The sequence below is a fragment of the Narcine bancroftii genome, chromosome 3 (assembly GCF_036971445.1).
Source record: "Narcine bancroftii isolate sNarBan1 chromosome 3, sNarBan1.hap1, whole genome shotgun sequence".
NCBI lineage: Eukaryota > Metazoa > Chordata > Chondrichthyes > Torpediniformes > Narcinidae > Narcine > Narcine bancroftii.
The window spans coordinates 35,574,703-35,646,791 of NC_091471.1; the positions used below are offsets into that span (position 1 = coordinate 35,574,703).

Genomic DNA, 72,089 nt, shown 5'->3' on the forward strand with positions numbered 1-72,089 from the left:
ATCGGTTGGGCCAGTAGGGGAGGTTAAGGAACTGAGGGTTGCCATCCGTGAGTGGCACTGGAAGTCTAGCCCCAACAGTACTGGTGCATAGATCTGCAGCATATTGAGGAGCTTAAAGTCTTTATATGTTCTGGCCCGCACAGTCAGCACTACTGAAGGGTAGCTGTGGATTTCTGCAGAGTCCGACTTTGAAGCTAGGACAACTTTGTAGGTGCCCACTATCAAAAAGGCATTTGTCCATCATGGAATGGGTGAGTTGGGAGGGCTGTTCTGATCCAGCTCCACTGAGGCCAGGGTCGGTCCGTGGTCTGACCCGCGCTGACTCGCTGTCTGGGGGCATGATGTGGCACATACAGTGGCATGGATCTCCCTGGAAGTTGGCAGTCCAAGATGGTGGCTCCCATGTCACGGCGTGGTCATCCTTGGAAGAGCCAGCATCTAAGATGGCAGCTGCCATGCCACGCACGTAGCAGTGCTGGGGCTGGAGGGCTACGATCAGCATAGTGGCCCTTCTTCCTGCACTTGGAACATGTAGCCTCTCTTGCCGGGCAGTGTTTTTGGGGGTGTTTTGCCTGGCCACAGAAGTAGCACTTTGGGTGCTCCTGAGAGACAGTGGATGTGGTGGGCTCGTTAACCAGGCGTGATAGTGGCTTGTAGACCCGTGTCCCAGGTTGGTGACCCTGTGTGGGCCCATTCACAGAGTACAGTTCCGCATTGTGGAGGGTGATTTACAGCGACTTCAATAGATCGATCGCCCCTTTGAAGTCTAACTTACTCTGCTCGAGTAACCTCTGGTGCACGTAGTCAAACCTGATGCCTGGAACATAGGTGTCCCGGATCATGTCCTCCATATTTTGGGCGTTCCTGGAGGACTCGTTGCCCGATTCGTCCTGTCGCTATCTGTGAGTGGCCAGCATGTGCCTTGTGTATACTTTGTTAACCTTCTCCCTGTATTGTCCCTTGAGTATATCCATTGCTCCCACGTATGTGATGGCATCCCTGATCATTGGGAACATTTGGGATCCGACCCTGGAGAAGAGAAGATGCAATCTGTTTGCGTCGGTGGCCATGTGTTTTGTAGGAAGACCTTAAAACAATGCAGCCAGAGTTTGAAGCTGTCTGAGGCATCAGCGACTGTGGGTCGATCTCCAAGTTGTCAGGTTTCAGGAGTTGGACCATTATTGAGGAGGAAAATAAAAAATATTGTGAATAAAATTAACGCGCAGTGAATAACTTGAGAGGCTGAGACTGAATCACTGCTTTACAGCTTTTATCCACAATGGACAGGGACTTCATCCTGTGCCATGACCTGAGCTTTCTGGGGAAGGATCGAGGTGTTAGAGGCTTTATACAAAGTTGGGGGGGGGGGGGCACAGGACAGGGCAGAACCAGGTAATCAGGAATACAGCAATTCAGCTGTTCACCACATGAATCAGGATTCAATATACTGGAGTTTCTGTCTTTTTGTCCTGCAGAGGAACTGCTTACAAGTCAGATTGAGATTATTTGGCGATTGAAATTTCATCTTAAAACAAGGTAAGGGTGCTAAACAAGATTGGTCTTAATTTCTTTTTGATGTTCATGAATTTAAGAGTTGACTGCAATTGCAACCCTTCCCATGATATTTTTGTACCTGCTTAGTCCTTTTCCACAATTTGATTGATCTCAGTGTCTTTGATATCGGTTTCTTTAATTCTGTCTTTTTCATTTCTGATTGCTAGTTGTTACAAGACACAGGTTACAACATTTTTACATTGCAAAAGAATCGCAAAGATGTTTATAGGAGTATAATTAGGACTACCTGTGCCTGTCATCGGCTGATTTGGTCATTTGAGTGCCGAGGAACATAAAAGGCGACAGAAAGTAGCAAGCATAGCCAAGTCTATCATGAGCTTCAACTTCCAACACTACTGTAAGCCACTGTCTCAAGAAAACAGCCAACATCATAAAGGTCACCCCTGTGATAGTCGCGCTCCTGTCAAGGTACAAAATGTACAACCAAGCCACACAGTACAATTTAAACAGACTTTATTGGAATAACACTAGTGGGAATGAGCAGTCTGTAATGTTGGGTAGACAAGGCCACCTCACTAAGACTGTTTGGTCTCATTCAAAGAACACAGTCACGGTACAATATTTAAGGCATTTTCCTGCATACAAATTGGATATAATTTCTTTGAATATATTGTTACAACTTATGTTTTACATTTTGCATATCCTCTTCCTAAAGATAGGGAAATGATTTGTTGTCAGTCATTTATTCTCACATACAAGTCTGGTATACAAAAACCAACAGAAGTCTGAAAGGGTTGCTGTCAGTACACATCAATATCCATTCTCTGCCTGCCTGATTTCTGGCTTCCAATTAAACACATGCAAATGGCTTGTTTCACTCTAATCTTAAATTATTGAAGTTAACAGTGGTGGCCAAAACTTCTGAGCAAAAACAATGCCATCCAGGGATTGTGTGGCGCCATCAGCATCACTGGACATTTACTGCAGCCTTTGACAATCTACATCGTGTCTGACCAGTAGTAACTCATTCAGCTGCTTTTGGGCCAGGAAACCAATTTACAAATGGGCTACCTTTTGACAGCTCATTGACTCTTTCAGTAGTCAGTTAACACTTTTGTGTTAAAGATATCAGGCAGGCATCAGGATATCTGGAGCCTAGGGGTTCTGTTAGAAGAGGAGAGAATTGATTTCTGTCTGGGAGGTTCTTTGGAAGCTTCTGACTGACTAAAACTTATGCTGGTTTTCTTATAAATGCAACTTTCTACGTTTATCTTTTGAACACAACTTTCTACATTTCTACACCCCCATCACCCTGGTCAGAACCTCTTCTCACTGCTACGTTCAAGAAGAAGTAACAAAGACTAGAAGGTTCAAAAATGGTTTATATCCAATGGCCATCAAGCTCTTGAACCTCTCCATGCTACCCTAACCTTTAACTATGTTAGACTCAAGTATCCTGTCTGTATTCTGTATACCCAGCGAGTTGTTAACCTCTAACAGTCACAGATTGATACACATGGAATGTGAGGAGCTCAAACAAGATTTTTTTATAATTAGTTGAAGGGCTTTTCACAGATTGCTTCACGTATGGTCTGTACACATTGCAGTCAAAGGTCATTGGCCTTAAAACAATAATTATTGACCACAGAATAAAAATCCTAACATTGATCTTTCCTGTGTCCAGATATGCTCTGATTTCAACCATATAGTTTTGGATATACATGAATGTGTCAGGGTGGTAGTTTCCATCTTCACATCTGAAAGTAAGTTGTGGTAGTTAATATTCCCTTGTATGAGCTTCACTTGAATTATGATGAATTGCTTGACCTGTATACGTAATGCCAGATATGACAGAATTTGAAGAAATTTGAAGCTTGTCATGGAGGCTCCTGTTATCTTTAAACATGACAACAAATGTTAACAAAAACTTACACTGTATGTATGGGATGTGCAGGGAACATTTATCTACAATTTTCAATAACTTTGGTTTTGGGAAAGATGACAAGGCCTGGAAATTTACTCTAAAGAAAAGACATTGACACTCATAATTCTCTATTTTTCTTGCAACCACGTACCTTTCTGAGTCCTTTAAATGTCCCTGTTATACCAACCTCCACCACCACTCCTGACAATGCATGTAAACTCTGCCCGCGCTGTGAATAAAGAATGCAGCAGAGTATTACTTCAACTGCAGTAACGCTATCAGGAGAGAGGGGGCACTAGGAAAAGTCAGTGGCTCTTAGTTCTTTCTCAGATCAGTCTTCAAGGGCTGATTTATATAGTCAGTTGGACCAATGCTTACGTGCAGTTTCACATGTTATTGCTAACTGGAAGCAGCTTTACACATTTGTTCATTGAATTGGAACACATAAGTTACCTTGATCATTCAACCAGTAACTTACAAAGACTTTCAGTTACTTCTTATCTCTAATCACTCATTCTCAGCCTGTTGGGTTTACAATTCCTTACACATATGTGTAAAGTTACAGCTTGTTCTCCCTCTCCTGACACAGATAAGACAGGTTTAACTACTGTGATTTATTTGACAGCACTTTTACAAAAATGTTTTCTCATAGCTACTTCTACTTTCTACAGTTACAGTCCCATAATACTTTGCATTCTGTTGGCCAACTTTTACAGCAAAAAAATCCTGAATCCTTTCTTTTTTTCTTTGGCTTGACTTCGCGGACGAAGATTTATGGAGGGGTAAAGTCCACGTCAACTGCAGGCTCGTTTGTGGCTGACAAGTTTGATGCGGGACAGGCAGGCAAGTGAAAATTGGTTGGTTGGGGTTGGGTGTTGGGTTTTTCCTCCTTTGTCTTTTGACAGTGAGGTGGGCTCTGCGGTCTTCTTCAAAGGAGGTTGCTGCCCGCTGAACTGTGAGGCGCCAAGATGCACGGTTTGAGGCGATATCAGCCCACTGGCGGTGGTCAATGTGGCAGGCACCAAGAGCTTTCTTTAGGCAGTCCTTGTACCTCTTTGGTGCACCTCTGTCTCGGTGGCCAGTGGCGAGCTCGCCATATAACACAATCTTGGGAAGGCGATGGTCCTCCATTCTGGAGACGTGACCTACCCAGCGCAGTTTGATCTTCAGCAGCGTGGATTCGATGCTGTCGGCCTCTGCCATCTCGAGTACTTCGATGTTGGAGATGAAGTCGCTCCAATGAATGTTGAGGATGGAGCGGAGACAACGCTGGTGGAAGCGTTCTAGGAGCCGTAGGTGATGCCGGTAGAGGACCCATGATTCGGAGCCAAACAGGAGTGTGGGTATGACAACGGCTCTGTATACGCTAATCTTTGTGAGGTTTTTCAATTGGTTGTTTTTCCAGACTCTTTTGTGTAGTCTTCCAAAGGCACTATTTGCCTTGGCGAGTCTGTTGTCTATCTCGTTGTCGATCCTTGCATCCAATGAAATGGTGCAGCCGAGATAGAATCCTTTACAGTGCCACAAAATATGTAAATTTCCCACAAACATTAACATTCACTCCCTTTATCATTACATGATAACCAACTTAGATGATACCATCTTTACAGATACAATGTAGTAAACAGTATAAATATTTCAGCAAAATTACATCCATGATGATCAATAGAAAAATGCTTCCATAAAGTAAGAAGGATCCCCATAGCCCTCCTAGTAAATTACAAGGCCACCACCCATAGCCCTTACTGTTAACAAACCCGTTCATTTTTATTCCAATATCTCCAATTTTCTTAACTTCCTCTTTAATATGGGTGGATAAATCTGTGATGCTTGATGATTTGTCTGGGTACAGCACTCTCTCCCATTAAGAGCACAAGTGCCTCCTTTTTCAGCTAAAATGAGGTCCAGGGCCATCCTGTTTTGAATTATAGCCATAACCTGACTTTGAGTTTTAGTAAAAGATAAATTTGCCAGCTGATCCAGAGACGCTACTAGGTTAAATGATTTCATGTGAATTCCGGGCAGTTCCATGAGAAGGAAAAGTAATCATCCACAACCTTTCACTTTCAGAAATTCCACGCTTATACCTTCCCGCATGGGGATGCTCTCAAGGTTTGTAAATGGGGGACTATGTAGGCCAGATAGCAACACCCTGTCCACCAAACTGTCCCAAAGTGGGACACTTTGTTGGGTGTCCCACCAATTGGTGGTCTCTCCTGGGAGCCAGGCTCTAGTTCCACCTATCCAGTATGTACCATTTGCCGGTCTTATAGATGAGGCATTTCCAGTGCAACTGCTGTTTCCGACCAAGATGGTATCTTTTCTCATCTGAAAGTTTCAGTTACACAGAGCATCATTTTCTCTGAAATCAAAGCTGGAGGGTATGGATAAGTCTAGGAAAGGCTTTTTGCTTTAACCTTGTTATAGTCCACATAGGGTTGTAAATAGCAGCCCTCAAAGCCTGGCAAAGACAATCATCTGGGGTCCTTTCACAGTTTTTATCTCTGCTACCTAGTGTCTCTCTTGACATTGACCCTGCTGAGAGTCTTTCACTGGACAACAACAGAATCTGGGATCCTACTGCTGCCCTGTGGCGGGACTTCAGCACACACCCAACACTGGTCACTACTCACTCTCCTCATGTCATAGAGACATAATGATAAAAATATGCTTCTATCTTTTTCTATACTATGATCCTGACCTACCTTGTACAGGAAAAGGTGGAGAGGGGTAGAATCTGGTGGGACATCGGCACGTTGATGGTTAGCTTTAAATAGGGTGTCAGTAATAGTACAGTAAAACATAAGAAATAAACAAAATTAAGTGGCATGGTCTTCATAATGCTTTCTTAGTTCGAGTCTTTATCAGCTTTTCTGATTCGTTTACAGTCCCAGTAGTAGTATATCCACCATGGATGTCCTTCAACCTTCATTGCTGTAGGAGTTGCCAGCAGCACTTGAGCAGGGCCTTTCTAGCAGGGTCCTAATTTCTTCTGATCCCAATTTTGAATAAGCATGTAGTTGCCAGGCTGGAGGAGGGGGCACCAGTTTGCTGTCAACGGGTTCCTCGGGATACCTCCGAGTCTTTTTCACCTGTATAGTTGCTATACAGAGGTGACCATTTTCTCATGTAAATCTAAAATAACATCAGTCTTAAGATTTGCTCCCAAAGGTGTTCGGAGTGGCTCCCATGCTTAACCTCAGCCAGAGTTACCTCCATACTGCTGTGCGAGGTTATAGGCATTTTAAATTAAGCCAATGGCAATATTTTTATCCAATTCAACCCAGTGTCTTCTGACAACTTAGACAACTTATTCTTTAAGGCCCCATGTCCTTCCTGGGGGGCACTTAATTGCTTTACCAGGATTATTTGGCTGACAGATAATACATTCCTGTGCCTTTCTTTGTGCCTCTTTTCTCAAATTAGCGTGCCACTCCTTAGCCAAATACGTTATTGCATGTACAGATTATAATGAAGCAGTACAGGTAAGAAATACATCAGGTATAGAAATTGTCCACAGGGGTGGTTCATAATTCAGTTTCTGCATTTCAGGCACACCCCTGATGTTTACAGAGCTTAATCAAATTAGCAGGGGTGTCCCCTGAAGTTATACTACATCCCCCATGTCAGACAAGACTATTCTATTTACAAGCAGTTGATCGCTTTCTGGATAAAGGGTAAAGGGACCATTTCTAGCAGTAGCTTTATCAGGGGCATCTAGGAAAGCATTCCCAAGGGATACAGTGAGCTGGTAAGGGCATAAATATTCCCTTCCCTATGATGCAGTCTCTAATAAGGGTAAACAGTTCAGATTGCTGGGAAAGATTGGATGGTGGAAGGCAGCCATCTTTATTATTTCATCTGTATTTTGGACAATGGCACAACCTGCACAGTGTAGACCTCTATCATCATCAAAGGTGAACCAGTCAATAAAACAAGTCGTAGTTTCATCAATGAGACTGTCTATTAGATCTTGTTGTGCCAGAAGTCAAAAGATAATTATGCTGCAAACAATCATAATTTGGTTCTTCAAGTTCATCTGGAGGAAGTATTAAAAAAGGCTGTCAAGTTAGGAGTAAAACTGTCATGGAAGGTCAGGTATGAAATCACTTAAGAGGAACAGTTCATAGTGGCTCATAGTTCTTGAGTCATGTGGCCTGCTTGATTAGACATCAGGAGAGCTGCCACTGAAGGCTGGATGTAAGCTTGTACTGACTGATAGAAGGTTGTTGCGTAGGTTTATCCAACCTCTTAAAGCGATGCTGACCATACCTCCTCTGATACTTCTCCAGTATTTTGTGGACGATGGTGTTGCAAGGTGCCAAGGACTGCTTGAGGCATTGATCAATACATCAATGCTCTCTGCGAGAAATCTTGTAGAGTTGTTCCAATCATAACTGGAAGAGAGACACCCTGAACCCTCATTGTAGCGATAGGTTCCTCATTCCTTCTTTGTGTTACTAGAGGGAAGGTGGTGAGAACCTCTGGCCCTTTATCAGGTGGGAGGGATTATTGATAATTAAAAATGCCTGACAGCAATCGTTCTCCCCAAAGGAAGGGCTCCTCTGGGCACCAATGTCCTTCCCCACCACACTTCGGCACAGTGGTGGTCCTCGAGATAATTATTAGGTATACTCTGGGTGCCTGGACAGGGTATCTAGATTCGGTCTCGCCCCTAAGGCGGGGTAGGGTGCTGAACAAGAATCTGTGTTGGTTCACTGGAATACAGCCTGTTGTCTCTTTTATCATTATCTCTCATCAATGTTCTTAAGAAAAATCTGGATTTCACTCTGGATTTCAGTGGTGCCTCGGGTCTATCTTTATTACTCGGCCAGAAGGCCATCTTTGGTATGATCTAAGCAGTTTAAATTAGCCTTAAACAATGATGTTGATTTTTTTTTTCTCTCTGGTAAGCATTGCACAAAGATTGCATTAAATTAAGACAAGGGCTGGCCCACGTTAAATGTCTCATCTGCAGCATATGTCTGATGTGCCACAATAAAGTGCTCTCAAAATTCCTGTGCAGTGTCTTTGGGGAAGGGTTTGCATTCCAGGCAACCAGTCATTTTAAACCAGTGGGTGGAAAGAAAAAGTTAGAAAATCACTGTTTTAATGACTCGCTTTCTCCATTTCTTTGCTGCATCTTTTTCCCTACACTTATTTGTCCCTATGATCATATGATTCTGTCTCCTAAGTTCCTCCCCTCGTTTTTGTTCCCTTTCTTTTCTCTTGTTTATTGTGGCTGACACGCTCTGACTGAAATACATGTCAGGTTTTCTGGTTTCCATTCAGAATACCCCCTGCACTGCTTTTTATCCCTCCATTTCTTACTCTGTGTTTCATCCCACTTCATGTGGGCCTCCTCATCCCATTCCTTAAAACTCCTTTTTCCACTTTTTAGCTGCTGCTTTTTTCCCCATATTAATTGCTCTGTCTCTGCTATAGCAATCATGTTCCACATTCTTCCACCTGCTGGCCATGCTTCATTTGTTAGGGTCACCCTTAACATTCTTAAATTATTTCCCGGGTGTAAATCACACATTTCCTTCATCAGAGAACCATTTTAATTCTGTCCCATACTCACAATCTACTATTGTGGTGATACACCACTAGCCTGCTGCAGACAGAGACCTCTGTACCTGCAGAAGAGCACGGGAGGACAAGGCAACACCTGGCCAGCTGTCAATCAGCTAACCTGAATGGACAAAGCCCCACCCGGTCGGCTGTCAATCACCCTCCGGGATATAAGCTTGATCCAGCCCTTCATAGCCAGTCTCAGAGCTTGCAAAAGCATTCTCGCAGCCAGCTCTGTGGAAGTTTATTTGAATAAAGCCTATAGAACAGACTTTATGTTTTGTGTTTGCTTCTGTTTGATAGCGCTCCACAACGATAAAAATTTACCCGGCCAACCCTTTTCTGGCTTCCTGCTCAATTCCTACCTTCTTTACTGGGTTGTGCAACTTGCTGTCCAATTTAAAACACTGTAACCAGCTCAATTAAATTCCTACTCTTAATTTACCAGGTTCTCATTTCCTCATCTCTTAGTCAAAACAGCAAACAATTGACGAAATTCTTTACCGTACTTCAGATACAAATAGACGGAGGTAGGTTTTTTCCAGTGCTAGGAAAAACCAGAACTAGGGATCACTGTTTAAGGATAAGGGGAAAGTTTTTTAGGGCTGAGATGAGGAAAAATGTCTTCTCTCAGAGGGTGGTAGATCTGTGGAACTCTTTGCCACAGAAAGTAGTGAGGTCGGTTTCTTGTCAATATTTAAGAGTAAATTTGATTTGTCCCTTGTGGCTAAGGGGAAGAAGGGGTATGGGGATAAGGTAGGAACCAGGTACTGATCAGCCATGATCATAATGAATGGAGATGTAGGCTTGAAGGGCCAAATGGCCTACTCCTGCACATATTTTTATATGTTTCTGTTGTACTGGGGTGTTTTCATCACCTGTTTTCCAAATGAGTTAACAGAGTTTACCCAGGCTAACAGATCTATGTGACAAGTCAAAAATTCTATTCTTTCATCAGTCAACGACCATCATGAGAGAATGTGAAGTTCAATTCAAGAATCCCTATCTTTGTGTTGGATTGTCTAAAAGCCCAGTTGCTTGAATTACTGTAATTCCCTTTAGAGAAAGTAAATTGCCTGTTCAGGTGTAAATATAACTACATTCCTGAATCATGTAGTTTAAAAGCACTCAGGACAGTCAACAAATACTGCTGTGATGGTGATGCCCACATTCCAAAGATGTCGAGCAAATAGGAGGTATATGGCGTTAACGATCAAAGAGATTCTTAAGGAAATAAAGATACATGGACATGGATGACCCTGAAAAATTTGAAAATAAATTCACTGTATTTATAGGGTCATTTTCATGAGTTCAGGACATCCCAAAGTCAAAAAAATTGTTTTGGAGGGGAATGTGGTTTTTAAGGCTCTAAACATAGTTCAGTACAAGTCAGGACCTTGATGGGTCATGCCTGGATGAGAGCATCTTAAACAACACCATTCAGGACAAAGCAGCTCACTAACTTAGGATTCCATCTACCACCTGAAATATTCATTCCCTTCATAGCTGTAGTGCATGTAATCTCTAAAATACATTGTAGATGCATGCCTAGACCATTTTGACAGCAAGCTCAAGTTTGTTTATTATTAGATGTATCAAGATGTTGTGATAGAGGTTGTTTTGCAAGCAGACCAGTCGGACATCTCATAACGAAGTCAAATAGGACACAGTACAAAAGTGCCAAGTTAGAGGGAGATCAGATGGCACGGAGTAAGGGCAGCACATTTTTACGACATTGGTTCATTCAGATTTCTGATAATGCTGAGAAATAAACTATTGTTGAATCTGGTGTTGTGTGTTCTCATATTCATGTATTTTCCTCCTGACAGGTGCAGGGTGAAGGAAGTGTGGCCAGGGTGGGATGAGTTTTTTTAATATGTTGGCTGCTTTCCAAGGCAGCAGGAGTAATATATGGAGTGGGGTGGAGGGAAGGGCATTGTATGTGGTGGATCAAAAAACATTTGCAACCATCTGTAGTTTCTTGTAGACTTTGGCCAAGCAGTTCCTGTCCCACTGTAGAGATAGAAATGTTACTGAGTTGATCCCATTCCTGTCATGCACTCTCTTTATTTGTAAATATCCTTCATTACCGTGGGAACTCCCCAGGAAACAGAACACAGCATTGCAGGCAGACTACACCATGAAGGCAGCTCACAGTCACATTTTCAAGGACAATTAAATATGGGCGATAAATGCTGACCTTGGAAAATCAATAAATAAAATATCTGAGAGAACACATAGGTTACTTATCTTGATTTCTTATCCAAAAGTCCATGGTAAATGAAGACTAAACAAATTAGTTGATTAGTATTGAGAACCTCCTCATTACATTTGTGTTCAAATCCCTGAAGTTTGGTTGGATTTTAATTCAAGATTCCTTTATTGTCATCTAATAATACAGAAAATGTAATATTACACAAAATGTTTTTTGCCATAAGGTGTTACCTGGCACCCTTTACACTAAGACAGGGGTGTCAAACTCAAATTCACGGAGGGCCAAAATTAAAAACGTGGACTAAGTCGAGGGCCAAACTAAATATTTATTGAAAATTTTCAACAACATCTGCATGTTTTCTCTTCTTTCAACATATGTAATGTTAAACTTTAGGATATAACTTTAGGAGAATAATGTTACAGGTAAGGAGTAGGTAGCTCAAGTTCACCCTTTGCTTGATCTGAGGGAAACCTATTTGGTCCCTGTGGAGATGTAGTCTGCATTCTCAGGCTGTGTCCATTTTGGCCTGCATCAGGACTCAGCATTTCCTGCTCACTCCTCAGGCTCTAGGCCTCTATTCACCCTCGACCCACCATCCCTCTACCTGACCAGTCCTTTACCCAACCTCTACTCACCCCTCACTCCACTCGCTCTGCCTCTACCCACCCCATCCTATATACGCCCCTCTACTGCCTCTCCCCTCAACCTGTTCTTCCCTCTACCTGTCTCTCACCCTCTAATCACCCCTCCCCACTCGCCCTGCCCCTCCCCTTTTACCTCTTCCCTATCCACCCCTCCTTCTACTCATCCCTCCCTCTAACTGCCCCTCGCACCATCATAACTTCCCCTGCCCATTATTCCTCACCTACACCTTCTGCCCACCCCTGCTTACCCACCCACTCAGGCCCAGCGCGCTGCCGATCAGCCTTTGCGGACAGCCACCATCTCTCTCTTCACATGCAGGGCCGAACCAGTCGTCCCTGGGGTCCGCGCGAGTGCAAGTGCTGAAGGCCGTGGCGACCGGGAGAAGTGTGCTCGCGCTGTGGAAGGGCTGTCCGGTGCCAGTCGCGCGGGGCTCGCGCTGCCCGGGGGCCGTGTGCAGCCTGCCATGCCCGTCGCGCCGACAGGAAATCACAGGCGCTCGCCAATCCGCCGCACCGCTCGACAGGTGGGAGAAGTGACTGGTTGTGTGGGGAGCCTTCCAACCGGCTTGCCAGCTGATGACATCGACAGACTTCTCATGTTACAATTTCTTGTGTTACAATGGGGAAGGATGTGCAATGAAGGGGGAGGATGTTGGGGGTGACATTACCAAAAAACAGCATCGGCGGGCCACCTCTAATACATTTTTGAAATGATCTTGCGGGCCAAATATAATTATATCTTTTGACATGTGTGCACTAAGAGATTCCCAATCCTTTGACTCGAAGGGTCTAATCTAGAGAGGTTAGGCTTTCATAAAATCATGGGTGAAGTTGCCTTTGTTTTCATCTAGTGCCTACTAATGGCAAATAGAAGTACCCACATTTAAAAAAACAGTTTTAAACAGATTGGTTTTTCTGCAAAGTTGTTTTTCTCTTGCTTATTATTACAGGTATGGACAAATAAATTCATGGAGAAAAGCTGCAGTTGCTGGAATCTTGAGGAAACAAAGAATTGCTGGAGGAGCTCAACAGGAGTGACGCCATCCATGGGTAGAAATGGTCAGTCAACTGGTACCAGAGTGGGAGAACATACTGCCACTGAGAAGGAGAAGCCTGGGAGACTACTCTACAGGGAGGTCATCAAGGCAGGAGACCAGCAAGGGGCTATGCAGCTGAAGGATTATTCGCACAGCTGAGGGCTGCTGGATGCTGGCCCATGGGAACCAGGTATCGGGATCTTGATTTGTGAGGGTTCCAATGACAAGAAGGTCTCCTGAAAGGCCTTGGGCATTGAAAGATTCGTGATCATATCGGAGGTTTGTAACTTGGAACTTGGGTTTGCCGATGGATCAGACAGAAAGCTGTGTATCTGCAGAAGTTGCTGAGCACTGAAAGCCATTGCACACACACTTGGTATCTTTGAAGGGACTCTCTTTTGCTTCTCTTTCTCTTACTGTTGGCAGCCCTAGTCTGGTGGCACCTCTTTGTGTACCTTTATGGTAAGCAAAAGTCTGTGAATTTTGTATACCTATTACATGACAATAAAGGAATCTTGAGGTAATATGAAAATAAGATGCTGGGGTCTCGTGCAGTAATACAAATGCTGGAGAAACTCAGCACGTCATGCAGCATCTAAGGAAAGTTAATGGCAGTCAACATTTTGGTCCTGAGCCCATCTTCAGGAGTGCCGAAAATCCAGCAGGTGGCTGGTTAAAGGTGTGGGTGGGGGCGGAAAAGGAGCACAGGCTAGCAGGGAAGATGTAATAAGAAGAGGTCCTGGCCAGCTGCATCACTGTGTGAAACAGTTGCTGCAGAGAAATGGATCGGAGGTCAATCCACAGGACCATAAGAGTGGCAGAGAGGATCACTGGAATTTCCCTCTCCCCATATTGACATGATATGGAATCATTGTCTGAAGAGGGGGGCACAAAATCTTTGAGGACCCCCTCCACCCCGCAGCATCTTTCAGCTGCTCCTGTTGGGAGATACAAGAGTATCAGAGCCAGCACCACCAGGCTGAGGAACAGCATCTTCCCACGGGCAGTGAGAATGGTGAACGACCAAAGGAACTGCTCACACATTGAAGAGCGCGTCGAAAGAACCAAAGACTTGTTGATCCAAACCAAGGCTTTTATTAACTTTTATTAAAAGACTGGAGCATATCACATGTAGGTCGACCAGTCCAGAATGATCTGCCAGTAGGTGTGGCTATACTCAGCCAATCACAGTCATCCTACACTACAATCTGTACATATAGAATCTGTATTATCACATTCAACTTTGAGAACTGACCCCGGGGTGGAAGGGATGGAGCGTATGCTACAGCTGGAACGCCTCGACATCGACCCACAGTCAGCTACAGGCTCGAATGACTTTAAGCACTGGGTGAGGTGCTTCAAAACATACTTACAGCTCTCTGACCCTGCCATGATAGCGGACACTATGGTGTCCCTGAGAGTCTACCAGAGCATCCAGGATGCGACCACTTACGCCACAGCCATGAAGGTGCTGAAAGGGCTCTACGAGGGACCGGTGAACAGGGTCTATGCTCGGTACAAACTTGCAACAAGGAGGCAACAGCCCGGTGAGTCCTGTAGAGCATATATTCAGGCACTAAGGGCAATGGGCAGGGACTGTGCCTGCACAGTCAGAACTGCTGCGGAGACCACAGACGATCTCATTCAGGATGCCTGTGTGGCCGGGGTTTGATCAAATGAGGTGAGGCAGCGCCTGCTAGAGCACGGGGGAGAAAACCTAGAGGACGTGATCCAGATCGCAGAGACAATGGAGGCTGTGGTCTTAAGTATGGACGTGTACTCTCGGGGCTGGACGCCACACTCTGATGTGAGTAGGATGCCCTCCCTCTACCCTACTACTCCCCGGCACACCGACGGCCTGTCGGCTGCCGCTACGCTGCCCGATGCAACCCCAAAGTGTTAATTTTGCAGGAGGAACAAGCACCTGGCGAGAAAAGCCAGGTGCCAGAAGTGCCTTAAAAATGGCCACTTTGTACCACTAACACTGATAGGAAGGGTAAATTGTATTGAAATGAATATCTTCCCAAGGATACAATACCCATTTCAATCATTACCAGTTCCCTTAACAGAGAAATTCTTCAAGGAGCTAAAGAAAATAATAAGGAAATTCTTATGGAAAGGGGGGGAAACCGAGGATAGCGCTAGATAAATTAACAGAATGGTACAAACAAGGGGGCTTACAGCTACCAAACTTTAAGAATTATTATAGAGCAGCACAATTAAGATACCTATCAGATTTTTATCAAACAAGGGAAAAACCAGATTAGAGCTAGATAAAATAGGGGAGAAGGTACCTGAACATATACTATATAAGTGGGATGAAAAGCTGGTAAAATATAAAAACTCACCAGTACTGCATCATTTAATCAATATATGGAAGAAGATTCACTTAGAAAGGAAAAAAATGAATTACCAACTACCAAAATTATTATTGATGCAAAATCCACTAATCCCTTTTACAATAGATAAACTTTCCTTTAGGGAATGGGAGAGAAAAGGAATTAAAAGAATAGAAAATTGTTTTTTGAGAAATAATTTATTAACATTTGAACAGTTGAAGTACAAATATGGAATAACTCATGGTACAATGCTTGCATACCATCAACTGAAAGCTTACTGAAAGCGCAAGTATAGCGTTTTTGACCATGACTCAGTGGGAAACAGACTGAGATTACCAGAAGGAAGCAGCTTTGAATATGTGATTACAGACACAATGATAATTAAAAGATTTATAACAAACATGTACATCAAACTGCAAGAGAAAGAGAATGAGGAAACAAGCTGTAAACCCAAACAAAAATGGGAACAAGATCTAAACATAAAGATAAAGAATGAAACATGGGAAAAGCTATGCTCCGGAACTATGAGAAATACAATAAACACGAGGTTACGCATGATACAATATAATTGGTTACACAGGCTGTACACCACACCCCAAAAGTTAAATAAATGGGACCCAACAGTATCAGACAGATGTTTTCGCTGTTAGAAGGAAATGGGAACAACAATCCATGCAATTTGGGCATGTGAGAAAGTGGAAAAGTTTTGGGAAGATCTAAACCAGATATTAAATAAAATCACAAAAAGCAACATACCAAAAAATCCAGAGATCTTTCTTCTAAGTAATATAAGAAGTAAGGAACTTGGACTCGATTTGGATGGAGCACAAAAAAGATTTATTATGATAGCCTTAGCTGTAGCAAAAAAATGTATTAAGTCAACCTGGAAATTCGAAGATAGCCTGAGAATACAGCAATGGTACATAGAAATGATAAATTGGAAAAAATAGCATATAATTTAAGAAATAACATCACAGTTTTCGAACAAATTTGGGAACCGTACATGGAACACAACAGAGAAGTCCTACCGTGGACCTCCACCGTCTAAAATGACAGAAGGAGAAGAAGACGAAATGAATTGACCCAGTATGTAAAAGTAGATGACACAAATTTCTTGTTTATTTTCATAGTGTGATGACATTGTTTAATGGGTTTAATGTATCATATATGTTGGACGTTGAGTGAGTGGGGGGGGGGGTGAAGGAGGGAGGAAAAAAGGGGAGAAAATGACTGTGTATATTCAAGAGGGAAATGTTTGAGTGTATTTTGGTCAGTATGGTTCATAGAGTGAAAAATAAAAAAAAATTTTTAAAAAAGGCCACTTTGCTGTAGTCTGTTGCTGCAAAATGGCCACCGTCAAACACAATGTGAACCACAATCGCCACCCTCCCATTCAAACACTTCTTTCTCAGAGCTCTCATCCAATGAGAGCAAGAGCTCCACCGCGCGGCAGCGCCTGACGTTACGGGGCAGACGCCGAGCGCGGAAGGTACAACCCACCCTCGCTGCAATGACGTTCACCCTCCCTCACGAAGCAACTTCCGACCAGGCCCCAGCCCCGACCTCAACGGCCGCCGCCGCTGCTGACCAAGGACCCGTCGTTGTCATCACCGCTGAGCCCGCAGCCGCCATCACCGCTGCACCAGCCAACCAGGGACTTGCCACAGCCGCCGCCACTACTGACTGGGGACCCACCACCACCGAGACAGCTGATCAGGTACCCACAGCTGCAACTGACGCTACCGACCCGGTACCCACTGATGCTGCCAACCAGGGACATGCCGCCGTGAATGACGCTACCGACCCGGTACCCACCGCCAACAGCAAACAGTGACCCCCAACGCTTACCGTTGGCTGGCCGACACCCCCAGCAGGCTGCAGGCAGCAACACCAACTCTTCGACGCTGTCTCTTCAGGCCCAACTGTTTGCGTGACGTCATCATGCAGGACTCCACTGTCCCCAACCCTCAACCAGGACTTCCCCCATCCCATCACGAAAGTAATGGAACTGATTAAAGTGCATGGACTCTATACCAGTTTCTTATTTGACTCTGGGTCAACTGATAGTTTTATCCGCCCAGACCTGGCCCACCGTTGTGAACTGGCCACTCCACAGAGAATTTCATTGGCGACCAGATCGCACTCGACTGGGGTAGAGGGGTACTGTGCAGTGACCCAGAAAGTCCAGGGCATCACGTTCAAAGACTTCAAACTATTAGTCCTTCCCCAATTGTGTGCCCCTGCACTGCTGGGACTGGATTTTCAGATGAGACATCAGATTTCCATGTTAAAGCCACACATTTCCTTGCTATTACTAAAGCCAACTTAACAAATTTCAATTCGGAATCTGACAACGATAATAATTCAGCGGCAACACTTTCAAAATTACCTAAAAAAGATTCAGGATTTAAAGGAAAATCCACCCCCATTATCCATTATAAAAGCTTATGAATAGAAACCCAGAAAGTATTAACCTTTATACAAGACCATAGAGAATGAAAAAAAGTTCCAATTTCTATTCTACATCTAAAACATTGATCCAATAAATTTGATCTCCATCTATTTAATTTATGAGGATTAATATACAAATGATGTAAAAAATTATAATAAAGTAATCTATATCTTACTTTAATAGTATTTGTCATCATTTCTTTACACAAATTTTGCCAATCTTCTTGTTCTATGGTGATAACTAAATCTCGTTCCCATTTTTCTTTTGAGTTGAACAAACCTACTTTAGACATCTGTTCTTGTAATAATATATGCAATTAAAATAAACTTTTTAATCAATTCATCAACCATAATTTTTTCCAAATTTAATGTCTCTTAAAATCATTTCTCACCCTAATTTCTCTCTCAGATAAGCCCTCAAATTAAAATAACTTAATTTTATTCCAAATATTCAACGTGTCTTAATATTGGAACTTCCTTATCTATTATGCAGTGGCGGCACATCACTAGGGAGGCGAACTGGTCCCGCCAAAATGGCTCTGTTGGGCGGCGGGGGGGTTCCCCTTCCTCTCAGCACAGGGCTCAGGAGCCCACGCTGGGGGATCACATGACACCTGGGTGACATCAGCGCCCCCCAGTGCCTCCCTGTGAGTATAAGCCCAGCCCAGCAGCCTGCTCACTGAGCTCAACCCGTCTGGTTGTGTGTTCTTTCAATAGCAGTGTAGCTGCCGCTACAATTGGTGACCCCGACTGGTTCATGAGCGAACCTGGGATCAGTGCTATAGCCATCAAGCTGCCTGAATTCTGGGTTCAGGAGCCAGAGACCTGGTTCGGCCACGTGGAGGCTCAGTTTCACCTCTGCCAGATTTCATCCGACACGACCAAATTCTACCATGTGGTCACTGCCAAACGTGTGCTGCACCTCGATCAGCACCCACCCGCTGAAGACAAATACGAGACCATCAAGCAAGTGCTCACCGGATCCCTCGGACTATCCAGGCACCAGTGTGCTGCTCAGATGCTGCACCTCGACATCCTGGGGGACAGGTCCCCAATGGAGCTGATGGACGAGATGCTCACGCTCATGGGTGATCACATCCGAGGACATCCGGCCGTTACTGACCCAAGAGAGCTTTACTGACCCGAGGAAGGTCGCTCAGAAGGCCCAAGAGCTATGGCTCGAGCAATTCCCGAAGGGCTTGGCAGTACAGCAGATCACGAGGCATGGGCATGACCATGCCAAGCCCATCCCTAGAGCTGAGGTAGAGCATCCGGCCCCTGTAGGGACCACTAAGAGCATAACCAGGGGCACGGTATCTGCTCCAGGCCTCTACTTCTACCACCAGCACTGAGGAGCCAAGGCTCGGAAGTGTCGTCAGCCCTGTTCATTTCAGGGAAATGAGCAGGCCGTCCGCTGTTAATGGGTGCGATGGCTGGCCAAGGATATAGCCTTCTCTACCTGCAGGACTCAGTCAGCGGCCGGCGGTTCCTCATTGACACTGGTGCCCAGATCAGCGTCATCCCAGCCACGGCCATTGAGTCCAGGAACCGACCTCGAGAACCTCCCTTCCATGCGGCCAATGCAACAGAGATCCGGACATATGGAGACAAGACAGTCCACTTCCAGATTGGCCGACGTAAGTTCTCGTGGAGGTTCACCGTCTTGACCCTTCCGACCGCCATCCTGGGTGCTGACTTCATCGCCCACAGGCTTCTGGTGGACATTCGGGGTAGGCGCCTGGTGGATGACCATAGTTTCCAGGCCATTTGCCTTGACGCCTCCCACACAGCAGCTGAAAATGGCTACGATCAGCACGCCCAGAGACAAATTCCAGCGAATCCTGGATGAGTTTCCAACCCTCCTCAAGCCACAGTTCTCCGCTGCCTCGCCACGCCATGGGGTGTTCCACCACATCCCCACCCAGGGGCCACCGGTTCACATTTGGTGGTCTGACAGCCCATGGGCCTCGCCACTCCAACTGGTCCCGAAAGCCTCTGGCGGCTGGTGCCCCTGCGGAGACTATCGACGGCTCAATGAGGCGACAGTTCCTGACCGTTACCCCATCCCTCACATCCAGGACTTTACGGCCAACCTGCATGGTGCAAGGGTTTTCTCCAAGGTTGACCTGGTGCCCAGGTATCACCAAATCCCGGTGCACCCTGAGGACATACCCAAGATGGCAATCATCACCCCCTTCAGCTTGTTCGATTTCCTTCGCATGTCGCTCGAGCTCAAGAACGCCGCTCAGACCTTCCAGCACCTCATGGACTCAGTGGGCATGGACCTGGATTTTGTCTTTATTACTTCGATGAAATCCACGTTGCCAGCAGGGATCGGGCGCAACACAAGGCCCACCTGTGAACCCTCTTCTCCCAGCTGGCCGACTTCGGCCTCACCATCAACCCAATATTCCCAGTTTGGGAAAGAGCCCATGCAGTTCCTGGGCCATACCATCATGGCTGAGGGAGCCATGCCCGCCACTACGAAGGTTGCTGCTATCAAGGAGTTCCCACGTCCGGACCATCTCAAGGGGCTGGAGGAGTTCGCCGGTATGGTCAACTTTTACAACGATTCATCCCGGGAGCTGCGTGCATCATGCAGCCGCTATTCGCCCTCATCGCACCCAAGCACAAAACGCTCACCTGGACCCCAGAGGCCTGCAGTGCATTTGAGCCCACCAAGGACGCCCTCACGAAGGCTACCATGCTCGCCCACCCGCACACCGACCTGCATATGGCGCTTTCCGTCGATGCTTGTGCCACAGCCATTGGCGGCGTCCTGGAACAGCAGGTGAATGGACAATGGAAGCTGCTGGCATTCTTCAGCCGGCTTTTCCACCCACCAGAGTGCATGTATAGCGTTTTTGACCATGAGTTACTTGGCATGTACCTGGCAGTGCGGCATTTCCACTATTTCTTGGAGGGGAGGACTTTTACCATCTTCACTGACCACAAACCCCTCACCCAGGCACTCGCAATGGCGAAGGACTCCTGGTCGGCCCACCAGTAGCGTCACCTCTCCTTCGTGTCGGAGTTTACCACCAACATTTGGCACAAAGGGGGGAAGGACAACATGATCGTCGATGCACTCTCGCGACTGACCATCTGCGTGCTGACGCCTGTCCTCGACTTCAACCAGCTCACCCGGGACCAGAATTCCGACGACAAGATTTGAGACTTCAGGACTGCCATCATGGGCCTGCGGTTCCGGGACCTCCCGACTCTGAACGGCGGAAGTACTGTCCTGTGTGATGTCTTCATGGGCACCCTGCGACCAGTGGTTCCCCAGCAGTGGTGCAGGTATGTCTTCCATTACATCCATGACCTTTCGCCCCCATCCATCAGGTCCACGGTCTGGATGGTGGCAGAGCGGTTCGTCTGGCATGGGCTGCGGAAGCAGATCGCGGGCTGGGCCAGAACATGCACCAATTGCCAAATGTCCAAGGTACACAGGCACACCAGGGCACCCATGCAAGAGTTTGAGCACGACTGGGAATGGTTCAGCCACATTCAGGTGGACATAGTTGGGCCCTTACCTGTTACCTGTTCACGGTGGTGGACCACACCACTCATTGGCCTGAGGTGATCCCGATGCCAGATGCCTCCACGGACTCCTGCTCCCAAGCGCTGTTGCACCGTTGGGTCGCCCGGTTCAGCATTCCGAATCACCTCACCAGCGAATGGGGCACCCAGTTCACCTCTGCGCTCTGGGCACAGCTCGCCAACAGGTTGGGGATTGAGCTACACCGCACCATGGCCTATCATCCGGAGGCCAATGGGCTGGTCGAGCATCTGCACCACCACCTTAAATCGGCACTTATGGCCCGCCTCACCGGTCCCAACTGGGTGGACGAACTGCCTTGGGTGCTCCTGGACATCCGCTCCATGCCAAGGAGGATCTGCAGGCGTCATCAGCTGAGCTGGTCTATGGTGTACTGCTGGCACTTCCTGGTGAGTTCATCAACGTGTCTCACAACCCCCAGCAGTCGCCGCATGAGCTACTTTCCCACCTCCGGGCCCGCTTGGACTCCTTCGCACCCCCACCGCCGTCCAGACACAGCACATGGCTATCTCACATCCCCAGTGAGCTGCTTTCTGCAGAGTATGTTTTTATTCGGCAGGGCCCGCCCGCGGCACCTCTGCAGAGACCTTACAAGGAGCCGTACAAGGTTGTCCAGCGTTCAGGGTCTAAGTTCACGTTGGACATCGGTGGCAGGTGGGGACTGTTTACTGTGGACAGGCTGAAGCCAGCACACCTCGACCCCACCGAACCAGTGATTGTGGCCCAGCCCAAGAAGCAAGGCCGCCCAGCTAGAAAGGACATTGGTACCAGTTCTGGGGGGGGGGGGGGGGGGGGCTGTGTGGCGGCACACTACTGGGCAGGCGAACTGGCCCCACTTGTAATCCATATGGCAGGGTAGCTGGCCAAAATGGCGCCGTCGGGGAGGTTTCCCCTTCTTCTCAGCACAGGGCTCAGGAGCTTGCGCTGGGGGACCACGTGACGCCCGGGTGATGTCAGCGCCCCCCAGCATGGTTCTTAGCCAGGTCCAGGCTGGGATTATAAGTCCAGCCCAGCAGCCTGCAATAAATCAGTTCTCACTGAGCTCAACCCGTCTGGTTGTGTGTTCTTTCAGTAGCAGTATAGCTGCCGCTACAATACTAGAATTAGGTTCCCATTTATAAATAAATTCATCTGGTATAACTTCTCCTATCTTACTTAACTCAATGTCTATCCATGATGGTCTAGATTTAACAAACATATAAGATGAAAACCTTAATTGAGCTGCTCTATATTAATTTTTAAAATTAGGAAGCTGCAACCCTCCTTGTTCATATTTCCATGTTAATTTCTCTAATGTCTTTCTTACAATTTTCCCTTTCCAAAGAAACATCCTTTATTTAAATCTAGGAAAAAATCTAGCTAAAGGTATAGGCAAAATTTGAAATAAATATTGAATTTTTGGAAAGATATTCATCTTAATTCAATTGACTTTCCCTATTAATGAAATTGGTAAATTGGCCCATCTCTTCAAATCTTCCTCCATTTTAAAAAATATTGGTATGTAATTTAATTTATATAAATTTTTCAAATTAATATCAATACGTATACCCAAATATTTAATCTTATCATTCCATCTAAAATGAACAGCTTCTCTATAATGCGAATAGTCTCCTTTAACTAATTCCATCACCTCACTTTTATCACAATTTATTTTATATCCTGATAGTTTCCCAGTCTAATAATTGTTGATAAAGTCTTGGTTGAGTTAAATAAACTAATATATCATCTGCAAATAAACTAATTTTATGCTGGGTCTGGTCTGTCTCAAATCCCCTTAATTGTTGATCCAGTATAATTGTACTTTTTTTTAGCTCAGGGGAGGGGGGGTTGTTGGGGGTAGGATAGGTGCGAGGTGGGATAGTAGGGTTTTTTTGTTAGATTACTTTGTATGTATCTAGTCTGTAAAACTTCTAAATAAAATACAATTAATGTCAGATACCAAATGGTACAATTTAATTTTTTACATCAATTATATTATACTCCATATAAATTACATGAAATTAATTCAAATTGTTCTGATAAATGTTTTAGATGTAATAAAGAAATAGGAACTTTTCTCCATGGAGTTTGGCAATGTGAAAAAGTAGGGAAATTTTAGGAAAATATTTTATTGGGACGAGTTATGAAGGTGCAAGTTTTGAAAGATCCCAAAATAATTTTACTAGGAGATATTTTTAATTTGAAGTTAGATACTTATCAGAAGTTTAAGTGTAGCAATAGAAAAGAAAATGTATAGCCGTAACGTGGAAATTAGACAATAATGTGGGGTTGAATAAATGGAAAACAGAATTACTAAATTGTATACCATTGAAGAAAATAACATATAATTTACAGAATCAACCAGAAAAATTTGATAAGATTTGGAAACCTTACATCGATTTTATTGCTATGACTTCATCTACTGCATCCGCCACTCCCACTCACCTTATTTAATTCAAGGTTCGAGATCACTAAGTAAATTTAAATTTGGTTAATCAAGAGATTAAATGATTTTCAGCCAGGTTTTTATTTCTTTTCTTCTATCTTACCTACTTTTTTAGGGAAGGAGGGGGGAGGGTGGGGGGAGGGAGAAAATATGAAATTATGTATTCTTTTTGCATCATTTTTTATTATTTTTTATGATATGGATAAATACTGTATTTGTATTGATGCAAATGAAAAAATTTTTTAAAACTAAGAAAGAAAAGGAGAGATTCCTCCCCCCATTCATCAACAAGTCATTTCAACAATTCCTTTCTATACCAAGACTTTCAGCTTGAATATAACTGATGAAGAAAACACTCTGTTGATTTGGAATGAATACTTTCAACGTAGCTAGATAACGAAGCACAAATCTATAGCCTTTATCGTATAGAGCCTTCTTAACTGGGTTAAACTCTTCCCTTTTCTTCAAAAGGGCTTGACTCAAATCCAGATAAAAGAAGATCTGTATTGTATAATGAACCAAAGGTGAAGGTAGTGGTAAATGGTCAAATGTCGAGTTTGATTAGATTAGAAAGGTCTTCTAGGCAGGGTTGCCCACTCTCACCATTCCTATTTGCATTGGCAATAGAACTGTTAGCTCAAGTGATTCAAAGAGATGAGGAAATTATTGGTTTTGAGATAGGAGATAAAGTTCATAAAATAAGTCTTTTTGCAGATGTCTAAACCAGGAATCTCAGTGAATAAATTAAATGAAAGATTTACAGAATATGGATTAATGTGCATAAAAGTGAAACTATGCAAACTATACACAATGTAAAAAGCTAGTAAAATTTAAATGGCAAAATGATGAGGTTAAATATTTGGGTATAATGGTAAGTAAACAATTGAATAATTTTATAAATTGAACCATAAACACTTTTAAAACGATTAGAGGAAGATTTAAAAAGATGGAAGGAATTACCAATAACATTAATAGGGCAGGTGAATTATGCCATAATGAATATTTTTCCTAGAATTCAATATTTATTTCAAACATTATCAATTCAGGTGGCTGAAATGGTGTTTAGACAATTAAATAAGAGTATTAGAGAGTTTTTATGGAGAGGAACATCAGAAGGATAAGGCATGGAAAAGTTAACATGGAAAAAAGATCAAGGAGTTTTGAGATTACCAAATTAAAAAAATTACTATAAGGCAGCTCAATTGGAATTTTTAACCTCCTGGTATCAAAGGGAAAAAGTACTGTGGGTATACATTGAGATGAATAATATAGGTGAAAAAATTCCAGAGCAAATACTGTATAAATGGAATTATGAAATTTTTGAAGGTAGGAAAGAAATACCAATTTCAAAATATTTGTTTCGAATATGGAATGAGATACATGTGGAAAGAGGTATATGGATTTATCAGTTGGCTTAATTAACTTTAAGATAAAATCAGCTTCTTCCATTTACAATGAATAATTCTTAATTTGACATTTGGTATGGAAAAAGTATACAGAAAATTCAAGATTGTTTTAGAGGTACAATTTGATCAATTAAAGGAGAAATATGGAATACCACAAAATACAATATTTGCACATTATCAATTAAGATCATGTTCAAAGAGGAAAATGGGAACAGATTTGAGACTCCCGGAGCAGAGTCAATTTGAATATGTCATAACAGGTACCTTTATTATTAGGTTTATAAGTATCATGTATAATAAACTACAAGAAACAAAGGAAAAAAATGTATAAAACCAAATTGAAATGGGAACAGGACTTAAATATACTAATTCAAGAGGAAATATGGACAAAACTATGTAGAGACAGTGTAACTAATACAATTAATATCAATATAATTTTTTACATAATATATATTATACACCATACAAGTTGAATAAAATTAACCCAAATTTTTCTACTCAATGTTTTAGATTTAATTTCTTGCACTCAATATGGTGGTGTGAAAAGGTAAAAGATTTATGGAAAGAATTATGTGTTGTGTTAGAGAAGATATTAAAAGTAAAGATTAAAATAGAACCAATAATATTTTTATTGGATAATATATATGATGAAGATATTAAGCTGGAGTTAGACAAATATGAAAAAAGATTTTTGAGTTGAGCAACAGCAGTAGCGAGAAAGTGTGTAACTATAATGGGGAAAATGGAAAGTAATGTAAAAATAGAAGAATGGTTTAATGAAATAAAACATTGTCTCCCATTAAAAAAAATTACATAATATGAGAGATGGATATGACAATTTCTGTTAAATTTGGGAGCCTTATATGAGATTTATGGATATAGATTAATCCAGACCTTCTAATCCACACATGTCAAACTCGGGCCCGCGGGCCAAATTTGGCCCATGATATAATTATATTTGGCCCGCAAGATCATATCAAATATGTATTAGAGCTGGCCCGCTGGCCGCCGCGCCAGTATAGCGCATGCACAGCTAATACTACAAATCCCAGAATGCTTTGCAAATGCATTGGCGCCGGCCTGTCAGCCCGCTAATCGCCCCCACCTCCTCTGTTTACTTTCATTGGCATCTGCGACCTGTCGCCCAACTCACATGTAATAAACCCCTTACGAAAAATGGCCAAACGAAAGACAGGAAACAGGACCTTTCAAGACAGGTGGGAGGCAAACTCTGACCCCAGAGTTTGATGAACTTGCATCTAAGAAGAGATGCCAAGTATCTGGTTTAGACCCAGGTGCATCAGAGCAAATCACAGTGGAGCAAGCTAAGCTTGGATTCATATTTTCTTTGGTTAACTTTGGACTGTTCATAGTTGAAAGATTGGATTTTTATTGAAGCAAGTTGTTATTTTTTTGACTTGTTGGCTTGTGAAAAAAAAAAATTTAAAAGGAGCTTAAAGGCTATCGAGAAATATTATTTATTGAATATTTTATTTCTCATTTGTTAATGCTTCTTCTTTAATAAGAAAAAGTTTAACATTACATATGTTGAAAGAAGAGAAAACATGCAGATGTTGTTGAAAATTTTCAATAAATATTTAGTTTGGCCCACGACTTAGTCCAAGTTTTTAATTTTGGCCCTCTGTGAATTTGAGTTTGACACCCCTGTTCTAATCCAACTCCCCCCTTGAAAATATGGTATCTACATCAAGAAATATATATATGGTACTATTAACAAAATTTTAAGTATTACTATGAATGTGTTCTTTCTTTCCTTTTTGTTCTATCTTTTTCTTTTTCTATCTGTAAGGGTTAGAGAAGGTGGGAGTGTGATAGTCCAGATTCTATCACATATGTCCAGATGGTAGTGTAGGATGACTGTGATTGGCTGAGAGTGTAGCCACACCTACTGGCAGGTCTTAAAGGATTGCTCCTAGCCAGACCAGGTCATTCTGGACTGGTTGACTGACTTGTGATAAGCTCCAGTCTTTTAGTTAATAAAAGCTTTGGTTTGGATCAACAAGTCTTTGGTTCTTTCGACACGAATTACAGGGAGGTAGGGGGAAAATTGAAAATTTTTTAGTATATATTGTGTAATGACAATGCAAGCTAATTTGAAATGTATAAAATTTTCAAAAAAAAGTTCTTATCGCCTTCATAATTCAAAGGTCCATGTTCTCTAGTTTGTTCCACTGCCAGTCCAAGTATCTTCTCCCTATCCTGATAATTAAGAAATCTGATCAAAATAGACCGAGGTCTCTGATTTGGTCACAGCTTTGGTCGAAGAGCCCTATGTGCTCCTTCAATCAAAATCTTCTCTTCAAAATGGTCTTGCCCAAACATTTCAGGTATCCAATTCTGAAAAAAATGAATTACATCCTGACCTTCTTTACTTTCGGACATCCCGACAATTTTAAGGTTATTTCTTCTGCTATAATACTCTGAGATGTCAACTTTCTGCAGTAACTCTTCATTCAGAGACCAAAGCAGTAACAGAATCTGCACTGACGTTCGATCTTTCCGTAATACACTGAACCTCTTCACTATCATCTTACATTCTATCCTCTAACTTATCGACCTTTTGTGTAACATTCTTTATTGATTTAGTCAAATCCATTTTAACTTGTCTTAATTCCCCAGTTAGAAATTTGAAATTATTTTCCATTGCACTCGCAAGTTTGTCAGTGTTATTTTCAATTTCATTCATTTTTTTGTTTAAAAACTTGGCCTTGCCTTTAAATTCTTCCTCTTCTGTTCTCACATCTTCTTCACTTGTAAAATTGTTAGAATCCTCTTCTATATCTGGAAGATCTTCTTGTTCCACAGCTGGGATGCTGGACTGACCCTTTGAAAGCCCTTGAGCTTTTTTTTCCCTCGTGCTTTTTGGTATCCCCAGCTTGCACACGCAGTGTCGATCCAGTTTTTGATACGGCGCCATTTTTGCGAAGAGACCTGGAGGTGGCTCCATTGAGAGGGTCCCTCCCCCCCCCCCCCCCAGGCCTGTCTCCAGCGGTCCCGGGAGATGCTTCAGCCGCTGGCTTTGTTGACTTTCTTCCTTCGCGTTTTGCTTTCGGCGTGATGTTCAAGGGCCTCTCGTTGCGCAGTTGTGAAAAGTGCCTTCGCGTTCACAAAATATGCTCGAGACAAAAGTTGAGAATAAAGAACATTTATTTATATTTACCACATTGCAAGGTTGGGTACTCTCCTCTTACCTCGGGAAAATACCCCGAGGGGGGGAAGACTGTTTTTATACGATTTTTACTTCACCTCCCCTTACATTTGTCTTATGTTTGTCCTTCTTGGATTGGTTTGGCACTTTTCCCTTTTCGTCTGACTCTTGACTGACTCCAACTTTCTCTTATCCCGTGCTCACACCTCCTTTCCCCACCCCCTATTAAACAAGCATATTTCTATGTCTGCTTAAATTCCTCTGTTATCTTGTTCTGCTTTTTTCATGCGCCATTTTACACAAAGAACATTTTAGCTTCTTCCTTTGCTTTTTTTCTTTCTACCTTCTATAACTGTTTCAGAACTCCTACCATTGAAATAATAACTGTTTCTCAACTCCTCCACGGTGGCCTTCTTTTCTCGTGGACAGTGTGAGAGATGAGTAACACTGATCTAAAAGTGAGGATTGTGAGAGATGAATAAAACTGATATAAAAATATGAAGATGAGGAAACTAGTATAGATATATGTGTAATGAATAAAGCCAGTATGAATAGGATAAGAATAGATATTAGAATGTAGGAAGTAAAGTTAGTCTGAATAAGATAAGGGTCTTCTAGCCTTTTAGACAGAATCAGCAAGTTCACCACTATGAATAAGATAAGGATAGAAGATAATAGAATGTAAGAAGTAAAGTTAGTCTGAATAAGACAAGGGTCTTCTAGCCTTTTAGACAGAATCAGCAAGTTCACCACTTGCAAATAGATAAGGATAGATAATAGAATGTAGGAAGTAAAGTTAGTCTGAATAAGATAAGGGTCTTCTAGCCTTAGACAGAATTAGCAAGTTCTGCATGTAAGAAGTTAGTCAGCCCTGAGAGTCAGGAGGGTGTGAATAAGGACAATGACATGATGGGACACAGACAGGAGACCCCCTGGTCCTCCAAGTTCACAGAAATAGCACGTCGGCAGACAGGATCGCCTAATGCCAAACTCACCCAGGAGGCAGAAGAATGCAAGGGGGAGGGGACTTCTATACTGAAATAAACTGTATAAAAGTTGGGTGAGCCCCAGTATGTGTGTGTATTCCCAGGGTAAGGGGAAGCCCCCAACTTCGCACTGTTGTACAACAAATGTTCTTTGTTCTCAATTTTTGTCTGGAGCAAATTCTGTGAAGGTACTTGTTTCTCACAACAGGAAGTTCAGATGAACTTTCAAAGAGTTTTGATGCGTCAGGCTTTGTAAAGTTAGCACGTTTTGGGGGTCGTTCCTCCGGGGAGAGGCGTGCTGCGCCCTCTGCGCTCTCCCCCAGATGACAATAAACCTGGCCTCATGGGTGGAGAGAGGTCGTGGAGAAAGAAGGTGAGAAGTGATGAAGGTAGGAGAAGGAAGGGAAGAGGGTGGGGAGCTGGAGGAAGGGTCATGGAAATTGGAGAGGGCTGCAGTCATGCCATGTCACTGGAGTGTGTCCAGACGAGGTCAGAGTTCCCGGATTGGGTGGCTGGGCTCCACAGTGAAGGACCCAGGGTCAATGAGAGAAGGCTTCAGCTCTGGCTGCCCACTTGGGCCCATTGGTCGTGTGGGAGGGTCATGTATGTCATCGCCTGTTGGCCGCCAGCGCGGGTGCTGATCACAGGGGGAGGGGACAGCGTGAGCGGGTTGGGCTGCGGGGCGAGTGGTCGGGGACCATGGACCCTGGTGTGTGCGCCTCCAAAGCCCTGCTGCTCGGCATCAGCTTCCTTTTCTGGGTGAGGAAACGCGACCCCCCCTCACCGAGCCGCCCCCCCCCCTCACCGAGCCGCCCCCCCCCTCACCGAGCCCCCCTCACCGAGCCGCCCCCCCCCTCACCGAGCCGCCCCCCCCTCACCGAGCCGCCCCCCCCTCACCGAGCCGCCCCCCCCCTCACCGAGCCGCCCCCCCCTCACCGAGCCGCCCCCCCCTCACCGAGCCGCCCCCCCCTCACCGAGCCGCCCCCCCCCTCACCGAGCCGCCCCCCCCCTCACCGAGCCGCCCCCCCCCTCACCGAGCCGCCCCCCCCTCACCGAGCCCCCCCCCCCTCACCGAGCCGCCCCCCCGCCGCGGGGTGCTTCCCGATTCGCGACGCCTCGTCCAACTTACTGCCCGCGAAGAAAAAGCCTCCAGGCCGGGAAATGCTTCAGAGAGTCGTTCCCCGGGTCGAGCTGCTTCTCCAGCCTAAGTCTCACTTCTCTCAGGGGCGGGGGGGTTAAAATGCTGCTCGGCTTTGGAGACACTTACTGCTGGCGACCCCCTTGGTACATGGGACAGAAGCTTAAACTCGGGGCGGGGGGGAGGGGCAGGCGCTCTGATCGCCATGATCAACGCCCCATATTCCCTCAGGGCACCCTCTACCTAACCATGACTTACTTCTCTGCTGCCTCTCTCGTCCCTCGAACTCTCCTCCCCTTCCCTCTTATTGTCGAGCTCACAAGTTCCAGCTCTGCATTCCCCCTTCTTCCTCCCCCCCTCTTCCTCCCCCTTCCTCTTCCTCCCCCTTCCTCCTCCCCCCCCCTTCCTCCTCCCCTCTTCCTCCTCCCCCCTTCCTCCCCCTCCCTTCCTCCTCCCCCCTTCCTCCTCCCCCCCTTCCTCCTCCCCCCCTTCCTCCTCCCCCCCTTCCTCCTCCCCCCCTTCCTCCTCCCCCCCTTCCTCCTCCCCCCCTTCCTCCCCCTCTCTTCCTCCTCCCCCCTTCCTCCTCCCCCCTTCCTCCCCCCTTCCTCCCCTCTTCCTCCCCCCTTCCTCCCCCCTCCTCCTCTACCTCCCCCCTTCCTCCTCCCCCCTTCCTCCTCCCCCCCTTCCTCCTCCCCCTTCCTCCTCCCCCCTTCCTCCTCCCCCCTCCCTTCCTCCTCCCCCCCTTCCTCCTCCCCCCTTCCTCCTCCCCCCCTTCCTCCTCCCCCTTCCTCCCCCCCTTCCTCCTCCCCCCCTTCCTCCTCCCCCCCCTTCCTCCTCCCCCCCCTTCCTCCTCCCCCCCTTTCTCCTCCCCCCCTTCCTCCTCCTCCTAATCCATTCTCAGCTTTCTTTCCTGCATTCCTATCTACCTCCAGCTACTGCCTCTTGGCTGTTGGCCCATGCTTTCTTCTTGTTTCTTGAACGGCTCAGACCAAAATGTTGGTTATGCATCCTAGGCCACTGCCTGATGGATTGGCTGAGGCTCTGGGTGTGGTGCGCGACCGAACAGAAGCAAACACACAAAACAAAAAGTCTGTTCTACAGGCTTTATGCAACATGAACTTCCACAGAGCTGGCTGTGAGAATGCTGTACGAGCTCTGAGACTGGCTTCGAAGGGCCGGATCTAGCTTATAGTCTGGAGGGTGATTGACAGCCGGCCAGGTGTTGCCTTCTCCTGTGCTCTTCTGCAGGTACAGAGGTCACCCCCTGCAGTAGGCCAGTGGTGTATCACCACATTGGGTGTTGTCCAAGATGGACCTGGCTCTGTTACTGTGTCATGTCCCAGCAACAGCTGGACTTTGCCACACCATCTCTCCTTTGTAGAAAAAGTTTTCCTTTGACCACAAGGCCATCAAGTAGTGGTCAGCTCGACAGGCCACTCACTCATTGCCACCTCCTCCTGTGCCTCATTCATTTTGTTCGGGGGCTGTGTTTGTCAACAAAGGCTCAGCAAGACCCATCGCTTCCCTCAAAGCAAGCAATCAATCGTCTGCTCCCCACGACAATGGGCCCTGCATGTTGCCCTGGTTACTGACTTCTTTCCCTCCCATCCTTGCGCGCCCACAGGTCCTAGCATGTCAGTCCTTTGCTGTTTGCACAGTGTAGGGGAAGTGGCTGAGCCTTGGCGTGCAGAGGGCAGGAGGACACGTTGCTGCTATTGCTCATGCTCTAGGAGGCTTTGGCGTCTCAGGTGTCACTCGTACACCTTTGTAGTTTAACACTCTCGAAAATAATGGGTAGATATCAATTATTCTTTCAGAGTGGTGTGTTGAGATTTGCAACAACTACTTAAATCAGGAGGGACATGGAAAATGCATTTCTTGCTTAGGGGTGGAACAGTTGGCATAGCGGTTAGCGCAACACCTTTACAGCGCCAGCAATTGTGACCAGAGTTTGAATCCTCTGTCTGTAAGGAGTTCGTATGCTTTCCTCAAGTCTGTGTGGGTTTTCCCCAGGGGCTCAGGTTTCCTCCCACTGTTCAAACCGTACTAGGGGTTGTAGGTTAATTGGGTGTAAATTGGGCAGCATGGACTTTGTGAGCCGAAATGGCCTGTTACTGTGCTGTATGTGTAAACTTAAAAAGTTTGTGCCTCTATTAATTGTACAGACAAGAAAGGTCCTTTGCCAACTATGTCTATACTGAACTTTCTGCCTGTTTGTGTTCCAAGTTCTGTCTCCTTACCTGGTTAAATGGTTCTTGATTATTGTATTTTTTTCATCCTCCCCCCTCTGGTAGTGAGTTCCATGTATTCTAAAATTTCCCAAAATTTAACTTTTCCCTGTTGCCTCAAACCAATACTATGAAGTTTTTGAATTCCACTGTTTGGGTGGGGGGGGGGGGTAGTGGAAGGTAGAGGGGTGGATATATATCCATTATGTTGTCTATTTAAATGTACACCTTGGCCTCCTTCATTCTGGAAGAAAACCTACAGTTTCCAGTCTCTCTCCGTAACTGAAGTCCTCTCATATGGGAAACATTAGGGTGACTCTCCTCTGCATGTGCAACCATGAATTTCCTATAGTTCCAGAACTGCACAATAATCAAAATGCAATTTAATGAGTGTCTTATAAAGTTGCAACATTATGGCACAACTTTTGTATTCTTTGTCCTGGCCTGTAACATCTTTGCATATGTGCGCTTCCATCAAAGACCTACCTACCTTACCTATACTACAGTTTCTAGCCATGAACCTCCCAATTATTCGCCACCCCCCTCCTTCACCCCAGTTCCTCTGATCATCAACATTCCTTTGCACCCTTTCATTTATTCTGAATTTCTGCTGTTTAACTACAAAGAAATTGCCCTGTAGTTATTAAGATTAAATTCCATTTGCCAGTGCTGTGCACAACTTTACATCTGGTTCATATCCTGCTGTCACCTTGGCTAATGTTCCTCACTAGCCACAATTAAAAAAAAATTATTTGCAAAATCATTAATCATACTTTTGAAGTTTTGTTTGTTTCACAAAATTCCCAGCACTAATCCCTGATTTTCAATCAGAAATGCATTCTTCATCTATTACTGTGATGGTTTTTTGATGTCCAAAAACGAGTCGGGCAATGTGGAGAATTCTTCAGAAAAGTTAAATTTTTATTTGCAAGTGAAGGTTGAGGCAGCCAGAGAACAAGTCACTGATCAAAACCCATGGAACATAGCACATATCCTCTTTTTATGTTACAATCCTGAGCTTGTTTATTCAATCAATCATGTCCCTTAGCAGCATACCTAACTTTGGTTTGCCACCATTATTTCTCATTCCTTTATTTCTCTTTCTTTGGCTTGGCTTCGCGGACGAAGATTTATGGAGGGGGTAAATGTCCACGTCAGCTGCAGGCTCGTTTGTGGCTGACAAGTCCGATGCGGGACAGGCAGACACGGTTGCAGCGGTTGCAGGGGAAAATTGGTTGGTTGGGGTTGGGTGTTGGGTTTTTCCTCCTTTGCCTTTTGTCAGTGAGGTGGGCTCTGCGGTCTTCTTCAAAGGAGGTTGCTGCCCACCGAACTGTGAGGCGCCAAGATGCATGGTTTGAGGCGATATCAGCCCACTGGCGGTGGTCAATGTGGCAGGCACCAAGAGATTTCTTTAGGCAGTCCTTGTACCTTTTCTTTGGTGCACCTCTGTCACGGTGGCCAGTGGAGAGCTCACCATATAACACGATCTTGGGAAGGCGATGGTCCTCCATTCTGGAGACGTGACCCACCCAGCGCAGCTGGATCTTCAGCAGTGTGGACTCGATGCTGTCGACCTCTGCCATCTCGAGTACTTCGACGTTAGGGATGAAAGCGCTCCAATGAATGTTGAGGATGGAGCGGAGACAACGCTGGTGGAAGCGTTCTAGGAGCCGTAGGTGAAGCCGGTAGAGGACCCATAATTCTGAGCCGAACAGGAGTGTGGGTATGACAACGGCTCTGTATACGCTTATCTTTGTGAGGTTTTTCAGTTGGTTGTTTTTCCAGACTCTTTTGTGTAGTCTTCCAAAGGCACTATTTGCCTTGGCGAGTCTGTTGTCTATCTCGTTGTCGATCCTTGCATCTGATGAAATGGTGCAGCCGAGATAGGTAAACTGGTTGACCGTTTTGAGTTTTGTGTGCCCGATGGAGATGTGGGGGGGCTGGTACTCATGGTGGGGAGCTGGCTGATGGAGGACCTCAGTTTTCTTCAGGCTGACTTCCAGGCCAAACATTTTGGCAGTTTCCGCAAAACAGGACGTCAAGCGCTGAAGAGCTGGCTCTGAATGGGCAACTAAAGCGGTATCGTCTTCAAACCACATCCTCCATGATATTCTGCCACCATTAACTTTTACCCATCCTTTTTGTCCTGTATCCTTGCCATGTGATTCATCATGTCTCCCCACCCTTGACTTTTGTCCTTGCTTTGATTATAATTGTTCAATGGAAAAAGTGAATAACTGAATTAACTGTATAAGTGAATTAATTGAACAGTGAATATATAGTAGATAACCATTGATTAATGGTTACATAATGCAAGTATATTATTGAAAGTAATATAAAGTAATTGTTTACATACTGCCCCTTGCTTCTCACGAAGCATACTTTGGATCTGATGTAGCTTAACTTTCTGGACCAGCCTCTTACGCAGGACCTTGTCCAATGCATCACTGACATGCAGATAGACAATGTCTACTGCCTTGCTTTTGCTAATATTCTTGATTGCTTCCTCAGAGCACAAATTTGTATGGCAGGATTCCCCTGCACAAAACTATGCCGCTGATCCACAATCAACAGCTGCCTTTTCCAAATCCTGTCCCTTTGCACTTTCTCCAATAATTTCCCTGCCACTAATGTCGTTTTATTGCCACCTCATTAACTAGTTTATCTTTCAATATCTTTGGATATCGATCAGTCTTCTGACATCTTGCCTGAACCCAACAAATCCACAGAAATATCTGAGACTTTCTTAAAAACTTCACAATGTTTTTGGTAGGGTTTTGCCTGGTGCTGGAGTGAGGCTTGAACAATAGAAATAAAGCTCTTTCCACTGGTAATTCCTCTGTTGCCAACTGTTTAATATTAGTAATCTGCTAATAAGATGGTTAGTTTTTCCTTCCTCTCGCATCCCCCCCACTACAAAACAAATTGTCTTGTGATAACAGCAAGTCATTTGACTATTGGCCTCAATTCAACTGTTTCTTTCACTGGCTGTGCTAACTTGAAGTTTGGGAGTTCAGTGAAAGGGAAATGTTTAAGGTTCTATTGCAAGGTAAATAACTGAATAATACTCCTGGGCAGGTTCCAGTTGAATAGGAAATGGACTTTCTTTCTTTGAAACAAAGGTCAAGCAATGGCTGCACTAACTTGGCACTGGATTTAATTATATTAACTTTGAAAGAGCTTATCTAAAAAAATGCTCACTGACCGTTCTTGAAATGTTGAAAATGCTCGCAGGTGACTTTTTTTTGGCAAGGAATAGGTTTTGGTGAGTAATTAACACCAACAAAAAAAAACCATTAAAAGTGAACTGCATTCTTGCGAGTGGCAGGATCAATGACCTAATTAGTCATAAAGCACAAGCTTGTAACACATCAGTTTATTCTCTTCTGGTGCGGTTTGATGAATCTATGGAATTTGCTGCCTGTGGAAGCAGCCTCAGTAAAGATATTAAGACGAGGTAGGCAAATTAAGGGATGTGGGGAAAAGGCAGGTAGGTGGAGATGAGCCCATCAGCAGATCCACCATGATCTCATTTAATGGCGAAGCAGGCTCAATGGGCTAGATGACCAAGTCTTGTTCCTATTTCTTGTGTTCCAATGTTTGTCTTGATGAAGGGCTCTGGCCAGAAATATTGACATTTATTTTTGTCTCCCATTGATGCTGCTTGACCAGCCGAGTTAGTTTCTCCTCCAGATTATTTTTGTTCCAGAAACTCCAGTAAATGCAGTCTCCTGTATGCCAACAGTCAAGGTTTAATTTCTCACTATGATCCCATGACATTTCCAACAGTGCTTTATCTGGCTGTAATTTGGAGAGTGAACCTGGTCAGCATTCCCATGCTGATCTTCCACCCCGTTAGAAATCCTCTTAGTTTTTTTTGCTTACTGTTTCTTCAGGATTCGACTGGAGCTGGAGCCTGTTGGACCTTTCAGCTTGTAGTCACTGTCTTGAAAGTAAATGGGGGCCAATGTTATTGTTCTCGACAAGAAACTGCTTTGGTAAGAGCATGTGATTTATAAGAATCCACAGGTCCTCTTGCTCTCTGTGGTAAACCACTATGTATATTTTTATCTGTTTGGGCACATCCGCTGGCTGACAGTACCCGTGGTCCCCACAGACTCCTGAATAAAGGTGACTGATCCACAGCTCCTTCCTCTTTCAGGACAGGAGAGCAGCAAGGACGTGTCTTTGTTCTATAGTGAATAAAGCCTATCACTTTGCCCAACTTCAGTCTATTGGAGTCATTGATGGTGTTTCACTCTCCAATCTTGATTTAGAAAAAAATTTTGGCTTCTTAAATTGCAAGAACTTGTATGAAACTCACTGAAAGGATGTAACATTGCACCAGTTCGGTTTTGCACTTGCAATGTGGTGCATCAACACATCCCTCTCAGTCATCACTTCAAAGGAAAATGACATATAGCAAACTTGTTTTTCACCAACAATGAAGCAAACTTGTCGTTGCTATTCCAACATGCATCATGGCATTGTATCCACTTGACTGCAGCTTTGCAAACCATGGGAAATGTGCAAAATGCAATCGGGTTGACCCATGGGGTTGAATGATGTAAGAAAATAACAAGAAAGGAATGGTGGCAAAGGTTAAGGCAGTTGGGACTAAACTGTGTTGCAACTGAACAGTTGCACTGATGTGTAGAAAAGTCAAGTCTGTAAGTCAACTGGCAATCCTAACGAGAACGAAGAACCGTTTGTAACTTTAACAAAGGCTGACATGTATCTCGTTGTCCATAATCATGTCATAATGATACAAACGCTACCTCACCGAGTCTGATGACTGAGATTCTGTCTATACTAATCTTGTTTTTTCTCTTGAGCTTTTGCTTGAAGGCAGTCTTGGCACAGCTGAGGTGCGTGATGGCTGTACAAATAGGAAGTGGTGTCTCATTCAAAGCTACTATACTAACAGTATCGCATTTGGTTTGTCAAAGCACAAATTGCATGTGCAAGGATAGGTGGTTGCTCGAGATGCAGTGATCACCTTGCTGCAATTTGCAAGCAATTTGCTAGGGCCCAGGTAGAGTAAATTTGATAAAGTCTATGTTGGATGCAAAGAATAATTGGAGGTTTGTTTGCAGGATACTTTTAATCTGAAAGGGTGATCTTGTGCTTCCAGTTTCCAAGAATTTTACATCCTCTTGCCTAACATTGGCCTCTCTGTTCTGACGAACCCACGACTGGTCTTCTAATGCAGTGCAGCTCTACTCCAGTACTGAATTCAAGTATTTCTAATAATCAGAGTCTGTTGTGATGACCTCTTTCTTTGAATTTTACCTGATGGGTACTCCTTTATTCCAAATTTATTCCAAATGCCCAGCATTACTGTCTTTATCACACAGTTCCAGCATTGGCTTATTTTCCACTCCTCTGGTCCTGTTTGCACCTCCCAGGCAGGATGGCTGTCACAGTTGCTGGTTTCCACTATTACAAGTGCCCCTTTTTGTTCTCTCCATTCCACTTGTTTGATTTCTATAGAAAGAGCAAATGTTTTCTAGATGCTGTCTGAACTTATTTTTGTTTCAACGCAAGCTCTTGTTCCTGTTCAGATGTCATCGTTGAAGATTGATTCTTCCTCCCTGTAAATTTCAAATATTGATGGTATTAAATTTGTATAATTTATTCATTCTTTTTCTCCATCCCACCCATTTAGTGGAATTGTTCAGTAAATTGCAATGAATGCAGTAGTTTGTACGAATTCCTCTTGCCGTGATATTTGTGACTAACATTTTGACAATGTAATTTTGTTGGTGACGAGAAACTTCATCTAATAGTAATTCAATTGAAAGATGCAACGCAATAATTCAAGCTTTCATTAACCATAGTGCACACATCAAAAGAAAGCCCAAAAAATAGGGTTTCATAATTCAAGACAAAGATGGGAAGTAGATTTGAATAAACAAATAGATGAATGAGATTAGATTGGGATATGTAGAGAAAACATGAAAAATACAATAAATGTAAGATATAGAATGGTGCAATATAATTTTGTACATCAGTTATACTTAACACCATATAAACCAGTGATTCTCAACCTTTCCACTCACATACTACTTTAAGTAATCCCTTTGCTATAAATGCTCTGTGATTCGTAAGGGATTGCTTAAGGTGGTATGTGAGTGGGAAGGGAAGGTTGAGAATCAATGCTCTGAACCCAACTGTTACTGAAATATTTTGCTTGAGAAAAATTGTCATTGGCCCATTTCCTTTGGAGTTATGAAACCATGCACGTAAAGCGTTAATTGAGTACAAATTTTTTTAAAAAGTGCTTTTCAAACTTTTTCTTTCCACCCACATACCACCTTAAGCAACCCCTTACTAATCACAGAGCACCTATGGCCTAGGGAATACTTAAAGTGGTATCTGAGTGGAAAGAAAAAGGTTGAGAACCACTGTTTTAAACTAATAAATATAAAAATAGCGTACAATGTTTGACATCCTCTGAGATGAATAAGATGGTGCAGCCTTCAAGTTGTTTGTAGTACACAATTGCAATGATGGTTGGAGTTCAAAGACCAAATTATCTTAAATGTGCATTGTATCGTTAACCGATTTCACCATTTGGCCTATTTAATTGTGAACTTTAGATCTGCTTTCAACATGTATGTGTCATGGGCCAAGGGAGGGTTTGTAAATAGTTGGATTAGAAATCGAATTTGCAATGTAATATTTAGAAACAGGAAGAAGACTATATTGAGTAGAATTTGGAACTTGGCAAAATCATGAACATCCTCTTTCAATTATAAAAATGACTATCACCTGAAACACTACTATTTTCAAGATTGATTCTTGGCTAGTAATGAATAATCACAGCAAACTAGCTTTGTTTGCCAGCTTGTATTACAATACTACTTCCATTTCCTCCACCTTGGACTGTTTTGCAAGGGCAGACTTCTCCCTCACGATGAAGGGCTCAAGCCCAAAACATTGGTTATCATATACAGGTACTCACTGACTTGCGTCCATATGCATGTACGACTGAAAATTTGTTAAAACTATGAAGAAAAAATATATAATTGACTTGGTTTATGTTGTATTTGACAAACTGTAACAGGGGTAAAAACCAAAATGCACGTACTTGCCTTGTTAGTCGGCATCCGGGGGGGTCCATAGGCTGGGCATGACCTGTGCGCATGCACGAGTCTTCAGTTGGCACATGCATGGTTCATCTATTAGTATTCAATGCACGAACCCACTGCACGTGTGGCAACCAAAGACATGCGCACAGGAATCAAGATGGCCGCGCCCAGCCTACAGACCCCGGGTTGCTGATTAACGAGGTAGAGTATGAAAATTTTTGATTAAAGTTCAGATGATGAAAATTTTGATTTTTAAAAAGTTTGCTTTAAGACTTAGTCCACGTGTGCGGACAAAATTCTGCCTTGTGGGCTTTTCGAGATGCGACAGGCCCTTCGATCCTAATTATGGTCGTAAGTCAGGGACTACCTGTATAAAGGACACTGTTTGACCCGCTGAGTTTCTTCAGCGTTGTTTCTACTTCAACCACCATTCCTGCAGAATTTTTATTGTTTTACTTCAGGACTTCTCCCGATCTTGTTTTGGAGTGGTCTTCAGATCTTTTGATCAGGTTGCAACAGGTTGAATAGAAAGTGAGGTTCCGGAAGATTTAATACACTACTTCAAAAGCCTGTTTGCAAGTTCATTAGTCACTAACAATCCAGCACCAGATCTTTGTTGCTAGCAGCCGCTGAACTTTAACAATACAACTTTTGAATCAGTCACATTGCAATTCTGTTTTTTTTAAATTTTTTATTTTTCACACCATAAACCACATTGACCAAGATACATACATTTTCCTTTTCAAATATATACAGTGTGGGGGGAGGGGGCAAAAAAATACAGTGTCATTTTCTCCCCCCCTCCCTCCTCCCGTCCCACTCTCCCTACCTCCCCCCCATTCATTTAAAGAACAAAATCTAAGATACATTAAACCAGTCAAACAATGTTGTCATTCAATAAAAATAAACAAGAAAAAACCCACTTTCATGGAGCTTCTATTAATCTATACTTCCATTCCCATCTTCTATGTTGTTTTTGTCCCATGTTAATTGTATGATAGTTTTCATGGAATGATGCTCCAGCTGAACTCTTGGATGTTTAATGTTCATCACACACTCCAGCAATTAACCAAACTAAAACTTTGATTCCTGATGTTCTTGTTTTACAGGTTGTAGGAGCTGTGCTTGTTTATGTGGGAGCCGCCATTTTATCAACCTATAAAAATTATGCGCACTTTTTTGAAAACCAGTATCCAGTGCTCCCGGCTATGGTAATCATTGGGATAGCATTTGTGATGTTTGTAATTGGATTTGTTGGATGCTGTGCCACACTGGTGGAGTCTCGGTGTGGATTGGGATTGGTGAGTTGGATTTTGATTCCATTTGTGTTCATGGTTAGCTGGTGTTCGAAAGGTAGCAAAGTTTAAAGTTTATCAGCCACTGATTAATTAGCAGAACTTTGCAAGTGGGCAGCAGTCAGAAAGATTCCACAAGGATGATCTCTGGAGTACTGGTTATGTTTAACAGAATCTACATGGGGTAAAAGGATTTTATTTTGTGGGGGGGGGGGGGAAGAGGTTAAGCTGCCCGTCAAGAAGTTTAAATTGATAGTCAAGGGGTTTTTTAAAAAAATGTATATAGTGAACAGAGCAGGTCAAGCAGTATCTGTGAGGCAAAGAGGTGATTGACCTTTTAGGTTAAGACCATACATGAGAATTGTATAGAGAAATGGCCAGAATATGGACATAATTAAATACTAATTATTAGAATGTCACCTTCTGCCTCTTGTGTCTTTGACCATGATGCAGATTTATACTGAACATTGCCTTCGCATTGTATAATCTCTCAATGCCGTGTCTTTCCACAAGCCTCTTAAACATTACTATCACATCAGCTGCAGTGCTCACCCCAGTAGTAGTGCATTTCAGAACCAGCTGTTCTTGTGTACATTTTTTTTAAAGTAAATGAAACTTGCCTCACTTCTTTTTAACTTCTCCCTCTTGTCTTAAATGTGTGTTGTACAGTTTTAGATATTTTTGGTTGAAACTGATCAATCTCTTTCCTTTCAGATTAAATTTGATTGTGTAAAGGAGAATAAGGGGTAAAGTCCAAATATGGAGATGCAATTTAGATCTAGGACACAAGTGAACCAAATATTAGTTTGTTCTAGACCTAAATATTCAAGATGAATGGTATGGTAGGGATTACAGGATGACTTTTCCTAAATGGCTTTTTATTTCGCCTCTGAAGTTTTGTCCCTGTTGGATTTTCTCCCCGACATTGCAACTAATTGTGCCAGTAAAGTTCAAGTTTTTCATGTACCAGGGAGGAGTTCTGAATTTGTGCCATCTGATTTTAATGTTCCTGCAAATTTCATCTAACCCTGCTCTGGCACAAAACATTAAAGTTTTGGGTGGGGAGATTTGATTTCCACATATGGAATGTTGGAGTTGCAAACATTAGGGTGAGAGTTCGAGCCTGCCTTGCTACTGCCGGTACAATTGCCAAGTTTAGGTCAACTGGTTCAGTACCAGTTGCTTAACCCGCTTGCAAATGTTGCGTTCTTGCATCACGGCGTTGGTAGGAGTAGGCAGTTTGGCTTGTCGTGCATGCGCCACTATGCAGTAAGATCATGGCTGATCTGGCTATGGACTCTGCTCCACCTACTGCCTTTTCCTCATAATAATTTTCCCCCTATTTTGCAAAAATCTGTATTTTAAATGTATTCAATGAGGTGCTCGCTGCATCCCTGGGTGGAGAGTTCCACAGATTTTCCACTCAAGGGGTGGTGTGTTGAAGAAACAGTTACTCCTCATCTGTCTTAAATTTACTTCCAATCTCTCCTTGGAGGCTAACCCCACCCCATCTCTAGAATTAAACTCTGTGAACCTCATCTGCATCACTTCTGAAGCCAATATTTCCTTTTCTCAAGTAAGGAGACCAGAACAGCATGCAGTACTCCAGGTGTGGCCTTGCCAGTTCACTGTACAGTTGAAACAGAATCTTCCTGCTCTTGTATTCAATCAAGACAACATTCCATTTGCTTTGCTGATTACATGTTGCACCTGCAAACCAATCTGTGCAATCACATGACAACAAGCACATTCTTTCACTTTAAATAATGAAATCTATTTGTTATTCCAGTTTATGATCTTGTAGCGTGCATGCTATGCGGCGTGGAGTAAGATGCATGCAAGCATGTACGTACGTCGAGGTCGAAGACTGACTTCTTGCTCTGCCACCTCTGTCTATATTCACTCCCTGCCTCTGGTGACAGGAGTGACATCATCCCAGCACTGGCCTCAGACTAGCTGGTGTTCCTGCTGTTTCCCATGACAGGATGACAGCTGTTGGAACCTGTGAGTGATCACTGCATATGCCGGCCATTTTGTGAGCCTGGTTGCGACTCTGTACATGACCCCCCTGCCAAGGTGGAACTAGGCCTCAGTCTGTTTGAACCATGCGTGTGGCTGTGGCGTCCAGAATATTGGCATCTTTAGCGAGACCACATGGAGAGCTGCTTGGTCCATCATCTTCGGATCCTACTGCTGGTTGGACCTGTTGAAGTGTGGAGTAAAAACAACACACACAGTTGAGTCAAGGTCAAAGCCTGATTTATTGCTCTGTTTGTATTCACTCCCTGCCTCCGGTGACAGGAGTGATGTCATTGCAGCCTCCAACTGGCTGGTGTTCCTTTCGTTGCCAGCTGTTTCCCGCTGTGCAGGACGACGGTAGTTGGTCCCTGCGGGGCCCTCGTGATTGCAGTGCTCGACAGCCATTTTGTGAGTCGGGTCGTGACTCGGTTTGCGGGCCACTACAATCTCACATTTTCTAACATTGAACTTCCATCTGCCAGACCCTTGCCCACTCACATAACTGGTCTATAGCTCTCTGCACAATTTGCTATTCCACTCCTAGCAAACTTGGATATGTTATGCTTGGATCCCTCAAATTGTAGTGAATGGTTGCAGGCCCAGCATTGATCCCTGCAGCATTCTGCTCACCATTGATTGTGAACCAGAGAAACATTAATTTATCCCAACTCTCTGCTTTCTAATGATTAACCAATTCTCTATCTATTGCAGTAGTCTCTATTCCATGCATCTTTTCTTTGTGGATTAGTATTTCATGTGGGACCTTCACAAACACCTAGTAGAAATTCAAGTGTACAACATCTAATCGTTCCCCTCTATCCAGTGTGCTTGTATCCTGAATTCCAGTAACTTTACCGAAAAGGACCTGTCTTTCCTGAATCCTTGTAATGTCTGCCTGATGGAACTACTTCTATCCAGATGACCTGCTGCTTCTTCTTTGATGCAAGAAAATTTTTAAAGGGGGTTAAGTGAGGAGCAGATGGTCACTTTTTCTTGCTGCCATCTGCATGGAATTTTTGCTTCTGTTTGTTATTTGATGTTCATTTTGGACAAACGCTACAAGGAATCTGCTAACCTCTAGTTTTTCTTTCCCCCCCCCCCTCAGTTTCTGTTCATACTCTTGGTCATCTTTGCTACAGAGGTATCGATCTTTGTTCTGGGAATTATCTACAGAAGACAGGTAATTGAGAGCAAATGTAACTTTAATTTTATTTTTCATCCAGCAATGTTCATGCAGCAATATGAGGCTTAGTTGAAACAAAGCAAATTGCTTGTGGTTTATGATGAAACGAATACTGCCAAGATCTATACTGGCAAGGGGAAAAGAGGCATCTATTTGTGATCTTTGATAGCAAAATAATTTTTCCTGGGCAAACTACTAATACAAAAGAACCATGAAATTGAGAGGAAAGTGGGTTGGATTTGTAAACGTGTGGCAGATATTCTGAGGGTGGCGAAGATTGAGAATTAAATAATCCATGAGGTACAAAACAGAAATGCATCTCTACGGTGAAGTTTATGAACAGTCCTTTAACACTATTCAAATGGCAACATGCAGTAAGTAATGAAGAAGGCACATGGCATGTTAGCCTTGAGGAATTTGGTACGATTGCATTTCTAAGGTGCTAGTCACTCTGCACCTGGAATATTTTTAATATTGCTTTGGAGGAAGAGAAGTAGAGTGTTGTGTTTTCTGCACAAGAGTTTAAGGTATTTTGAAACCGAGTTCAACAGGAGGATTCCTCTCTGCCCCGAGCAAGAAGAGTTTAAAGGCAGGGGTGAACTATAAGGGGGTAGGCCATTTGGGTCTTCAGAGTGAAACTTTGCACTTGGGGTAATGATCCGTTGGAACCCTCCTCCTCGGAGGGAAGTGGTGGTTCAAAAAATGGATGATTCCTGGTTATTGAGGGAATTTGAACATGGGGGTGGGGTGGTGGTGCTGGGAAAAATTAATGCTAAAGTTACCATGACTTTGCAGGGGGTGGGTGGGTGGGAGGGGGGGTAAATGAAAGTAGACAATTGGCCAAATTGCAAAGTGGTCCTATTTTTTTTTTGTGCTTGAGGGAAGACTTGCAATAGTAGCAAAAGGTTTTTATTTGTTTAAATAATCATGGGGGTTAGTAATTGGGGAAACTAAACTGTAATGCTGATTAAACAGGAAAGTTTGCAGATAGAGTGACTTGTACAATATGTGAAAGTCCTCGCGAAAATGTGTACAGCACATTTGGGAAGTAAAGAGTAACCACTGTTTCAGGACTGAGCACTTTGTGAAGGCATGAACAAAAAGCAGGCAGGAGCTTGAATAAAAGAAATTGGAGGGCAGAAGGGGGAAGATTGTGGGTAACTGGTGAGAGTCCTGGATGGATCTAGGTGGGACGATAGAGAGGAAAAAAAAGCTGAAGGTGATGGTGGGAAGGAGTAACTCTCTGAATGGAGAGGGAACAGGGTGGGGATCTGGAGGGAAGGACACAGGGATGGGGAAAGACACTAGAGGGAAGGGGTTTAACAGAATCTGAAGTAGAAGTTAATGTTATCTAGTTGAAGAGTGCCCAGATGGAATATTGGGTGCTCCACCAATATGTAAGTAACCTCTGTTTGGCAGGCCATGGATGGACAAGTAGTGTGGGAAAAATATGTGAAATTAAAATGGTTGGCCTCTGGGACCTCCTTTTATTGTAGTAGACAGATGTTAAGATGCTCATTGAAATTACCTCCTTTTTCCTGATGGTGGTGAGGGAGAAAGTGTGAGTGCAAGTGTAGCATTTCACTGCAGTCACAGGGGTAGGTACTGGGGGTGATTGGAGGGTAGGTATGAGTGAGTCCCAGAGGGAGTGATCCCTGCTGAAAGTGGAGGGGATATTGTCTGGTGGGATCGCATTATTAGTGGCGGAAGTTGTGGAGGATGAGGTATTGGATGGAGAGACTGGTGGGATATAAGGTGAGGACCAGGGCATTGTGTCCTTGTCTTGGGGTAAAGGGACCAGAGCAAATGTGTGCAAAATAGAGGTGATGTGGTTAAGGGCTAAGTTAATGACAGTAGAAAAGAAGCCTTTTTTTAAAGGAGGGCCTTTCTGATTTCATTTAATTCTCAATAAGCTGGATAATTGACACAGACTAAATGCTATAGCAAATTTGTTTTCCAATATTTTGGTGGAAAAGAAATGACTTTTTCAGCTTGCATTGTTCTGGAGAGATGATGGACTAATTAACTGTTTCTTCCTACAGGCCCATGAAAATGTGACTAAGGCCATGAGTCTAGTCTTTAAGAAATACGATGGGAAAAATGCAGAAAGTAGGGCTGTGGACTATTTGCAGAGACAGGTAACATGGAATTCTGCAACTGTTACAGCAGTTTGGGGAACAGAAATTCATTTAGGGGAGTTACAAATGACTATAAAATATTTGTGTGGAATAAAAATTCACTCTAATAACAGGAATGTGAGAGTGTTTTTTCAACTTGTTTCTTGATATGACAGCATTATGGAAAATTCTGACAGGCTGTGCTCTAAGAGTCTAAACCCTTGGGGGTGGGGAAAAGTTTACATATTGGCTCTTGCCATGAATGAACAACTAAATCAAAGGTTAGGCAAGAGGTGATTTGAATTCTTGGCTAAAATTTAACACAAGATCTTTATCTGAGGCAGATATTGATGGGTGCTTCTGCACCTTTCTGGATTTGTCCAGAACCTGACTAGGAGCAGAACCAATTGAGGCGCGCAGAACAGGATAGTCCTGAACTTTGTTTATTAAAACTGATCAGGCACCATAAAAGCTCCACTAAACAGTGATTTATTATCTCTCATGAAATGCTGGACATTACAGTCAAGGTGTGAAGAAAGGCAATTGATGTGACATGTCATTTGGCTCCATAAAGGCAATTGCCTTTGCCCAGATCCTTTGTTTCAACCTTTTTTCAGTTTTGAGCAAAACTCTCAAAACATTTACTGGCACAGTCCTGTCAATGGCCTATGACTTGCTCTGAACCATCTATAAATCCAAAAATTAATCTTGACATCTTTCCTTCTGTACCATCTACCTGCTGACTGTCTATGACATGTTAACCCAATGAACACTGAAACTTTCTTTTGAGTATAGCAGCACAATACAATACTTAAAAATGTTGCCTCAAAACCAGGGGCCATCTTGTACGTCAGGTATACAATGGGAATTTTGACAGCAAAGTTTCCGCACTCCCTCACAGGGTACATCCGCCCAGTCTAACTGCCAGTGGTTCTTTACAGGCTTTAAATGGTCTGTTAAAATAAACCACCATTGACTTTTTAAAAAATATTCTAATAAAATTTAAATCTTTACTGCGTAATCTGCTTTTAAAATATTGTGACGGCTTCACTCAACTGGTCAGTGGGAAGTGCCAGACTTGGGGTAGTCCAATACAGTGAGTATAACTCAAAAGCTACAGTGTAAGTGGAAATTCTGGGGTTGTCTTGTATAAAAGTCTTGTACGCCAGCATGTTTCTCCTGGTGATGATTCCAACCTTTACTCCTATACTTCTAAATACCAATTTGTAGATAGCAGCTGAAACATGAATTGTCATTTGCTGATTTGTCTGGTTCAGAACAACAAGAAAAGCTTGTGTTTTTTTTTTAGGATTTCTTTGGTTTTCAACCTGTTAGAGTTCATAACTTTAAAAAAAAAATTTGGACTTACAGCATGGTAACAGGCCCTTTCAGCCCATGAGTCCGTGCACCCCAGAACTTCTTTTGAACGATGGGAGGAAATCCACACTGACACAGGGAGAACCTACAAGTTCCTTGCAGACCGGTCCCGATAGCTGGCTCTATAACAACTAACCATGCCACCTGCCAGGTTCCTTACAATAATGCAAATAGAATTTTTAGTTGACTATTTATTTAAGGTATCTGACTAGGATATAATGTGGTGACTCTGCTATAATGTTTGTTTGGTGAAATAACTAGTGAATGAAAGCTTGTAATCTTTTTCCTCCTACCCCTGCAACTAACTTTCCTAACTGCATCCACAATTTTAGCATTGGTCATGTACCCAGTATTTTTTTTAAATATTGTGTCAGTAAATTCTGTATATTTCTTTGAGTGACTATTATTGGGACCAAGAAAGTGTGGTTAGATTTGCCTTTGTTCCTGCTGGCCTCATTAGTAATTGAGTGGTCTGAGTGGAAGAACCAAGGTTCTTCCCATGGACTGCATTGATGGCCTTCTGAACCATTGGTTCCTCAACTAACCAACTTAAATTTATTTAAAACTAATCCAACTTTTGCATTAAATCATCATTGCTGTTCATCCACAGTGAATGAAGCCACTGTGTGTTGTGAAGTTGAGGGCCTAGATGCATTGCATGTTGAAGAACACTGTAACTTTGTTCTTGCAGCATCACAGAATGTTGGATGCAAATCCATCTTGGGTACTTTGCATTTGCAACACCAGAAATTTGGATTGTATGCCCTGCAGCTCACTGCTACTTTGAACATTTGGTCACCTGCCAGTGTGATCAGGCCATTAAGAATTGGCTTGATTTCTAAAACAAAATTAAAAAGCATAGGGTGTGCAAGTATTTGAAACCATTGCCCTCCATTTCATTGTGCATTAAACTGGTTTTGTATGCATTAAGGAAAAAAAGTCCTAATGGTATTGATGTATTTGTCCTTCAGATGAATTGCTGTGGAATCTTCAACCACACCTACTGGGAAAAAACTCAGTGGTTCCAGAAAAGTGAGACTCTACCACTCAGCTGCTGCAAGTCTGAATTTTCCAATTGCACAGGCAACCCAAGAGATCTTGAGCTGATCAGCTCTGCAGTAAGTATTAAATTTGAAGGTTCTTTTCCCTTGTCAAAATAGGCAGTGACGTGGTCCATCCTATCAACCCATACATACTATAGCAAAGTGCAGAGCCAACAACCTGCATCTGAACATTAATAAATCAAAAAAGATGGTTGTCGACTTCTTCAGAAGGGCCTGGGGGAACCATGCTCTGCTGACCATTGACTGTAGAGGTTGTCAAGGGTATCAAGTCCCTTAGCGTGCCTTAGCGGAGAATCTCACCTGGTCCCTTAACACCAGCTCCAAAGCCAAGAAAGCTAGCTTTGAACATCTTCGATTGAAAACCAGCTAATTAGATCTAAATCTGATTTTTATGTGCATAGTGAGAAATCGGGTAAACTGTTGGCTAATCATCTGAAGAATATTTCAGCTAGACGCCAAATTGTAGAGATTCGCAAACAGAATGGAGAACTGACTGTTAACCAGGAAGAGATAAATCAATCTTTCCAAAATTTTTATACATCCTTATATAGTACAGAATCCCCTCAAGACCTTAGTAATATGTTTAATTTTTTAGAACATTTGAAATTCCCAAAAGTATTACCTCAAGATAACTTAGAATTAAGTAAACCCATTACAGATTCGGAGATCAATAATACTATTTTCTCACTGAACTCGGGGAAAGCACCAGGTCCCGATGGATATTCTGTGGAATTTTATAAAGCTTTTTCTTCTACTCTCTCTCCCTGGCTGATTAAGATGTTTGATGAATCTATCACATTGGGTAAACTACCACAATCATTTTACAGAGCTATTGGACCTGATCGGCAGTTTACTTACCAATTGGTCACCATTATCCCTATCCATGATAGGCCGAATTAATGCTATTAAGATGATGATCTTACCTAAATTTTTATATATATTCCAAGCTATACCTATTTTTGTTCCTAAATCTTTTTTTGATAAGGTCGATTCTAAATTGTCCTCGTATATCTGGCAAAACAAGAATCCTAGATTGGGGAAAAAATATTTACAGAAATCTAAACGAGAGGGAGGGTTGGCATTAACCAACTTTAGAATTTATTACTGGGCAATTAATATTAGTTACTTAAGGTATTGGTTGAATTATTCAGAATTATCTCTAAATCCCCATTGGGTAAATTTAGAAATTAAACCGATACAAAATTTTTCAATTAGCTCTATTTTGGGAGCTGCTCTCCCTTTTACTCTTACTAAATTATATAAACAAATTGATAATCCAATGGCTAAACATGCACTACGTATATGGTTTCAATTCCGGAGATTTTTTGGCCTAAGTCATTTTATCTTGGAAACTCCTATTGTACTAAATTTCCTTTTTCATCCCTCTCTAATTGATCAAGCTTATTTACTCTGGAAAGTTAAAGGTATAACATGCTTTTCGGATTTATTCTTGGATAACTCTTTCATGTCATTTGAACAATTATCCATGAAATATGATTTACCTCGATCTCATTTCTTTCGATATTTGCAGATTAGGAGTTTCTTAGTTTCGACTTTACCCTCTTTTCCCAATCGGGAGACTACGACTGTTTTAGAGGATATATTATATTCAAAATTCCCTCCAAAAGGTGTGATATCTAAATTATATAATATAATTACAAAAATAAATTCTGGGACTTTTGAAAAGTTTAAAAATGATTGGGAAAGAGAACTCAACCTTCATATTTCTAATGAAAATTGGAATAAAATTCTGCGACTGGTAAACTCTTCTTCTCTATGTGCAAAACATTCACTAATACAGTTTAAAGTTGTTCATAGAGCTCATATGTCTAAAGATAAACTCCATCGCTTTTATTCTCATATCGATCCTATATGTGATAAATGTCAATTGGAAATAGCTTCCCTTACACATATGTTTTGGTCCTGTCCCTCTTTACAGAATTATTGGAAGGAAATTTTTTCCATTATATCTACTGTTTTGAATATTGATTTACAACCACATCCCATTACTGCAATTTTTGGATTACCTATGATAGATTTGACTTATTTATCTCTTCCTGCGGATCATATGATTGCTTTTCTTACACTAATGGCTAGAAGATCTATACTATTAAATTGGAAAGAGGTAAATCCTCCCACTGTTTTCCAATGGTTTACCCAAACTATACTATGTTTAAATTTAGAGAAAATTAGAAACTCTGTCTATGAATCCCCTTCTAAGTTTGAGTTAACCTGGCGACCATTTATTCAATATTTTCATTTGTGGTGAGTTGATCTGGCTCTGTTTTCTTTCTATGATTATGTATGATAATTGGGCTGTAAGATGAGATCGGAGTGATCGGCGTGGTTTAGTTATATCTGTAGGTTTTTTTAAAGTTTTTTTTAAATTCAGATTTGTTTTTTCTTCTTTTTTGGGTTTTTTTTTCTCTTTTTTCATATATTGTTATTAATTGTATCTTTTTTTTAGAGATAGTTCACACCCTAAACTGATCAAAAATTTTTTTTTAATGATATATTTTTATTCTGTAATATTATTGTTTAATATCTCTGTATTAATTCATTACTTACTATGTATTTTTTATATCTCTTTGAACTGTATGTGTTTATAAATTATAATAATAATAAAAAGATTGAAAAAGAAAAAAAAAGAAAGCTCAGCAGCTCCTGTGAAAGCTGAGGAAAGTTCATCTCCCACCCTCCATCCTCACTATGTTCGACAGAGAATGTATCGAGAGCATCCCCTGCAACTGCATCACCACCTCGGAATGCAAGATCCTGTAGAGAATAGTGAAGTCAGTGGAAAAGATAATGGGGCGGGCCTCTCTCCCTACCATAAAGGACAACACTCAATGCTGGCGATAGGCAATAAACATTATGAAGGACTCCACATACCCCTTATGTAAACTGTTATCCCTTCTGCCATCTGGTAGGAGGTACCGTAGCAGTCAGATCGTTACATCCAGATTGGGCAACAGTTTTTATTTCTCTCCCAAGCCATCAGGCTCATGAATTCCCAGATCATAAGTGGATAATTTACTGTGGACTTTTACTGCATATATTTTAATATTTCAATGTGTTTAACTTCTAACTTTATGTAAATATTCTCCGTAGTCCTGGAGTAATGCTATCTCGTCTTTACAATGTGAGCATGGTATGAATGATAAATAAAGGTGACTTGAGTGGCAATCAATTATTACAGAGCAAAGGCAATGCTGTATTATGTGTTTTAATTATTTGATTTTAAGAGAATTTCATTTTGTTTGACAGTTGGTTGGGAAAGTATTTTAATCTGATTTCAACAAGCAAATTTTAGGTTGCACCTTGTGTTGCAAGTTAAAACAATGTTGTGAAATGCTGCTTTTCTCTTGATGGCCATTCTACTAAATTTATTCAAACAATAACAGATCTAATCTTTTCATGTTCCAAGTCACATTTGCAGCAAGCATTTTCATAAGGTGCCATGTTAAAGATTAGAATGAAGGGCAGTGTTTGGAACGTCACCTTAATAGTGAATACAAGAAGTTTCCAGGCAGAGCAAACTAGCTTTAAACACTCACCTTGTATGGGAAGTGTCAATATTTCTGTGCTGTGAATTACTAGAGTATTAATTGGAGAAATGGAATTGAGAAGTCTCATCTCCTCGTGCCTGCTGTAACATTTGAACATGTGTTAGCTGATAGTGGTCGTGCAGCAACACTTTCCTCATTGCTACTATCTAAAAATCATAACTGTCTTGGTTCCTGTCAACCCAGTTAAAAGGAAACCTTTATCTTACCCTGTCCAGCTCTGTTCAACGAGTTTGCCTCATTCTCAAACAAAGGCCCAGTGTGCTTAACATGCCTTTGCTGTATTCCCTCAAGCCAGGAGTGGTTGATTACAATAGACAAGTATTCCAATTGTAGCTCATCAGGTTTCTATGGTGGGAGCAACTTTACAAGAGTACAATGGACATAAAAGCTCACATTTGCTTACTATACTAGTATGATCAGTTATTTGCTTCTAAATATGAATGCTTGTTCAATGTTTAGTTGTGCTCAAAGTGAGTCTTTTTATCCCATTTGTCCAGCCTGTCTTCTTGAGTCTCCATCCTCGTCCCTACCAGCTTGAAGTATTGCAGATGGTAGTTGTGAAAATTAGACTCCAGAACTCTGTTACTTGAGCTGTACTGTCTTACAAATTGAGTTTGAGGTGAAAGTTGAGGATAGTGAAGTAGATGTCTTAAGGGATTTTGACTGGGTCCGTTATGATGGGCTAATCCAGGAAGGGAAAACCAGATGTGTATGATCCAGTGATCATTGGGGGGGACCAGAGGTGGAGAAGGTGAACAAATTTAAGTTCTTGGGAGTCACTGTCTCAGTGGCACTTTCCTGGAGCCAACACACTAATGGCATTTTGAAGATTTGCAGAGGTTTGGTATGACATGGAAACCCTGGAATATGTGGTGGAGAGTGTGCTGGCCGGCTGCATCGCAGTCTGGTATGGGGACATCAATATCACTGAGTGTTAAGCCCTGCAAAAGGTAGTGAACACAGCCCAGGACACCACAGGCAAACCCCTTTGCACCATTGAGAACATCTACAGGGCAGAGAGAAGCAGCAGTCATCAAGGATACACACCACCCAGCACACACTCTGCTTTTCCTGCTACCATCGGAAAAGACTTCAGGATCAGCTCCACCATCAGACTCAACAACAAACTCCATCAGGAACTCACTTAAAGGCTCTTACTTTGGCACTTTATTTTTTTTCGTCTCTGTTGCACAGTTGTTGACATTTATTTATTTGTTTACACGTGTAATTGGTGTACAGATTTTTTGCACTACAAATAAGTAGTATAAAAATCTCAGGGCTGTATGTGATGACATGTTTGTACTCTGACAATAAATCTGAAAACAGATGCACAACATCCACAGAGAATTGATGATTTAGATTCAGAATTGATATGTCCCGTAGACAAGGTAATAGTTTAACAAGCTAAAATAATCTGCTGGAAGAATTTGGCAAGTCAAGGAGCATCAGTGAGAGATAAAGAATGGTGGATATTTTGAGCTGAAACCCTTTATTGCAGTTGGGGATGTGTAGAAAAGTCAGTGTAAAGGAAATAGTGTGGGACAAGAGTCCCATGTGGAATTGGTGAACCAGGTACAGGTGAAACACCATATACTGCAGTAGATTGCAAAGGTGTCAGGCAAAGGGAGTGAGTCAAGAAAAAGATCAGGTAGAGGAAGAGAAGTCGTACAGGGTGGAGAGAGTGATTAAAAGTCAAAGGATCCCAGTGCTGGAATCTATTGAGAGAATGGTGGGTATAAAGAGACTACACGGAACAGAATGATGAGGGGGAGAGTGAAAGTCCAATGGGATGGAATCAAAGAAAAGGAGGCTCGAGAATGGGTGGGAAGTACAGATGAAAAAGAGAACATTGTTTTCTGTTTTGCCTTACCTCGTTCAATCTCACATGGGACCCCTGTTCTTCTTTCTACTGGCTTCTCTTACACATGCACCCAGTCTTCATGTCAACCATTTTTTTCCCCCCCTTACACAGCTATTTGACCTGCTGAGTTCCTCCTGAAACTAAACCCAATCTGCTAATTCCAGCATCTGCAGTCAACCACACTGTGTTAAGCAAATGGTATTCTGGCTGGATCCTGGAATCAGTGGTGTTCTGAAACATTTAACAGCATTGACTTGGGGAGTGATCAGAAGTTTGAAAGTAGCCAAGCAAGGCGATGCCATGCTTGCCTTCATTAATCAGGGGCTTGCGTAGAAAAGTAAGGGAGCTTTGTGCAGCTTAACTCAAGTTCTATATAGTTGCAATCAGTTACTGCATTATCAGAAGAAGAACAGGTTTACCAGGACATTGCCAGGATTAGAGAGGCAGTTGCAAGGAAAGTTGGGACAAACTTGGATTTTTTTTTGGGAGTGTCTGATAGAATTTTATAAAATGATGAGGCATCGATGGTCAGAATTGCTCGTCCCCCCCCCACCAAGGTAAAATGCCACTCCTGGAGAAGATGAATTTTAAGGTGGGGGTGGAGGGTTTTATTGTGGTGAATGACTGGAACATGGTGCCGGGAGTAGTGATGAAATCAGATACTATAATGCTATTGAAGAGGCTTCTTGATGGACACATGAATATGCAGGAAATAGAAATAGGAACTCTTATGTGCAAGCAGAAAATTCTAATTTAGATTGGCATGTTATTGGCTGAATTTGCTGTAATGTATGTTCTAAATGAAAATTAAACATGCTGGATATCAAAAATGAGAAGTGGAGAGTGTTTTGGTTTGGGAGGTAGAGGGGAGAAGGCTCTGAGTTTGTGTATATTTAAAGAGGCATGTTCTGCAATATTCTTGTCATTCAGTTTGATTTTGGCTTTGTGTTGAAGTGGATATTCTCATTACACACAGCTGCCGTGAAGTAATATCCGTCAATGACGAGCTATTCTAGGGGAAACCTAAGCTGATTAAAACTTCTGTCCAGAAGTACAGTGCAATTTGATGAAATGCTTTGAAGTAGATTTACAAATGGTAGTTTGTATGAAGGGATTTTTCTGTCACTGAGTAGTTTATTCACCAGGTACTACAGTAATTGTAATGAGCCCATGGAATTTGGGGTACAGAAGACATTGAAAAAAAATGTAGGATGACTTCTTTAAAAAAAAAGGGAGGCTACCAAGCCAGAGCTAGAAAAAGTCATTGTAAAGTTGGTGACCTAGCTGGAAAGAAGCATTAATTTGAATTGGTCCATACGTTTTAATAATTCCACTTCTGTTCTTGGGCTGTCTTTTGATTCTTAATTTTTGTTTTCTCTAGGGATGCGAATCAAAATTGGAGAAAGGCTTGGAAACTATTCTCAGCTATGCCATGCTGATCATTCTAGCATTTGCCATTATTCAGGTGAGTCCTATTTTGCCTACTCTATTAACTCTTGGGGAAACTCCAGCATGCAAGCTGGGCTGTACACACCTGTGGGTGACTCGAGAACCCAGTGGTTAGCTGTGGGGAGTGTTATTGTACCTCACAAGTTTGAGCAATGGAGCTGGTGATGTTTTCTATTTCCTTGCAACAAAAGCTAATATTTGGCCACATTTGAGCCTTGCTCACTTAGCAACCTGCCACATTTTTCCTGAAATGTTCTCCACATTCCTAAAGGCCACCAGATTCTACCACTTGGAAAACTCATTGAACATAGTGTATTGGGGTGGGGGAAGGTAGGTTGACCTTTTCGGGTTCAGTCCTTGCTTTGGGTCCTGTGTCCCTGTGGGACAAAGCCATTATGGGGAAACTGCATGTGGTCATAAGGAGAATGAGTTGCTGGAGCAGGGAGGATGCAACTCCTTTAATTGTTCCACTGTGCATAATCAGCTACTAGCCTGATTGACATTTGATGTGTTTTAGTCCCATTTCTTGCAAGCTGGAAAAAATGTGATTCTACATGCATATTAAATCATTTAAACTTTCTCTTTACAGATATTTAGCATGATCAGCATTTGTGTGCTTGTCGGGAGACGAAATGCAGGGTACCAGCTAATTCCATCTGCAATATATGCATGAAGGAAATGCAAGCCAAAGCAATCCATGAAAACATGAGAAGTTTGGTTTTTAAAAACTTGCATTGTTAACTAGTGGAAAAATATTTGGACTCACCGATTTCTGGCTTTTTTATAAAATGGAATGGGAAATCATCTTTGAAGCAGGTTCATTTGAAATACTTGACAAAATTTTGTGTAGATAATCCATTCCACAATTCTCCCCTTTTTGTGGTTATTCACTTTGAGCTGTAGTATTTCAATCAGTGGATCACCTAAAAAGTCATGCAAGGTATCTAAAGGTGGGGGGAGTCTGTAATATTCACATAGAACCTTTTTCTATTTTGCTTCTAGTTGATTTGGGGAGGGGATTAAATTTGTGTGTTTTTTTTTATTTTAAGGGACTGCTGTAACCATATTTGCACTTGTTTACCTTGTATTAAACTCGTTTTGGATGTTGTCACATGCTCACAAAAGGGCCCATGTGACTTGTGAACTGCATTAATCAATTTTCTAGGCTGTGATTACAATTAATGAATGGGTGAAGGGTCATTTGTTACACTTGATTAAAAGTAAAGCATTTCCAACAATTGCCAAGCTGTTCATTCTGTCAGGGAACTTTTGGCTAGAAGTATATTTGGGTTTAGAATTTAAGACACACGTGCTTGTATTTTTCCATTTTTCAAGATTGAGAAGAATTTTTAAAAGATCTCTCCTTTTAATCCTGGTTACGGTAGTGTAATTTAGTTTCATTTAATAGCAAAATTTCTTGAATTGGTATTCACTATTGTCAGTTGCCAGTCTTAACTGAATATAATTGATAACTAGCTGGAAAACTTGGCTTCCTATTTAACTTTTAATGCTCATGGATGTGTAAACTGCAATTTTTTTAACTGTTCCAAAAGTGCAGTTTTTATATAAAAAAAAATTCAAATTGCAGTTTGACCCTTTCTCTGGAATAATTAGCATTTCCAATAATTAGCTGAAACAAGTCTGGAAAACAAATCTGTCAGGGGCATCATTTCACTTCAAGCCAGAGCTTAAGAATTGGAAAAGATGACAGTTAAAGGAATGTTTTGTCTAAAGCTTGCGTTAGTGTATCTAGTGCTTTAGTTGTTTGGAGTCCTAATGAGAACTTGAAGGGGTACAATTCCTTCTGCATTGCTGGTTCAGACCCATTTTAAAAATTCCTGTAGATAGTATGATTGCAGTTGTGGACTTTTTATATACACACATATTAAAAAAAATATTTTTTATCCATTTATTTGGCTTGATTAAAATTTCAAATGCTGGTCATGAATGTAATTTGAATTTGGGGCAGCTGGTTGGAGCCCAAATGTCTGCACCTGGGAAAAGTGGTTTCTTCGAGCATTGGTTTTGATGCTCCATTGAGCAGATGTTAGGAGCCAGCATTTTAAATGGCTACAAGCTATAATTTAAAATAAAATTCTAATTTATTATCTGTGCATGTACAACCCAACAAAATGTGTTGCTCAAGCAAATATACACAATACAGAGTCTAATATTCACAAAATTCAAAATAATTATTTATATGTTTCAGATGATTTACACAGATGTTCATCAGGCTCACAGCCTGTGGGAAGGAGCTATTCCCCAGCCTGGCAGTCCTGATTTTGTTGTTCCTATATCTTTCTGGATGGTTAAAGATGCTGTGTGTTGCATGGGAAATTTTTTCTATAATTCCTTTAGGTCTATCTTGTCAGTGGTCCCAATAGATATTGTAGATAGAGGAAGGGAAGACCCCTGTGATTCTCTGTTTTAATGATCATCTGTAAGTGTACCTTTTGATCCCATCAAATTACACGTATCTTTAAGGATATGCAGTTTTTTTGTCATCTAAAATTCTCAGTTCCTTGCTGCCAATAGTTCCCAGAAGCTGATACCTCAATTACTTTCAAACACTTAAAAACAAAAGAGTATGAAACCACACACAAATTAACTTGAATGCAGTGACTTTAAGTAAATGGCCTTCAAATAAGCTCCATCTACTTTGGGTAAAGGAAGGTGTTTTTATAAACCCAAGTACATGGAGTTGGTATAAGGAGGCCCTACTAGTGCAAATGGCAGGCTCTAATAAATTTGTAGTTTTTTGGGTGGGGGGTGTTGAAATGGGACTGTTCCAATTTCAGCAGACCTGATTGGCCTGGGAATTTGGAATTAATGCTATTGCTACAGTCGCTTCTGTGTAGGCATGGCAGTTTGCATATTCCAATAAAGGCCAGTTTACATCAATGAGATAACTAGATTCCCAAAATTAAATCAACTACATATTGTGGTCTTTGGGCTAAATGATAATAGACATCAGGGTTTAAATGGATGCTATTCCTTATTGAAACTATTAAGTCATAGGACAGTGGTTCTCAACCTTTTTCTTTCCACTCACATACCACTTTAAGTAATCCCTATGCCATCAGTGCTCTGTGATTAGGAAGGGATTGCTTAAGGTGGTATTTGAGTGGGAAGTAAAAGGTTCCACCAGCGTTGTCTCCGCTCCATCCTCAACATCCATTGGAGCGCTTTCATCCCTAACGTCGAAGTACTCGAGATGGCAGAGGTCGACAGCATCGAGTCCACGCTGCTGAAGATCCAGCTGCGCTGGATGGGTCACGTCTCCAGAATGGAGGACCATCGCCTTCCCAAGATCGTGTTATATGGCGAGCTCTCCACTGGCCACCGTGACAGAGGTGCACCAAAGAAAAGGTACAAGGACTGCCTAAAGAAATCTCTTGCTGCCTGCCACATTGACCACCGCCAGTGGGCTGATATCGCCTCAAACCGTGCATCTTGGCGCCTCACAGTTTGGCGGGCAGCAACCTCCTTTGAAGAAGACCGCAGAGCCCACCTCACTGACAAAAGTCAAAGGAGGAAAAACCCAACACCCAACCCCAACCAACCAATTTTCCCCTGCAGCCACTGCAACCGTGTCTGCCTGTCCCGCATCGGATTTGTCAGCCACAAACGAGCCTACAGCTGACGTGGACTTTTACCCCCTCCATAAATCTTCGTCCGCGAAGCCAAGCCAAAGAAAGAAAAGGTTGAGATCCACTACCAAAGGAGAAGAAATAGGCTATTCAGCTCATCAGGTCTGCCCACCATTCACTCAGCCCTAGTCTTCTGATAAACTTTTGATACTCTATCTAATCAAGAACCTATCAATCTCTCTCTCAAATGCACCCAATGACTTGGCCTTCACAACCACCTGTGGCAACAAATCCACACAGATTCACTACCCTTTGGCTGGAAAAATTTCTCTGCATCTTTGTTCTATGTGGATACCATTCAATCCTGAAATTGTGCATTCTTGTTCTTGATTCTCCCACCATGAGATACAACCTTTCTACATCTATTGCTCCATGCATTCAAAATTGACAATGTTTCAATGAGTACAGGCAAGAAGCCATCAAACATTTCTCATAATAACCCTTCCATTCCTGGATCATCCTTGTGAACAACCTCTGAACCTTCCTTAACGTTAGCACATAATTTCTTAAATGAGGAGCCCAAAACTGCTCATGATGATATATCGTGACGTGTCACCAGTGCCTCATAAAGCCTCAACGTCACATCCCTGCTTTTCTGTTTTATTCCTCTTGAAATTAACGCCAGCATTGCATTTGGCTTTTTTACTGCTGTCTCTACCTGTCAGTTTACCTTCAAAGTATCCTGGATGAGGACTCCCAGGTTCATTTTCATCTGGGATTTTCAATTTTCTCCCTTCTGAGAAAATAGTCTGTCCTCTCAAAGTCCATCACTATAGCCTTTCCAATGTTGTATTTCATTTACCACTTCACAGCCCATTCTCCTAACCTGTTTTAGTCCTTCTGCTACCTCTGTTTCCTTGGCACTACTCCTCCATCATCTGCAAATACAACCACAAAGCCATTTATTCCATAATTGAAATTGATGATGTACAACATAAGTATAAGTGGTCCAAACACCAACCCCTGTGGAATACCACTTGCAACTGGCAACCAAGAACAATATGATGCCTGTAATCTGACTCTGCTTCCTGCCAATTACCCAATGCTCTACCCACACTAGTATCTTTCCTATGGGCTCTAATGTTGTTAAGTAGCCTTGGTGTGGCACCTTGTCAAAGGGCTTCTGACAATCCAAATGCACAACATCCACTTCATCTCCTTTTATCCAGCATGCTTGTTGCTTCAAATAATTCCAATAAGTTCGTCAAGCAAGATTTTTCCCTGAAGCAATTATGCTGGCTTTGGTCTACAGTATGTTGTCATGTGCGCAAATACTCCATAACCTCGTCCTTGACAATTGACTCCAACATTTTACCAGCCACTGATGTCGGGCTAATTGGTCCATAATTTCCTTTCTGCTGCCTCTTCATGTATAATGGAGCAACATTTGCTCATTTTTCCAGTCCTCCAGGACCCTGCCAGAATCAATTAATTCCTAAAAGATCATTACCAACTCCTCAAAAATGATCAGCAAACCCCAAGACCTGGGACTTAACACTCCACTGTGCAATTGGATCCTTGATTTCCTCGCCTCACCTTACAGACCACAATCAGTCCCAGAGCACCATAGGGCTGTGTTCTTCACCCCCTGCTCTACTTTCTTTACATCTATGACTGATGGTGTTGTTGTACCACTGGTCTTAACTTTACACACTATCTACAAATTTGCTGCCTCTACCATGGTCATGGGTTGTATAAAAAGGGGTGATGAGTCAGTATTCAGGAAGGAGATTGAAAACTTGGCAAAATTGTGCAAACACAACCACCTTGCACTCACTGTCACCAAAACCAAGGAGCTGATTGTTGACTTCAGCAAGAGAAAACCAGAGGTGTCTGATCCAATGATCATTGGGGGATCAAAGGTGGAGAGGATAATGTTACAAGATCAAACCAGCAACCACAAAGAAAGCATATCACACAGGGGTAAAGATGAACAATTACTTTATTAACAAAAATTCACCTTCAAACTTTAATTCAAAATCTCCCTCTTTTATAACAATGCCCATTGGTTAATATACAAATTTCTATAACAGCGTAAAACTAATAAATTCCCTATTCTAAATATAACATAAGTAATCAAAGTCTAAATTATATTTCCAACCAGCCCACAGAAAAAAAAACAAACACAAAACACATAAGACTCACAAAACTTTGATTACAATCGAAGAAAAGATCGTAAACAAAATTCAGTTTGTTTGGTAAACTGAAGCCAAAAGATCTTTGAGAGAGAGTGCACAAAATTTGAAGTTGTCTTGTGTTGCTTGCAGAGAGAGGAACAATGGCTTGGTCTGGATCCTTCTGGCTGCCTTTGGAATGTTCATCCCTTTTAAAATACCCAACATTCTCAACTCCCTCCCAGACAATGACTCATGCTTGGGCCTCCTTCCACTTCACAGCCACACCCAGTGGTGGTTTGTCTTCCAAGTCTGGAAATTTCTAGATAATCTTCTGCACATGCCCAGTCCGTCTCCCACTCTCTCTGTAGTCCACCTTCACCTTGGCTCTCAAAGGCAAACTGTCACTTTCCAACACAAAACCACACAACACATAGGTCAATCCACAACGCAGAACTCTGTAACCTTCCCAAAAAAATTTTTTGGTCCACAAGAACAAATTTTTAACAATTAATGGAAGTATTACATAAATAAAATAAACACTCCATTTTTACAATAAGTATGTGATTAGATTTATATCTACCCAGATTAACATCTTGACAAAAAATCTGCTATTACACTATCCATCCTCTTTATGTGTGTAATAATTAAATCATACTTTTGTAACATTGAGCTCCAGGTCAATAACCATCTGTTCTTATTTTTCATTTTAGACAGAAAAACTAATGGATTATGATCAGTATATATTATTAATGGTTTTTGAGCAGTACAAATATACACATCAAAATGTTGCAATGCTGGAGGAGTCACGTGATGGAGTAGTGGCCGGACGGTGAACTCCAGCCCTCTCCAGAAAAGTCGGGAAAAACAAAGGAAAACACAAAGGCACAGAAATAAAAGTTACAGAAAAGTGAGTATAAAGGTGGAAAGAAGATGGTGACAAAAAAAGAAAAATCGAAAGCAACGGTAAGAAGAGAGGAAGAGAAGACAAAGGAGGAAAAAGGTGAAGGCCTTACCTGTCCGAAGAGGCCCGCTGTGGAGAGAGAAACCCGCTCCCTCAGGTCGGTAAATAATGGACTACAAAAATGGCTCGCTGAGCCGAGTAAAAGTGCGCAACCGCGCATGTGCGAGGAGTCGCGCATGCGCGATGCGAATGAAAAAAAACACACCGACGGGAGGGGGGACCAGCTGGGGAGTCGATCTCCACAGCCGGCAACGACAGCTGCAGAACACCTGCAGCAAGAAGAGACCACAGAAGACAATAGAAACAAGAAAGAAGAGAAGGAAAGGGCACCAAAGAAACAACAGATGGCCAACCCAGAGGAAGAAGAAGAGGAAGAGGAAGAGTACAGTGAAATAGAAGAAAAGAAAGGCAAGATAAAGAAGGTACTTTCTCTTATTAAAGGATACATGGAGTCATTTAAAGAATGGCAAACACAGGAATTTAATGATTTAAGAAAAAGAATAAACAACACAGAAGAGAAAATGAATAAAATAGAGATGACCTTAACAGAAATGGGAAAGAAAATGGACAAGATGGAAGAGCGGGCAGTAGCAGCAGAAATGGAGGTAGAAGACTTAAAAAAGAAATTGGAGGAATCTAATAAAAAAACTAAAGAGACACAAGAACTACTAGCTCAAAAGATAGATACAATGGAAAATTATAACAGAAGAAATAACATAAAGATAGTGGGCCTTAAGGAAGATGAAGAAGGCAAGAATATGAGGGAGTTTATAAAAGAGTGGATCCCTAAGACCCTAGGATGTCCAGAACTACAGCAAGAAATGGAAATAGAAAGGGCACATAGAGTATTGGCCTCTAAACCACAACCACAACAAAAACCAAGATCTATTGTAGTAAAATTCCTAAGATATACTACAAGAGAAAAGGTACTGGAGAAGACAATGGAAAAAGTAAGAGAGGGCAACAAACCACTGGAGTATAAAGGGCAAAAAATCTTCATTTATCCAGATATAAGTTTTGAACTCCTAAAGAAGAGAAAAGGCGATTTTATGGAAGAAAGGGTATAAATGTATACTAAAGCATCCAGCGATATTGAAAATATTTATTCCAGGACAACAAAACAGACTATTCTCAGATCCAGAAGAAGCACGAAAATTTGCAGAACAATTACAAAAATAGACTGAGGGAGGAAGACGGGTAATGAGAGTAAAAATGATCACGATTGATATGTATGTGTGTAAAGACAAAAATAGACTGAGGGATGAAGACGGATAATGAGAGTAAAAATGATCACGATTGATATGTATGCGGGTAAAGAGGTATAAGAGTGAATAGAGACAATGTGCATACGTGAATGTATCTGTACTTAGAGGAAAATATAGATAGTATAGACAAGAATTAATAAGGGAAGGTAATGGAATAGAGAGAATAAGGAGGGAATTAAAAGAGTGACCTTTGTGACATATGAAAAGTGAAATCTTTTCTGGGGGGGGGCGGGGTGGGGGGAAATAGCGGTCACTGCAAAATCAGTTGACGCTTGCGAGTGGATTCGCAAATCCAAATGGAGAGGGGAGATGTGGTTGTCCGACAAGGGATAAAGGACAACTCAGGAGGGGAAGGGGAGATTGGGGATAAATAAGATAGAAATAGGAGAATAAGGAAAATGTTGGATGTTGTAGGAATGTTGTCTTATAAAGAGTTGAAAATAAGAAAACAGAAATGGAAAAGGAGGAAAGGTAATGATGGAAAAACAGAAAGAGAAGATAAACAAAATATAAAAGGGCTACGCTGAACTATATGACTTTAAATATTAATGGAATACATAACCAAATTAAAAGGAAGAAACTACTAAATTTAAATGAATAAATGTATTCCATTAGAAAAAATAACATATAGGTTAAGAAATAATATTGAAATATTCGAACAAGTATGGGAGCCTTACATTAAATACAATAGCGAAAACCTACCGGGGACAAACATTACCTAAGTTGATGGAAGGAGAAGGAAAGAAAAGAATGGACTCAGTAGAATTTCTGGTGTATTTTTGTTGAATGACAACATTGTCTGACTGGCTTAATGCAATCTAGATTGTATACCTAAAATGGATGGGGGGGGAGTGGGGGGGTGGCTTGGGAGGAGGGAGGGGGGGGGAGAAAAAGTCACTGTATATGTGTGAAAAAGAAATAGTGTATATCATGGCTAATGTGATTTATGGTGTGAAAAATAAAAAATTAAAAAAAAAAGTTGCAATGCTAAAACAAGCGCTAATAACTCCTCAATGGTCGAGTAATTTCATTGATGGTCATTAAACTTTTTCGAGAAGTACGAAATAGGATGTTCTGTTTCATCACCATCCTTCTTCTGTAACAGTACAGCACCAACTGCTTTGTCACTGGCGTCCATGGCTAAAGAGAATGGCTGTTCAAAGTTAGGGTACACAAGTATAGACTGATGGCATAAAATGGCCTTTAACTTCAGAAACGCTTCCTGGCATGGATCTGACCAGATAAATTTTTCTTTCCAAGTAGTTTTGTTAATGGGAGTGTAATTTCTGCAACGTTTTTACAAAATCGACGATAGTAGCCAATCATTCCTAGAAATCTCCTAAGAGCTTTCTTGTTACCGAGGATAGAGAATGCAGTGATAGCCAATACTTTTGCTCCAACCAGTGCCACCTGTCCCTGTCCTACCATATAACCCAGATAAATTACAGTGGCATGTCTGTAGAGCGCGTCGAAAGAATCAAAGGCTTGTTGATCCAAACCAAGGTTTTTATTAAATGGAAGACTGGAGTGTATCATATGTAGGTTGACTAGTCCAGAATGACCTGGTCTGGCTAGGAGCAACCCTTTAATACCTGACAGTAAGCATAGCTACGCTCTCGGCCAATCACAATCATCGTACTCTACAATCTATATATATACACATTGGTGGTAGAATCTGTACTATCACAATGTCCAAACTCACTCTTGTGCAAATTTACTGTGCGCTTCCACCAGTCTCTGAAATAACTGCTCTAATTCAAGCATGTGTTCTTCCCATGTATTCATACTAATTACTAAATCATTGATATAGGCTCCTGTGTACTCCAAACACTGAATTACTGCTTTAATCATTCTCTGAAATATGCCAGGTGCATTTTTCATCCCGAAAGGCATAACCTTATACTCATACAATCCCGAAGGTGTAACAAATGCAGAAATCTCCCTGCCTTTCTCTGTCAAAGGAACACACCAGTATACTTTTAAGAGATCAATCTTTGTAAGAAACTTAGCCTTCCCCACCTTATCTATACAATCATCTATTCTGGGAATAGGGAGCGAATCAGTCTTTGTCACCATGTTTACCATTTGATAATATGTACAAAACCTAATTGAGCCACCAGAACACAGGGTGAACTCCAATTTGAACTTGATTTTCGGATGATGTCATTTGTGAGCATATAATCCACCTCTTGATCCAACAATCTGCTCTTTTCCTGATTAACTCAGTAAGGATGCTGCTTAATAGGCTTAACATCGCCAACCTCCACATCATGGAACATCTGGGAATATATTCTTAAATTTCATAAATAATGTCTTCCCTTTCTGATTTAGTCAAATGCATTAACTTGGTGTCTTAAGTTTTGCAAAACTACAGAATTTTCCATCCTGGGGCTTATCACTTTCTGTGCTCCATGACCTTCCACGAAACTTATCTCCTCCTTACTTTCTTCTATAACTAGCACTTTGGTTGGAATTCTAGTCTCCTCCTCAGTCATTTTCTCAAAGTAAGGTTTAAGCATATTCACATGACAGACCTGTGTCTCTCTTTGACGATCGGGCGTCTCAATGACATAGGTGACCTGGTTAATTTTTGATTTCACCTTATATGGTCCTGAAAACTGAACTCTCAAAGGGTTTGACTGCATTGGAAACAAAACCAATACTTTGTCGCCAGGTTTAATGTCCCTGATTTTTGCTTTTTGATCATACCAAATTTTCATTTTTCCCTGAGGAGTTTTAAAATTTTTCCTTGCCATCTCGTAAGCCTGATGTAATCTGTTTTTAAATTTGAAAACATAATCCAACAGATTTAATTGTATATCATTATATATCCACTGTTCCTTCAACAATAGTAATGGACCCCTTACTTCATGACCAAACACCAACTCAAATGGTCTAAAGCCAAGAGACACCTGAGTTGCCTCTCTAACAGCAAACAATAACAAATGGATTCCTTCATCCCAGTCCTTTTTATTTTCCATGCAATAAGCCCTCATCATATTTTTCACAGTTAAATGGAACTTTCCCAAGGCCCTTTGATTTTCAGGATGATAGGCAGACGACACAATTTGATGTGCTCCCAATTCATACACCACCTGTTGAAATATTCCAGACATAAAATTACTCCCTTGGCCTGATTGAATTTTCCTTGGTAGGCCAAACAGTGTAAACAATTTTTTTAGCCTAGCCTTCACAATCGTCTTCGTTTTAATATTTCTCAAGGGAATATAGCCTCTGGAAATCTTGAAGCTGTGCACATGAGTGTTAACAAATATTCATTTCCTGCCTTGGTATTTGGCAATGGGTCAACACAATCCACTATCACTTTTGAGAAGGGCTCCTCGAAAACAGGGATGGGTTGTAAAGGTGTCACTGGTGGTCCTTGATTAGGCTTGTCCACCAGTTGACAAGTGTGACAGGTTCTACAAAAGTTCACAACATCCTTTCTTAATTTCGGCCAATAAAACTTTCGTTATCTTTTCTACCATCTTCTTTACTCCAAGATGATCTCCTAAAGGTGTACTATGAGCCAACTTTAATATTCCATTCCTGTAAGTTTTACGATTTACAACTTGCCTTATTACCTCCCAGTTTTCACTGGTAGGTATCACTTGTGGTCTCCACTTTCTCATCAATATTCCATCTTGAACAAAGTAACCTACTGGCACAGTTTCAATTTTCTGGTTAGACAGAATCTTATTTCTTATCCCAGCAAGATCAGGATCATGCTTTTGTCTGGCTATTAATTCTTCTCTTGACAACTGCAAAGCTGGATCCTTAGGTTTGTCCTCAATGCTTGCCTCCACTGCAGGATTATCAGACTTTCTCTACCCCTACCTTTTTTCTAGACATGGCTCTAGTAATGGCACACACAGGGTAGATTTCCAAATCCTTTTCGGATTCATAAACCAATGGCTTACTTGTGAGTTTCACCGCAGGTATGACTTTACCCTCTGCTATATCATTTCCTAACAAAAGAGAAACTTCATCTATTTAAGTTCTTGGAAGTCATCATCTTGGAGGATCTTTCCAGGACCCAACACACTAATGGCATCGTGAAGAAAGAACGTCAGCAATTCTACTTCCTCAGGAGATTGAGGAGATTTGGTATGACACAAGAAACCGTGGCAAATTTCTCCAGATGTGTGGTGGAAAGTGCTGACCATCTGCATCATGGACTTGTATGTGGATACAAATAGCCCTAAGCATAAAGCTCTGCAAAAGGTAATGGATAAAGCCCAGGACATAACTGGCAAAACCCTCCCCACCATCAAAAACATCTACAGAGAACTCTGCCGTCAGAACAGCATCAATTATCAAGGATCCACACCATCCACCACATGCTCTGTTCTTGCTGCTGCCATCAGGAAAGAGGTATAGGTGCCACAAGACTGACACCACCAGGTTCAGGAACAGCTGCTACCCCTCCACCATCAGACTCCTCAACAACAAATCAATCAGAGACTTATTTAAAAACTCTTTTGCACTCTGCAATGCAGAGAAGAAGAAAAGGCTTGTTTAGATTTCTTTATTTGTTTACATGTGTATATTGTGTACAGTTTTCTGCCTCGCCCACAGAAAAAAGAATCTCCGGTTTGGATGTGATGTCATGTATGTACTCTGACAATATATCTGAACAATCTTTAAGGCTACTTCTCTCCAAACGCAAGCATACAATCTCCAGCCTGAGACTTATCTAGCCTGAGACCATTCAGGTTTCTGTGCACCATTTCACTTGTAAAAGTAATTGCAATTGCTTTGCTTCCCTGATTCTTTTGGACATCTGGCACACTAATTGTGTATTCCATAGTGAAGACTGATGCAATATACTCATTTAATTCCTCTGCTATAATCCAATTATTATCTAGCATCATTTTCTAGAGGTCCTATATCTACTTTCACCCTTCTTTTATTCTTTATATACTTGAAGAATCCTTTTGTATCTCTGATATTATTTGCTAGCCTAATTTATACTTCATCTTTTCCATCCTTATGAGTTTTATAGTTAGAAAAATAGAACCATAGACTACTACAGCACAGAAACTGGCCCCTTCAGCCCTTCTAGTGTGTGCTGAACAATTTTTTTTTGCCTAGTCCCACTGACCTTCATACCTCTCCCATCCATGTACATGTCCAAATTCTTCGTAAAAGTTAAAATTGAGTCTGTATTTACCATCTCACCTGGCAGCTCATTCCACACTCCACCACACTTTGTTTCCCCTAAACTTTTTCCCTTTCACCCTTAACCCATGTCTTCTGGTTTATATCTCACCTGACCTCAGTGGAAAAAGCCTATCTATATTTACTCTGTCAATCCCTCTCATAATTTTAAATACCTCTATCAAATCTCCCCTCATTCTTCTATGCTCCAAGGAATAAACTCCTAACCTGTTTAACCTTTCCCTGTAACTCAGTTCCTGAAGTCTGGGCAACATCCTAGTAAATCTTCTCTGCACTCTTTCTATCTTATTGATATCTTTCTTGTAGTTAAGTGACCAAAACTGTACACAATACTCCAAATTTGGCCTCATCAATGTGTTATACAACTTTAACATAACATCCCAACTCCTGATTTATGAAGGCCAATATGCCAAAAGCTCTTTACAATGTTATCCATCTGTAACACCACTTTCATGAAATTATGTACCTGTATTCCTTGGTCCCTCTGTTCTACTGCACTCCTCAGTGCCCTACCATTCACCGTGTTTGTCCTTTCTTGGTTTACCCTTCCAAAATGTATGACCTCACAAGTGCCTGCTTTAAATTCCATCTGTCATTTTTCAAGCTGGTCCAGATCCCCTTGGAAGCTTTGAAAACTTGCCTTTAGCAAAACATCCCAATCCTCTATCTTCTCACTAATATTTGCTTTCTTGTATGCCTTCCCTTTCGCTTTTATATCGACTTTAACTTCCCTTGTCAGCTACAGATGTGATTTTTTTTTTCCCTTTGAATGCTTCCTCTTGTTGGTATGTATTTATCCTACACCTTCATTTCTTGCCCAAACTCCATGCATTCCTGTTCTGCCGTCTTCCCTACTGGTGCCCCCTTCCAATTCACTTTGGCCAGTTCCTCTCTCATGGTACTATAATTCCCTTTACTCCACTGAAATACCGACACATCTGACTAGTTTCTCCTTGTTAAATTTTGTTGAACTCAATCATATTGTGGTGGGAGGAGTCACGTGATGGAGTAGTGGCTGGTCAGGGAATTCCAGCCCTCTCCCGAAAAGTTTAAAAAAAAACGCACAAAACACAAAGGTACAAGATTAAAATTTAAAACAAAGTTAAAATAAAGGTGAGAAGAAAATGGCAGCGAAGAGAGAAAAGTCAAAAACAACGGGAAGAAGAGAAGAAAGAACGTCGGAAGAAGAAGGTGAAGGCCTTACCTGTCCGAGGAGGCCCGCCGCGGAGAGAGAAGCCCGCTCCCTCAGGTCAGTGGAAGTCCCGGGCACGGGACTACAAAAATGGCTCACAGAGCCGAGTAAAAGTGCGCAACCGCGCATGAAAAAAAACACACTGACGGGAGGGGGGAACAGCTGCGGAGTCGATCTACACAGCTGAGAGAGACACCTACAGCACAGCAGCAGGTGCAGAACACAGATAATAATGACAACAAGAAAGAAATTAGGGTAAAAAGAAAACAAGAAAACAACAGATGGTCAACCCAGAGGAGGAAGAAGAAGAAGAACAGAAAGAAATGGAAGAAGAAGAGAAAGGCAAGACAATGGATATATCTTTTTTTAAAGAATATATGGAATCAGTGAAAGAATGGCAATTACAAGAATTTAATGAGATAAAAAGAAGAATTAAGAATGCAGAAGAAAAAATGAATAAAATAGAAATGGTCATATTAGAGATAGGAAAAAGAGTGGAAAATGTGGAAGAATGAGAAATAATCGTAGAAATGGAAGTAGAGGACTTAAAAGAGAAATTAGAAGAATCTAATAAAAAAGTTAAAGAGGCACATGAGCTGTTAGCTCAGAAGATAGATATAATGGAAAACTATAATAGAATAAATAATATAAAGATAGTGGGCCTTAAGGAAGATGAAGAAGGTAAGAATATGAGAGAATTTATAAAAGATTGGATCCCCAGGGTCCTAGGAAGACCAGAATTACAGGAAGAAATGGAAATAGAGAGGGCACATAGAACATTAGCCCCGAAACCACAACCGCAGCAAAAACCAAGATCCATTTTAGTAAAATTCTTAAGATATACAACAAGAGAAAATATATTGGAGAAAGCAATGAAGAAAATAAGAGAAGACAAAAAGCCACTGGAATACAAAGGTCAAAAAAATTTTTTCTATCCAGACACAAGTTTTGAACTCCTGAAGAAGAGGAAGGAGTTCAATACAGCAAAAACGATCTTATGGAAAAAAGGATATAAATTTATGTTAAAGTACCCAGCGGTACTTAAAATAGTTATTCTGGGCAACAAAACAGACTATTCTCGGATCCAGAGGAAGCACGAAAATTTGCAGAACAACTACAAAACAAGCAGAGAGATGAAGACATGTAATGAGAGTAAAAATGACCACGAACTATATGTATGTGGGTAAAGGGGTATATGTGTGTATATAGTGTGCATACATGAATGTATCCGTATTTAGAGGAAAATATATAGAGTATAGATAAGAATTAATAAGGGAGGGAAAGGGAATAGAGGGAATAAGGAGGGAATTAAAAGAGTGACCTTTGTTACATATGAAAATTGAAATCTTTTCCGAGGGGGGCTGGGTGGGGAGGAGTTACGGTCACTGCAAAATCAGTTGATGTTTGCGAGTGAATTCGCAAATCCAAATGGAGAGGGGAGATGTGGTTGCCCGACAAGGGAAAAAGGGCAACTCAGGAGGGGGAGGGGAGAATGGGGTTAAAGAAGTTTTAAATAGGAGAATAAGGGAAATGTTTGATGTTTTAGAAATGTTGTCTTATAAAGTGTTCAAAACAAGAAAGCAGAAATGGATAAGAAGGAAAGGTGATGATGGAGAAACGGAAAGGGAAGATAAACAAAGTATGAAATGGCTACGCTGAACTATATGACTTTAAATATTAACGGAATACATAACCAACTCAAAAGGAAGAAACTGCTAAATTTACTGAAAAAAGAAAAAATTGATATAGCATTTGTGCAAGAAAGACATTTAACTGAATTGGAGCACAAGAAATTAAAGAGAGATTGGGTAGGACATGTAACAGCAGCATCGTATAATTCAAAAGCAAGAGGAGTAGCTATATTAATTAGTAAAAATGTGCCAATTAAAATAGAAGAGGAAATAATAGATCCAGCAGGGAGATATGTAGTGATAAAATGTCAGATATATTCGGAGTTTTGGAATCTACTCAATGTATATTCACCTAACGAAGAAGATCAAAAGTTTATGCAAGATATTTTTTTGAAGATAGCAGATACGCAAGGGAACATATTAATAGGAGGGGATTTCAACCTTAATTTGG

General features: G+C 42.0%; 1 protein-coding gene across 4 annotated transcripts; it reads left to right on the plus strand.

The window, feature by feature from the left end:
* Positions 1-29,476: 29,476 nt before the first annotated feature.
* Positions 29,477-56,879, plus strand: tspan36 (tetraspanin 36). Of its 4 annotated transcripts, none has more exons than XM_069923792.1 (7): positions 29,477-29,620; positions 40,817-41,008; positions 44,127-44,201; positions 46,247-46,342; positions 48,670-48,816; positions 55,574-55,657; positions 56,231-56,879. In XM_069923792.1, the coding sequence occupies exons 1-7, from the start codon at positions 29,591-29,593 to the stop codon at positions 56,312-56,314; spliced, it is 708 nt and encodes a 235-aa protein (XP_069779893.1). In that variant the 5' UTR covers positions 29,477-29,590; the 3' UTR covers positions 56,315-56,879. The 4 variants fall into 4 exon arrangements, with proteins under 4 accessions (XP_069779893.1, XP_069779895.1, XP_069779892.1 ...); XM_069923794.1 differs by having other exon boundaries at positions 29,616-29,636; XM_069923791.1 differs by lacking the exon at positions 29,477-29,620 and adding an exon at positions 29,857-30,006.
* Positions 56,880-72,089: the final 15,210 nt, after the last annotated feature.

Bases quoted from the DNA above. Each gene is read 5' to 3' on its own strand.
- tspan36 (XM_069923791.1), top strand. From the start codon at position 29,947: ATGGACCCTGGTGTGTGCGCCTCCAAAGCCCTGCTGCTCGGCATCAGC. The intron at 44,202-46,246 runs GTAATTGAGAGC...TTCTTCCTACAG, and splicing joins GAATTATCTACAGAAGACAG to GCCCATGAAAATGTGACTAA. The intron at 48,817-55,573 runs GTAAGTATTAAA...TGTTTTCTCTAG, and splicing joins TTGAGCTGATCAGCTCTGCA to GGATGCGAATCAAAATTGGA.